General features: G+C 34.5%; 1 long non-coding RNA gene across 1 annotated transcript; it reads right to left on the reverse strand.

Moving 5' to 3' along the window:
* Positions 1–8,334: 8,334 nt before the first annotated feature.
* LOC149558339 (uncharacterized) lies at positions 8,335–55,326 on the reverse strand. The gene is made up of 2 exons (XR_016365017.1): positions 55,053–55,326; positions 8,335–8,615 (listed from the first exon to the last, which is right to left on the reverse strand). It is a non-coding gene; the product is annotated as an uncharacterized LOC149558339 (long non-coding RNA).
* Between the last annotated feature and the right edge of the window lie 16,763 nt (positions 55,327–72,089).

Below are 72,089 nucleotides of genomic sequence, written 5' to 3' on the forward strand. Positions count from 1 at the left end.
ATATATATATAGTTGCTGATATCATTCTTGTATTTTTTGTTTACAGGTTCATGTACATCTCGTCACCATAATTAGACCAACTAGCCAGTGATTCCTTGGTGCTTTAAGATTAACTTTATTTGTATAATTTGCACTTCTTCACCACCTTCTGGTATTTAGCTGGGTGATCTCCTTGGTGCTCTCATTTCAGTTATCAGACATTATATCATAATTCAAAATAAATAGAAGGATAGTTTAAGAAGAACTTCAATGGTTATTCGTTCAAATACTAAAAGATTGGCAAGCTTGAAAGTAAACCATTACTATAAGGCATTCGACTGAATTTAAAGCATTACATTGGTCAAGAGAGATTGTATCCGACTATAGTTTTTACCCTTACTTCAGTATAAATATATAAAGACAGACTTTAAAAAAGAGAATTTGTTTGGTCCTTAACATAAAGAAGATGACATGCTAGCAAGAAATTCTGGAAACATGGAACTTAAAATGTTTAAACTCACAGCCGACTTTGCATTAGCAAGGTAAATAAAAGAAATTAAAATAAAAATGTCTCCTTACGTGACACATTGTATTGCAGTCTGAGAAGGCTTTCACTTGTCTCTAAAATGCCTCTCTACTCTGAATCTCACTGTGATTGAAGTTGTTTTGGACGCAAATAAAAATAGTATCAAGTGGTGTTGACACCATAATTAAGCAAAGAAATTTCGAATAAGAAAGTCGAGTATGAGAAGAAGGCTGGATACAGGATTGAATGTCGATACACAACAAAGTTTTCTTATATAAATTTGAGCCGACCTTATGGCTACCCAACAATTACAAGATCATACTTGAATCTTTAATTAGTCATGTAAAAAGAAAATAAAGAAGAGGGAAAATTTGAAAAGAAAAGAAGATGAAGAGTTTTTAAATAATTAATATTATTTAATTTGTTTTATTTTCTTGATTAAGTTTATAGGTACGTAATGGTAAGGCGACATTATTACATTAATGATTTTAATGTAATGGTGCCACTTTAAAATTATTTATCTATGATCCTAGTTGAGAGAATAAAATAATATTTAAATGATATTATTATTTGATAATTTCTTAAAGGTAAGAAATTATGTTTATTTTATATTGTTTTAATTTAAGTTGTTTTTACTTATAGCTCATGCGGTTCCACCCTGAAATTATGTTGCCAAGTCCTGATAACCTTGCCAGGATGGTTTTAGGTCAAACCTATCGTTTCTGATGATTGAACCTTATGACCATCCCCTTTCGATGACCTCGTTTTGCAATGCTTCCCCTCTCTCTCTATGGTCTTCATCTTGTAATCATTCATAACAACATTCTCACCGAGACATCAATTCAAGATTTATAAAGTGTTAGTTAAAATCATCAAGTGACTGTTAGGAATTTCATCAATATCATAATAACTGACTTGTTCATCATATATGTACAATGTCTACAATTAATCGACTCTATTTCACATGATCATGAATAAATTAATACAATGGCTAGAATTAAGTAACTCAATTTCATATGATAATTAAATCGATTCAATGACTATAATTAACCAATTCAACTTCACATGAGTATGAAGAAATAAGCAACGGCTATATCTGACATGTTATATTAACGACTATAATAAACTAATTCAATTTCACATGAACATGAAGGATTAAGCAACGGCTATAACTAACATGATTTAACGACGACTATAATCAGTTTAAAATTTAAGGGAAAAAACTGGGATGTAACAATCTGTCCAAGCCAAATTGTAGAGAAATTGTCCCAGAATTCTTTGACACCAACAAATCATAATAGTCTCCAAATTTAAATGTAATTTAATGACAAATTCAATAGTGTCTTCCCAACTATAGAATGAACAACAGGGAAATCACTGACTTCACAATATCACCTCAAAATCTTCAGCTACAACAATATCTCCTAGCCACAGATAAATACATAAGGAGATTCAACCAAATTCAGAATTAAATCACTATACCTCAGCAGTGATTCAAAATACCTCTCAGCTTGAAACCTTTATACTTCAGCAAGGGTGACAAAACTTAGAACATCAGAAAAGGCCATAAAGGAAACAAAAGAAAATAAATATCCAAGTGTGCTTTTCCCATTGAAATGATCTCATATTTATAATATCTTTGTTGACAAAAGTTTTCCAAATAACTCAACTTTTGAAATTGTGAAAGTTTCCCAAAATAACTCAACTCTTAAAACTTTTCAACTTAACTCTTTTGGCAACATTTAATACTTGGCTTAGGCATAATATTAGTGAAATAAATGGCACCTTCCAATTATGACTCAACCCTCAACTTAGGTGATATTATAAGGTTAAATTGCAACTTTATAATAAGTCATTTAATGATCAAATAATAATTTGGCCACTAAAAATATTATAACTCCCAAAATACTCATCATTTAAATATGTTGTATGAAATAGGCATCACACCTATTATTTCTCCATGTGACCAAATGCACTTTCTAAAAATGGAATGGGTCCATCTCAATCAACACCAAATTTACCACAAATAGCAACTACACAAAAGTAAGCCCAAATGAAGTTTGATTTGAGCCAAACGAAGACCAATCGATAACTTACTAAACTATGGAGAAGATAAGATTCTCTCAAGCCAAGCCACTACCTTAGAAGACCCTCTATCCACAATAATTAGCCTATAAGGATCACAATAATAGGCTAATCGCTCAAACTTGATACTGGCAAAAATGGGGACATTACAGCCCTCCCTCCCTAAGATTGTTTTTCCCCAAGCAATCTCGGAGCAAAATGAACATCACAAACCACCTGGATCCCAAGGGTAGAACTGCATACTATCCCTATTGTGTACAAGCAACTCATGTAGCCCTAGTACCCAAATAACTAACATCACCATCATAATCATCTGAAAACTGACCCTAGGCATTGATGAAGGCAATAACTCATCGGAACTCAACCCAACTAAAATACCAACTCTATCCATACCTGAGTACCCATCAAGCTGACACTCACACCTAACTGCACTACGAAGACGGTAAAACCATAGGTACCTGAATCACTATCATCAACTCCAACCACTAATAAAGTGTCATGGGTGTCTGGATTCTGCAAGTGGTCTAACTTGCAACTGTTGATCCCATCAGCAAAAGATGGTACTAAACCATCACATAATGGATGGTATGAAACTGGAGCCAACCCACACAGTTGTGAAACCAAGTCCTCTTCCTGTGGGTCAAAACCCTAGCTCATGAGAAGAATTCCTTGAATGCTCCTTGTTTGATTTGATGAGTTTTCCAAAGGAGTTTAGTGCCATGACTTCATGTTGACTAACATTGCATGGTCTTAAAGTCTATTGCTTGTTCCATCAATGATCATGCATTCACTGTGTTGAAACATATATTCATTGTTCTTTAGAGGGATCTATGAAATTTGTAAGGTTCTTTGATTGTTTTACCCCACAAGATTGTTGTTCGTTATAGACTTCTGGCAACCTTTGCTAGCCTGAAAGAATTATGTTCTTCATGAAATCACCTTATTTCTACAAGGGTGTCACTATTCTTCAAAAGGTTTTGGTGTTCATTAGGGCTACAAATGAAGTCACTATCATTCAGAGAAGGAATCAATATTGCAGTCATCAAAGGAAGAGGATGCATGGTCAATGATAATATCAAATGGTCACAATGATTGTTGTAATCTTAGTTATATGTGGAGGGCAATAAACAAGCCATAAAAGGTTTTGCTATTGCAATAGAACTTTTGAGGTTATTGACAAGTCTTTGTAGAAAAAGATAAATGCACATAAAATGAAGAAAACAGTGCTCACCAACTTGTATGGAAAAACTATAAACCTGGGCCTATCTCTTCTTGCATTGGAAGTAAGATGATCCATTATGCTCAAGGAGGCTCATGAACCGAGTAAATACAATGATCCTTTGCTAAAAGGACTATGAATATGCAATTGAAATGGGAAAACACCAAATGAAAATGGAAATGTAGGGTCTAGGGCTATGTAGAGAGACAAAGAAGCCCTTTGTGTACAAAGATACTTATCAATCTGTGCACACAATTCTAATACCAAATTTGGAAATCTGAAATAGAAACTGACTTGTGATTCAAATATTAGTCCAAAATGGAAAGAACAGGGCAACTTGAAGGGTATGAGGTGACCAAACTTGACTCAGACCAAGGAAGGTTCCTTAGTTCCAACAAGTTTTGATGAAAGTTATGCCACTTGTAACTCTATCAAATATGCCTTTGGCTTTTTTTGTATTTGCACCACCTATCACCTATACACAAAAAGGGGGAAATGGTTTGGAAATGAGTTTGCCTAAGACAAACCCTTGATTTGGAACAAAGACCACAAGTTGTGGCAGAGTTCAGTCCTCCATTCAACTAAAGGAATTCATACCAAATCCATCTTTTAGTCCAGGAAAGAGATGTACCTCCTAAAAAACACTCATTATAGTCTTATTTTCTCCAGTTAATTATTTTTATTTGCAGAACACACAAAACAGAACCAAGACACCTTAACTCAATTATTTTTTCTTTTTGATGATTCTATTCAAGAAACTCCTTCATTTCAATAAAAGTGGTATCTCCTCAAATATCTTTTATTTTCATATTGCAGAGAGCAAAAAAGTCCATAATTAGATTCTAGAGAGAGGTTGTGCTATCTGATTTGAGTTTTGTAAAAATGTGAAAACATTGATTTCCTTTAGATGAATGCTCAATCTAAACCTTGCTAATGTTGATGTTTTGGGTAGCAGCAGGAGATGTGAGCTACCTGCAATGGTTGATCTTCTCATCATTGTTGTGGCTGTGTTATTGTTGCCAATTCATTTCATTGTGTCAGTCATTACAATTTCAGGCATCAATTGTTTGTGCAAATGAATCCTGACCTTCAGTACCATTACTGTCCCTTCTATTGCCATGGGAGACCAAGAGTTGGCAGTTTTATATTCAATTGTCATTCCTGTGCTTACAGGAAAAAGGCTTGAGTTGACCAGTCTTCACCTCTTGATAGAATTCACTGTCTTACCAAAGCTTTGAGGAGATAGAGATTGCATGGAGATAGATTATCATTGAAAGATATGAAACGACACATTTATGGTAACTTCCTTCAATACATGTGTTGCATTACTTCATTGTGGAGTTGTGTATAGGCTGTCACCATTCATTGGGTATTGTTTGACTATGAACAATTATTGTTACATGATGATCCTCATGTATTCATTCTTTGTGACAGGAGCCATATGTTCTTGCAGTCAAGTTGTCTACATCTCACTTTGTGACACACATTTTAGTCAATCGACATTTTTGTGCATAATTGTGATGCATGTGCTAGGTTTTTGTAGAATTTAAAACTAGAATAGGACAAAAATAGAATAGCAATAAATACTTATATCCAATAACAAATGATATACATAAAATAGAAAACTAACTCTGTTCTAAAACAGGGGAAGCTCTATTTTTTAGCATAAACACTTGATTTTATTAGAGCAGTTCAATAATAATACCAAAGACTCGTTACATATATAATCACCAAACAAAATGTCAAAGGAAGAAAACTATAATTTTTTGTACATAACAATAGTTTGAACAACCATTATTCTATGCAATTACATAAGGGACTTACAGTGGAACAAAGACTACCTAATCTAAACTAAGACTTCTCAAATACATGCAAATCTAAAAATAGCCTATTGCATCCATCAATCATGTTTATTAGAACTAGAGAAAACTAGAAAAAATCAACGGTGGAGTGCTGGAATGGTGGAGTTGGAGTTTTAACTGTATGTAAATAACATCAATACTCAACACTCAGCCTTGATGCTAAGACTTGTAGTCTTATCACATAGAACTCAAATTAATCCAACCACCTCATAGTGTAACTCTTCATTAGAGCTGGAGTTATCAATGACTCAACAACAACATCAATCTTCGTACCCTCCCTTGATGCCAAGACTTACCTTTGATCGAAACTCACAGTTTGATCTCCATCTACTCAAACTGATCCATGCAACTCACAATGCAACTTTTTATCATTAAAGTCTTATAGACTCGCATTACACTTCTGATACAAGTCAACCATCTCTTTATTAATTTCTCTCTTTCATGAGAGATCACAAGGTTCAGTCTTCCCCTACTTTCTCTAACATACAAAAGACTTCTAACACATCCATGTGCCATTTAGAACAAATAATCATCACCTACTTCATGAATCACATCTCTAAACCTTGATCCACCACTATTACTTTTAACATGCAAACTTGGAGGTTTGTACAACCTTCTCAACATTTTTGTCACTTTCTGGAAATAGGATCCATCGATCCATCCATAATCAATTTGTATACAACATTTTGAAGATTGTCCACTGTAATCTCTATTCCAACATGACTCTTCACTATGACTCTTCAACCCACAGATGCTACAAGGGCGAAGATCCCAACATTTATCCTCTGTATGTCCATCTTTGCTACAATGTGGACATGAAATACATTCCTTACTCGAACATGATTTGTTCGAACTTGCAGTACTACCAACATCAGATCTATCACTAGCAACATAAGATCTCTCTCTTTTACCAAATCCAAGGCCTTCAAATTTTGACCTCCAAATGGGTTTGATGGGCTCCTTCATGCCTTGCCCATTCTTTCCTAATCCACTTCCTTGAAAATCCATTTTCTCCATAATCTTTAGGCCAACATTATCCTTAAAATAACATTTGTCACTATCCAAACAAATTTCATCCATACTTGTAGATGGCTGCTTACCTTCATCTTCAACTAACAAAATAGGAGAACAAACCAAATCTTGTGTGCTAAAAGTAACATCACAAACATGTGGCTTTGGTTTCAACATTTCTTTTTCTTCTTTCAAAACTTTTAACTTCTTACTCAAATTTTCATTCTCTTTCTTGATTTCATCAACTAACATTAAATTGTTTTTCAATTCAACATTTTCCATTTTAACATTTTCTAATTCTTTTTCAAGCTTTTCAATTTGACACAGATATTCATCTCTACTTCCCAAATTTTTTAAAATCCTCTAAAAATTCCGAATTACACTTCTCTAACTGTCTCAATTCGTCATTCAAAATATCTTGTTTACAAATAACACTTTCATTCTCCTTCTTAACCTTCTTACCTGATTTCCCCATTAATTCAAAGAATTTCTTTACACAAATAAGTTACCTGGGAACAACCTTCTCTCTGCTGCAATTTCTTCTTTGGAGCTGCAATCGTAGTTTCTTCAAACAAAATAACCAATCTCAACTACAGACCTTTAATTGCCTTCTCTCATTACTTCATCTCAATCTTCTATGAACACCTCTTGTAAATTTTTGCAAATTCTTCTGATCTTCAATCAGACTTAAAGTTCAGTTTCTAATGGTAGAGAATGATTCTACAAAATAGTATCTGTACTCAGATTGTTTGAAGGAGATATCACTAATCTTTGATGCAAGTTCAAAACCTCTATACTTGATATTAAATGAATAAAAATATCTCTGATTTTCCAATTCGCTGGAAGATGAATACTTAGAAGAACAGACAGTTGTGTTTGTGTGCCTTCTAAACTGTATTCACAACCCTCAATATCAAACTAAAGGACGTCACCTTTAAATGACACATCCCTTAACTTGGTCGGTTTAGCACCTCTTCATAAAACTGGCGACTTGTTTAGAAGAATTAACATTAAATAATAACTAACAAGGTGTGTTAGTTTCTTTGCAATATTAATAAGTCTAAAATTGCTGCCTAGAGGAGAATATAAATACCAAGCCATACGTTGATAGTTTTAGGGATAGTGCAATTTGCACTCACAAACCTGGTGATTATTAGGTTATAACATTAACACATCCAAGATCTTATCTATGACTCTAATACCAATTGCAAAATTTGAAACTAGAATAGGACAAAAACAAAATAGCATTCCAAATAGTAACAACAAGCCACAACAAATAATTATATCCAATAACAAACAATATACATAAAATAGAAAACTAACTCTATTCTAAAATAGGGGAAGCTCTATTTTTTAGCATAAACACTTGATTTTATTACAGAAGCTAAATAATAATAAAAAAGACTCGTTACATATATAATCACCAAACAAAAAGTCTAAGGAAGAAAACTAGAATTTGCAGTACATAATAGTAGTTTGAACAACCATTATTCTATGCAATTACATAAGGGACTTACGGTGGAACAAAGACTACCTAATCTAAACTAAGACTTCTCAAATACATGCAAATCTAAAAACAGCCTATCGCATCCATCAATCATGTTTATTAGAACTAGAGAAAACTAGAAAAAATCAAAGGTGGAGTGTTGGAATGGTGGAATTGGAGTTTTAACTATATGTAAATAACATCAATACTCAACAATTTTGTAGGCAATTCGACAATGTGATTGAGAATCTATTGTATTGATCATCATGATTTGATTCTATTTGCAGGATAGTGCTAGTCTAAATTACATGATCCTATTGAATAAATTGCATCCTATTGGATAAAATTTTCTCATTTTCTGCCCTCAATTTCTAAGGCTTCAACACCTTGTTCAAACAGTCCTTGTTCAAGATCTGTTTCACCATCGCTATTGATGAACAATGCCATCTGCAAAATATGTCTTCCATAAAATTGTTTGCACTTACATATGCAAAATATCAGACGAGATAGGATCAACGGTCTACAACTTTAAATGATATTTTGTATAAAGTTTTTTACAAATTTTAATAGTGTAATTAATCAACAGATTTTTATTTTTATTTTTAAATACTAGATGGAAACTTTTTAAGAAACATTTAATAAATAAATTCTGAATGCTGCATCTTCTACAGAAATAAAATTGTCTAAAATTACAAAAGATATTTAGATGCACTTTCAAATAACTAGTCAAAACTGAACATTGATTAAAAAATCTACACTTACTACTAAAGTACCATTCACTATATCCAACTAAATAACATAAAGACCCTCAAAACACCTTTCGATATGAAATAAAAAATTATATTTTAAAAACTTAATTGAAAAATGAGACAAATATAAATTTTATAGTGTGTTTCTTTCAAAGCCAAAACTTTATTTGATAATGGCTACCTAGAATACTTAAGAAAACAAAACATTGTCAATGTTATTCGATGCATACAGCTTTTAAAAAAAATTCATTATCGATATGCTATTGTTTGACCCATTTTAAAGCAAATAAAACTGTCTTCAGCCTCGTCAATTCTTCCTGCTATCTCTTCATACTCTAGAGACCTTGAAAACATTTGAATAAACGTAATGATAATCTAGTTTAGTAAGCTATTGTAACTAATAATAAAATAGAGATTGCCCTATTTTCCTTGCTGTGCTTTGAGTTTCCTTTCTTTGCAACATCTATTCTTAGCAACCCAAAATATTTAGTTATGTTTCTAACCATACCAGTTGTTCTATTACTGTTATTGTTCTAATTATAAGTCTTCTATTAATGGTCGTAGTGCTATTACATGAACAAGTATTAGTCAGCCCTAAGTGAAATCATTTTTCTAAAGATAAAACTATCATCCTCATTTGTTTTTTTGTTGTGGGCCCCAAGCTATATCTAGATCAAAGATTGTTTACTTCAAAAGAACATTGAGTGCATTTGCATGTGCCAGCCATATACCACAACTTTAAGAAACATTTGTTCGTTAAAGCAATAATTATATGGTGGCTGTAGGCTTATAGAGATATTGTGGAATGGGAAGAAGTGATAATGTTTACAAAATATTGGTATTTTGAATGGTAATAGATTGTGTAGAGAAAGTTCTTCTGTGGTATAGTTGAAGAGCCATTCATTTCCAAGGCAATTTTCCATGAATTAGCAACATTAAATATGTTGTCCTAGCTTCCTAGCAACTTAGCTATCCTGTATTGTTCTTGGGTAGTGTATTGAGCTGAGGCAGTCATTAGAAACTCTCAAATAGAATGGCTAGGATAGTTGACAGGAGATTCGCATCAATGTCCAAACTTCAAAGTATTGAAGGGTTTTAACTTTTGCCCAGAACCTAGCAGAACTATCATAGTGATTCAAAGAATCAAATGTAGTGTTAGTTGATTCTTTTCATTCAAACTTAAATTTAAAAATTTGTTTATCCAAATTTTCTTTCGTATTCCACATGTAATTGATATTGATTAAACTTGGAAAGCCATTCTAGAATGGTGTTCATAAGTGTACATGATATCTATAGTATTACATTTGTCATGGTGTACCAGTGAATTCAGACATCAGTGACAAGTAGTAGTAAAGTGACATTGACACAACAATAATTGATATAAGGAATTAGAATGCTATAGTACATCAATTGATGCAAATAAGTGGAGCAGATATAAACTTTGTGAATGTCACAAGCTTCATAAGTTACCTTTCAGATGAAGACGAGAAAGAACAGGGAGTTGTAACAGAAAATAAAAACACAAGATGATGACAAATATCTTAGGTTAGAGAGCAATTTTCTGCATGTTAATGTTCTCCCTAATTGAATTACATTACTGTACTTTTGGAAAAGTATGGGGCAAGAACATATGTGCTAACAATAGTTTGGTTACATTGAGGATGTATTCTTTTAGTTACTAAATGGATCACCATCTTCAAATTAGTTTAATAAGCTAGATAACACGGCCTAAGTTTCTGCTCATGAGCTAGATAGCAACACTTATAAACTGCATTCTATTGGATAAACTTTTCAACATGACCGGTGATGCTAGCACAACGCATCCTCCACTACTGCATGGGTTGGCGAAGACTACACATTGTGCTTTAATATAGGAAGCTCTCTCAGATATTTTCTAGATCTAACTTGCAAAATATCCCATTCTTCAAATGCATAAATTATAATGGTGTTACTATAATCCTCTAACATGTATCAAGGACCATAAGCTTCAAGATTTTATTCATTTGAATGTTAATCTGTTCAGTATGGCCAACAAAATTTCCCCCTTGCAAATCTATGATAGCACCTCCTATAATAGCTTGACCTATGCAAGACTAATGGATTTTTTTTTAGAATGTAAAATACACTGATTGCTAGGTTTAAACTCTTAGAAAAACTTCCACTTGCATAAACATGGGAAAGAATGAACATGTCCATTCTGACTTTTATGTCAACTGTCAAAGCAACCTGATATTGTCCTGTACTTTGGAGTAATGTAGGTATTACTTGTCATGACCTGGATAGCTATGACAATTGTAACATGGCTCTTTATATCAAAACATGTTTAGCATTCATTATCTTTTGTTTATAATTGTTGGTGTAACTAAGTATTTACTATTTACACTTTACTTAAGTTTACTTAGGTTAATGCATATATATATTTTTTTTAGTCACCTAGGAGTATGCGCACTCTTATGAGTTGTCATGTTGACAACACATGAGTTTGCACTCTAATTATGCACATGGTGTCTACACATAGGAGTAAGCACTTTATTTGAGCACATGGTGTCTACAACATCTACAGACTTCAGACACCTCATCATGCTTATCCTCTCATTGTGGAGGAGGTGTGCTTAGTTGTCATGCTTATCTCCTAGTTCTTTCTAGACACATTCTAGATGCATCTTAGAGGCCTTTATATACAGGCTCCCCTAGTGTGTATTTACATGCTACATGCTTGAGATAATATATTCTCATATTGATCATACTCTTGGTCTACTGTTGTGCTTGTGCTTGTGCTCCTTGATCTTGGGTGAATTCTACCCTAAGGAAAATTCTTACAATAATATCCCCTACTTAAAGTATACCTATTTTTTATCCAAAACAAAATTTGTTTACAAATAGTATTTTAAAATTAAACATATGATATCATTGTAAACAAAAACTAAATAAGTAGTTAAATTTAAAAACAATTTCCTAATTTATTATATTATTTACAATAACGAACCATAGTAAGGGTTGAAGTGGAGAACACATTAAGAATAGTAGCCACAACTAAGCCCAAGGGGATGATACAACACCTCTTGGCCCACCAAGTAGGAGGGACATGTCAATCAAACATGGGGTAGTCTGCTGGAAGGGAAACTCATTTCTACCATTCCTATTCGTGTCTCCTTATCAACCATATATAATTGCTTCCATGATTTTGGTTCACTTCTACAACAAACTATTGTAGAGATTGGAGAGGAAAGCACAATAGGGTGTCCACACAACATTCACCCCAACTAAGCCCAAGGACATGGTACAACACCCCTCAGTCTAAAAGTGGTATGAGCACATCCATCCAACATGGGGTGGTCTACTTACAAGGGGAACCTATATCTGCCCTCCTTATTTTTATTTCCTTACTAACCTCTATAGGATTTTTTGTTGGAGAGAAGGAAAATTTAATAAACAAATAAAGAATCTAAATTTTCAAAAGTTCACATCGTTAACCTTACAAAATTCATAAGATATAACAGCATGCATACTGAAATGGTTGCTATAACATAAGATGGTATTTTAAAATATAGATCATAGGTATCCAATACCAACATGATCCAATTCCTCGATAGCCTTTTACTAGAAGAGTTTTTGCCTTTTTATAGTCTTAAATTAGTAGTGGAGGGTTATGTCCCTACAATTTTATGAGAATATATATAAAAAAGAAAAACACTAATTCTGATGAGTCATAATAAGAAATCAGTGACCAATAAATGATGTAAGGGTCAATGAATATACATGTTAGTTATTCAAAGTAAGTTATAGAGTTGATACCTTACAAGGGAAATATGCAAACAGATTGAGACGATAATTGGTGACTTCAAGAAATCTTACAGTCTGCTCAACATAGGCAGCGATATATATGAATAGAGCTATCAAAACTATGATATAAAGATCATCATTGTCACCAAGTAGTTAAGAAGAAAATAAACAAAAGAAAGAGGTGTGATTAATTAAGGAATAGATGTAAAAGAAATCAACTATAAATGGAAAGATGTGTCTCTTTACTAGGAGACATAATGTTTCCATTCAAGAAAATATAAATAAAGAATAATGGACCAAAGAAAAATGAGAAGCAAAAGAGAAGATTCAGGCAGGGATATTAGAAATAATGAGAGTGTGGAGCAAAGAAATGGTCTAAGAAATATAATATACATTTAGATCTATTCTGAATGCATATATTTATACCTATGTGAAAATTCAGTTTAAGTAGCAGATAAGAAAGGATATGAGAAATGTATGAAATCAGATTATCAATCTTATATATATATGTTAGAGCTAAAAAGAACATGTGGAGTTAGAAGAATTAAAAGAAGGTTTATTAGAATAATAAAGGAAAACAAGGGAGGTTTGTGATTGCTTTTATAAGGGAAAGATATGGTCACGAGTGTATATTTAAAGCATCCATAAAAATCAAATTGAAGATAAGTTAATATCAGATTGAAGATAAATTGCGAAATAAATTTATCCATCATAAGTTGAGTAAGTAACATTGTCAAGGTGGAAGAATAGTTTGTGTGGAGTGGGTTGGTGCTCACGAAGATAGTAGTCGGGGTTGGTGCTTCCAATAGGCCAGTGCCTGCGAAATGTGAGAGTTGGAGCTTCTAGTGAGTCGGTGTTCATAAACATAGGGGTTGGAGCCTCTAGTAGGTCATAGCCTACAAAGCATTGTAAAAGAGCAGTTTATATAAGAAAGCATTTATTTGTCGTGGTTGCGAAGTGCAGGAGTTGGAACTTCTAGTGAGTCAGTGCTCATAAACATAGGGGTTAAAGCACCTCCTCTCAGTATAATCATGTGCTCTTCAATTGGTATCAAAGTTGGTTCCTTCTATAAAGCCTAACTACTTAAAGCTAGATCTATTAAGCACACATGGGAAAAATGAAAGGAAATACGACTACTAATAATAATAATAGTAATGCACCAATTATTAGAGATGAAGTAATGGTTAATAAATCCCTTGAAAAAGAAATCAATCCCATCTACAGTGATGATTGTATCGATGATATGGAAGCAAATACATGTGATAATATAGAGACACATTTGTAATGAGATGGCACTTGAAATATGCATGAAAATAAAAAAAGATGATGTAGAAAATCAAGATAACATTATAAAAGAAGATAATAATTCAGTACATATGAGTCCCTGTTAGGAGACTTTAAATCCCTATTAAGTGATTCCAACCCTGTTAGGAGTTGTGGAAGGCAACTACACCCATTGTCCAAATAGCTTCAGGATTAGATCAATGAACCCACTGTCCAATTGACCTCGGTACTATTCCTTTCAAAATAATAGAGGTGAAACAAGCTTTTACTTCTTCCTCTATCCAGTACGTCAGACTTCTTCACCTTTAAATTGTACAATCAGATCTAGGACTTTGTACTTAGTAATAATAACCCTTAAGGTCACTTACACACATAGGTAAGTCACTCAGCTTTTGTAGCACTTTGTTGCACAATAATTCGCAAGTCTTCTCTGCTCTCCATATGTTAAACATGAAAAACATCTTTCCTTTATACCATGCTCAATAATAAATCCCTAAGTTAGCTTCCCACTTAATTATAATGCGTTAATTAAATGAATACACATTTAATTAATGATGTCGGCTCATAGTTATAAACAAACTTTCACACGTGCAACTTCCATACATGCACAATCTCTGATATTATCAATGGCCAGTATACTGTCTCTAGTTAATTGCACAACCTTTCACTACATTTGTGATGAACTGTAGCAATCACACAATAGGAACTGCTTTCCTAATACTCTGTTTCCATACGATTCTCTATAGATCAATCATATCTTCTATACACTATCAATTTAGATTCTGCACACTTACCCTTGTAACAAAGACATACTATAGTATGTGCTAGAAATTGTGCATTAACAAATAAGTAATATATTGTTCTTAATACAAAAATCATAGTTTCCTACTCTATTAGTCTTTACAAACTTATTACTATGTTGTCATCAATGACAAACACAATCATCATATCAATGCTCTGCAATGCTCCTCCATAGCATCAACATTCATGCTAATAATCTCCCCCTTTGGCATTGATGGCAACATAGATGAAAAACATCTAAGTACCAAGAATACCAAATATATATCTTCTATATCATCATGATCTACTTTCTTCCCAATTGAACTACATAGAATGATTTTCATGTCACTCTCTCCCCATTTGACATCAATGTCAAAGGCAATACACAAATGGTTCAATTCCTCAAAGATACAATAATTTACCAGCATGACCACAAGTCAGTCTGTTGCTTTACAACTTTTGTATATAAATCCATAAAAAAATCAAGTGTCTAGAGACATTATTGCATACCAATTACCAATTACCAAGAGTCCTTTGCTGACTCTGTTTATCACAGATACCCCCCCATTGAGGAAGCATCAGCATTCAATCTAGTCTAACAATGGTGCTCCGTTCCCTAGACTGATGCACTTTTGAATTTTCTATTCTGAAGTAGGTAAGGGCATAACCCCAAGCATACCTCTTAGGTACTCAAATGTATCCTTTGGTAAGGCTTTTGTGAGAATGTCTTCAATCTATTCCTTAGTGTTAACATAATCTAGTCTGATTTCATTCTCTGCAACTTTCTCTCTCAACACATTGTTCTGCAAGTCCTTCCATATTTTCATGGTTAGCCTCTAGATCAACAATAGTTACCAAAGTTGTCTCTTCTACTACTTCCTTTTTCTTACTCTTATCATAATCACTCAAGAATTCTTCATCTTTATCAGAAAGAAAACTCTTTCTAGCTTTTCTCAATCTCTTAGGACATTTACTTGAGAAATGACCAAACTCTTTACATGTCCAACAAAAAAGAAACTTCATACCTTTAGGTTATCTCCTTGTAAGCAGATCAATACCTTCTTTTATCTTTGTATCATCTTCTGTTCTGGATCTATCTTCGCTTGTGTTGTTGTTTCTTTGTATGCAGTAGAAGGATTCTGGCTCTGTAAACTCAATATTCTGTTAACACAAATTTGGTAACTCACCAAGAATTTCCATAACTTTTGTATTGAATTTTATTTTGTTAGATGCAGGACTTTCTTCTTTGAATATGTTCAGCTGAAATACATCACCTCTAGTTCTTGTGCCAGTACCAAGCAATTTTCCTTCCTTTTCCTTGATGATGCATGTGTCATTACTAACTATAATTGGTAACCCTTGTCCACAAGCTGTCCAACACTTAACAAGTTATGTTTTAGTCCATCAACAAAGTTAACATTATTAGTATTTGTTTTACCATCAAGTCTAATAGATCCAATTCCTGTAATGTCATAGGCTACATTGTTCTCTACTCTGATAATCCCTCCATCATGGCTTTTGAATTTGACAAATTTGCTCATATCACCAATCATGCGATGTGAACAACCACTATCAATGATCCAATCTTTCCTTTCAACTTGTGAAATCAGTACACTTTCTTCTCTAATCTCTTTTTCAAGATCATCCTCCTTTATAGCTACGAATCCCAATTCATCTTCGCTTTTTCTTTGATCAGATTCTTCTGCTTCTTCTTCTTCATTAGCATATAAGCAATTCCTAGGTCTTCTAGGTTTGAATATTCCCTTATAATTCCTTTCTCTTTTAGGACACTTAGATGCATAGTGACCATATTCATTGCATATATCCAACACTTAAAAAATATTCTTACCATCTTTTTCTCTTTCCACAAGAAGAGATACTCCTTTGATCTTTTTCTCAGCAGTTTTGCTACTGCTGGCAATGTCTTCTTGTGCTCTTGTATTCTTTGCTCGACTAGGTTTACACTTAATGCACTAAATGCTATCTCAACTTTTGCTAATTCTCCAGATTGTTTCAGATCGAATTCTGCAGCTTCCAATCTACCAAGCAATGTTTCTTTGGTGAAATTTTCAATACAGGGTATCATTAGCTGAATCATCTGTTACTGTCTTGAAAGGTGGTTTCAAATTTTTCAAGATCTTCCATATTACTTCATCATCGGATTTGATTCCTGCAACAATCTTAGATATTCTTCCAATATAGCTTCTTATAGATTCATCTTCCATCATTCTAGCATCTTAAAATGCACAATGCAAGTTTTGTAATCTAACTCTTTTTTCATGTGTATCACCCTCATAGTGAGCTTCTAAAGTTTTCCAAATTTCATGAGATGTTTTGATTAGTTTTACCTTATTGTACTCACTTTCAAGTAGAGCTGACAATATTGCTTCTCTTTCCTTTATGTTGCACATAAATACTTCTCTCTGCTCCTCAGTGAAACTTTCAAGATCGTCTTCTTCCGCAATCTCCTTAGATACCTTGGTTACAAGACAATATATTGGACCCATGCAAAAAAAATGAGTTTTTATCTTGTCCCTCCAACTGTCGAAATTGATGCCATCAAATTTTTGGACTTTCCTTTCTAAACATTTTCACCATAGATCTCCTTAGGTTTTTAAACCCTTTCTTCAAGGACCTGATGCTCTAATACCAATTGTTAGTAATTAATGTTCACAACACAACTGAGGGGGGGTGAATCAGCTATATAATTATCACACTCAATATCAACTTAAATCCAACTTAATCATGTGAGCAATGTAATCAGCAATAATGAAAGACAGATATACATAGTGACACCAGATATGTTGACTAGGGAAAACCTTGATCAGAGGGAAAATGTCGGTGGGAATGATACCCACAAGATGATGTACTAATATAAATGTTCCTTGTGAAAGGCTAGACTTTGTTAGGAGTCTGATTAATGACATATAGTACATATGAGTCCCTGTTAGAAGACTTTGAATCCTTGTTAGGAGATTCCAACCCTGTTAGGAGTTGTGGAAGGCAACTAAACCCACTGTCCAAACAACTTCAGGATCAAATCAACGAACCCACTATCCAATTGACCTCGGTACTATTCCTTTCTGAATAATAGATGCGAAACAAGATTTTACTTCTTCCTCTATCCAGTATGTCAAACTTCTTCACCTTCAGATCATGCAATCAGATATGGAACTTTGTACTCAGTAATAATAACCCTTAAGGTCACTTACACGCATAGGTAGGTCACTCTATTTCTATAGCGCTTTGCTGCTCAATAATTCACAAGTCTTCTCTACTCTCCATATGTTAAATATGGAAAACATCTTTTCTTTATACCATGCTCAATAATAAATCCTTGAGTTAGCTTCCCACTTAATTATAATGCATTAATTAAATGAATACACATTTAATTAATGTTGTCGGCTCATAGTTATAAACAAACTTTAACACGTGCAACTTCCGTACATGTGCTCTCTCTGACATCATCAACAACCAGTATACTATCTCCAATTAATTGCACAATCTTTCACTACATTTGTGATGAACTGCAGCAATCACAGAATAGCAACTGCTTTTTTAATACTTTGTTTCCATACGGTTCTCTATAGATCAATCATATCTTTCGTACACTATCAATTCAGGTTTTGTGCACTTACCCTTGTAACAAAGACATACTGTAGTATGCGCTAGAAACTGTGCATTAACAGATAAGTAATATATTGTTCTTAATACAAAAATCACAGTCTACTACTCTGTCAATCTTTACAAACTTATTACTATGTTGTCATCAATGACAAACACAGTCATCATATCAATGCTCTGCAATGCTCCCCCGTAGCATTAGCATTCATGCTAACAGTCCTTTTATCAAAGACATGTCTCTTTGACATTAAAAGACATATATAGATGGGTATTTATTTTAAGAAATGAGAGAGGACATATTCGAAAAACAAATATTCTAAAGAGAGTATTTTATAGTCATATGTATGGAGGAATAAGGAACAAAATATGGCTTTTTAATATAAATTCATTTATTTTATTTTAATAATAAAATAAAAGGTCCTTTGTTTATTTTTTAAGGCAAGGAGATTTAAACTACAGATGATTCGTCCTTTATAATCATTTTAAAATTTTGTATACAATTTAAATATCAGATAAGTGGACATGGTCATTTAGCATCTTAAGTGCGATCATGATAGATATAGTGAAATATTGAACTATTTCCGTAGTATCTGTGTTCAATTTGTCTCCCTACTAGAGGAGTTAAAGTTCAATCTAGACTAATTTAAGATTGCATATATGCTTGATTTGTTGCATCTTGGTTATTAAATTCTTGATAGTTGTTAGTACCCATTATGGGCACAGTTTCTAAACTTCCAGTGTGGAGTCTTGAACTACTTTGAACTGAGGTTCCAAGCGGTTCAAAGCAGTTCAAAGTGGTTCGAATCGGTTCAAATTTTCTCATGCAGAGTCAATGGTTCATTCTAATTCATTTTTGGTTCAAATGGTTTGAGGCAAGTCACCTTACAGGTTTGAGTCTTGTTTTAGATTACACCAAATTAAGTAGAACTCTCAATGGATTCTAAGGAAGATCAAGTGAATTTTTTTAGACACATGCTAAATGTGAATGATGCGAGGTTTAGATTATTAATTACATATGTGAAAGTAAATTGATGTCATGATATTTAACTGGATGGCATGTACTGGTACTGAAATTTATGATAAAGCCCACATAATGAACGTTCATCAAGTGATTCACAGGGTACTCAAAATTGATCTATATCTTGTGTTGGTAATCTTGAATAAAGGATGTAATTTCTAATGCTAATGATTTATGATGAAAGTGCCTACGGTTACCAAAATTTGATCATAAGCCGAAGTCTTCAATAGAGATACCAAGTGGTGTTACTTTGTTGTAAAAAGCAAATCGATTATGTACTGGTGAAGCAAGAAGATCAGTTCTACAAAGGTCCTGATAAATAAGGCCATGGAATATGTATTCCAAAGAGCTCGAATTCAAGCTACTAAGGAAAATACTGACAAGGGACTAATGCCAATCAAGAAACCATTTAACTCAATATGCAATGTTCCCACCATCATCAATCCTAAGTTGTGCCCGAGAATATTCTCCAATAATCAATAAGGAATTATAAAAGGCAGGACCCAGTGAATGCATGTTAATATGGAGAAAGAAACTCGATTTGCACTAGTGCTGGTCAGGACGCTGCACAATCAATCCAATATATGTTATGTGATGCACAATGGAGGCAAATGGCAAACTCCATTACGAATAAGAGAGTGTGCCACAAATTAAAGGAAGATGTGTCATGATTGTGAGCCAGAATATCACAAAGAATTGACTGTGGCTCACTGGCTATGATTTTCTCAACAATATACTCATGTCACCATTGAAAGCCTACTCTTCATTGGCAGTTGTCAATTCACGCAGAGGACCAAGCCTGACACACCTCTCAACTTCTTCAAACAGTGAAAAACATAGTGATTTTTGAATGGTTATCAAGGGCAAAAATGATCAAAACTTTGATTCCCTCTACTTTCCTCAATGTAAATATGCCATGATCAACATCGGGTTAAAAGGAGTGAGCTCGAATCAAGACATTTGCTACTGATCAGCAAGAGGAGATCGATTGAATTTACAAGAAGAATCTCGAGTGCAAAAATGTCCAAATGATTCTCCTATGATAGGTAATTAGTTATGATGAAGACGTAAAGTGAAATTCAGAATGAGAGCACATGGTGGATAATGATATGACCAACAGGCTCCATTGAAAACTGTGCAATAGAGGAAGTGAGTTGGTAGAAAGGTCACACAAAGAGAGAAGCTCGAGGGCACCACAACTGTGGCCATGAAGGAATGCTCGAAACCACAACCCATAATGCCATGTGAGCGGGCCCAGTTATGCAATGGAAAGCTCCCCTGCCACATTCTAATTAATGAGACTTTCTACATTAGTTGAGAATGAGCCATCATAGCCCAACTTGAAGCCATAAATCAAATTCTCCATAATGAAATGCAAGCTCCTTCATAGACAGCCCCGAGACGGTGATAAAACAAGGTTTCATTTCTTATATATATGTACAGAGGCCCGATGAGTGTCTTCTAACCAAATCCTTCAAGAGTCAACGTCTTCAACAGAAGTGGGAATACTGGAAATGAAATACCCGAGCCCCTGGTAAATGCTAAAGCATATGTCATGGGTGTGTGTTATAATGGTCACCGCCTAAGCATCATATCCAATTTGAAAGGATGACATTTTGAGCATTTGGAAAGTTGAGATATGGTCAGGTGTTCATGTTCACAAGGAAAGAATCACAGTTTGAGATCATTATGAAAAGCTGGTGAAATGTAGTGACACATATGTCAAACACCAAAGGAAGTGTTTCTGTGTATATATAATGCAAATTATATGGTGTTTAGACAGGTTCAAATTTATTCAAAAAGGATTAATTTTAGCACTGTGGCCCACTATTAAATTTTAACAATACATTTTTCTATTATAAAGTTGTGTTTATAATGTGAGCAACATTATAAATATTAATAGTGTGATAAAGAAAGTTAATCCTAGGAAAGAGAAAGTTATAGAAACACGGGGATAAACACATGAGGAGAAGGGAAATTCAAGATTCAGTTACAAAATTGAATGGCCTTGGTTTCGTGATTATTTATTGCAACCACAGGGACATAGGAAGGGGTTCCATCTTCTCTCTCTAAGGCTGCAGACTTGGTGTTACAGCAAAGGGGGTTTTAGTGTTTTTGGTTTTTTGAGTTTTCCATATTTTCCATCCAAAGGGAAAGAAAATCAGACTTTGTGCTGTGAGGAACATGGCTGTTATTTTTCTGAACTTTGTATCAAGGACGAGAAATTTTATTTTTCAAAATGTAATGTAGGGAAGGGAATTTTTGTTTCCTTAGATAGTAATTTTGATGCAATTGTGTAATAGGATCTTTGTATCTTTTGCACTTCAGAGAAGGGAGGTCTTGGAAGATAAATTGCACATCAAAACTTGTAGTTTGGGCAATTTTCTTTCCACTAATAGTGATCTTTGTATTGCTTTAGTTTTCTCTAAATGCATTTTACTGTCACTGTTTCTTGAATACGTTTGATTACAAGATATTTTCAGAGCTTTGTTTCTTCACTTTCTCAAGAGGATGGAAAATATGTTTCTTGATTTCGTCCTTTGTAATGTGTCTAGGTAAATGGACTTTGTGTCATTTGCTGTTTATATTCTTGTAGTCATTTAGTGCTTCCTCATCTACTTTGTATTTACAGGTAGATGTTTGTGATCCTTTTGTGCTTTCTGGTTAAAAGCATCCATATCTAAATTCATTGTAAACTATATACGGGGAGCTATACCTGGATAAATTCAAAGGGTGCTTACACTCATTCAATAGTGAAGTGACCCAACTATTAGTGCTGATTAGTCTTCTTGCCTAGGCATTTAGAGTTAATTTGTATATGTTTCTTCGGAGGACAATCTGTTCACTAAAAATAGTATAAGTGCATAGAATTATATAAAGTTGTATGTGACAATCTGCACTGAAGTTGACTCTGTTGCCCGAATGAGCAGAGGCACTAGTCTCTTTATTATTGAAGTAAAAAATCTATAACTTCCTCCTTACAAGCATCAAATCCATCATACAATTCAAACACTCAACATTCACTTTCATTTTGATCAAGTTCATAGACCTTGCTAGCAAGATAACTCCCAAGCTTAAATTCACTATAGAAAAGCCTTGAATCGGGTCGTCAATGTTTGAGGTAAAGGTCTACCCGCCTAGGTGTAGTGAAGCTTGAAGTGCAGGGGAATCAAGGTGATTCTCATTCATTGGCCGAAACTGATTGTGGAATCCTATCGGAGAAGTGACAGACTCTTGAATTTCTAATTTGCGCTTTTTGGAACCAACACCCCTTTTGAGGTGTTAGTTTATGTGATGAACTTAGGTTTACATCCTTGCTTCACATTTACCCCTACACAAGAGCCATTCTAGAATTCATGTTATGAGTGATAGTAGAAATTAATTAATTTGAATGTCATCTTTAGGATAACACACATCAAGGTGGAATAGTCCATAAGAAAATCACTAATGAGTAGTATCATAGTCACACTGACACATGAAGAACAATAAATGATAGAAAGAAAAAGATTGCCAGAAAATCAATTGATACAAATAAGTGGAGAAAATATAAACATTGTGAATATCTTAAGATTTAAGGGTTTACTAAGCTAGATAACACAACCTAAGTTCCTGTTCAAGAACTTCTTCATCATCCCCAATAAAGAAGCATCTTCCAATGAGTTTAATGAGCTAGATAACACAGCCTAAGTTTCTGGTCAAGAGTTTCTTTTCATGTATATCTGTGTCACTTTTGCTACTATTTCTAGGGGTCAAAGGTTTGTGAAAGAGACAAAACCTCACGTGCGTTGCCTAAAATACATTTGACTCCATAATTGTGAAGGATTTGAGCACATACACAAATCAAATCCACAAGCCCTCAAATACTTGCATGTAGAAAACCTGTCACGGAGAAGAAAAAGAAACGAAGAAGCAAAGGTTTGATCTGAGAACATGAAACTTGTATATTCAGAAGTAGAAAAGATTAATGAAATACAAAAAGATCAATCCTTATAAAAAGACATCAAAACCCAAAAAGGGCAACCTAATAAGTTACTTAAAGTAACCTAAACGTGAAAGCTATTAAATAATTATTAAATAGAGAAAGCTAAAAAATGCATAAAGTGAAATCTTAAGAAGGGAGAAAAGGTAATTTAATAAATGAAATTAAATTAACCTTTTTCTCTAAAAACCCCCCTTAAGATGAGCAACAATGCAGTTACAAACAATGCAAAAAGAGTAAGGAAACTACAATGCTGAAAGAAAACTTAGGTCCCAGCAACAAGATCTGATGAGGTACCCAATCACAACAAAATCTCTGTGAAACGGAGAAATAGAGAAAACCCAGTGGGAAAAACTTTACTCCGAAAAGATATAGTTGAAAAATCTAGTGAAGGACTGAAGAAGCCTCCAACTAGAGGAATGTCCCAGAAAATAGGGACAAAGAGTGATCATGAAGAACATAACTGAAGCATGTAGAAGCTGCAAAGCTCTATCGAAAGATAACTACTAATCTTAAGCACGTCTACTGAAATAGAACCTGAGCAGGTAGAGAAGACTGTAATCTGCATCGAATCAGGAGGCAAACAAAGGCAAACAACTAAACTCAAAAATGCAGATGGCATAAAACACCAAAGCCTGAAGAGCTGATCAATCAAACCAAGGAAGACTGCCACCAAAAGGTAGGAATGAACAGAAGAGTGTCTATATGGTAGATGATCCATCTCACCGAAATGCATAGGTACCTAGCCACTACACTCGCCTAGTACATAGGATCAAATACTGAATACATAGCTCACTCCAATGAACCAAGGAATCATGAGAAATAACAGAGGAATCCCCCTAATGCAAATAGGGTGAGGTGACAGGCAACTGAGAAACTGGGCCAAAAAGAACTGCAAGTCAAGGAACCATGATCAAGATGCACAAAAGAGTACATATGTGTGCACTGAGGTGATCAATCTTAGACACGTCATAAGGCTAATGTCACGGAAAGGACACTCACTTGGACAAAGGAAGATGGCAAACAAAGGAAAAACATCAACCCCCACATGGCACTTAATCAGAGTAGTGCATGTACAATAAGGCACAAGATATGGTGAATCTCAAGAATACAATAATCTATATGAGTGTCCTCAGATGACACTACTCAAATTAGAAGGCAACACAAGGCAAACAACTGAGACAAAAAATACAGATGCAATATGACACTTTATCTCAGTGAGTTTGCAAGAATGCATACAAATGATGACTAAATAGATCAAAAAGAGATAAAAGACTGATACAAAAGATAGTACAAGTCATGATAAATCATCTGAAGCAACAAAATCGATCCCCAAACCTGAAACAACTAGGATATCCACCAAAATGCAAAAAAGCAGAAGACTCAATAGAATGTGCCTAAAGTAGAATTTGGAACAACAACCAGCATCACTGGAAAGAGTGTGGAAACAACTTTCCAATGATATAAAGAAGTCCCAAACCGGAGATCGAATGCTCAAGATGTCTCCCAAAGTGCAAAATAGAACATCCAGCTTTGACTGCCAAAATAGGCAATCAAACTACATCAAAACCCAAAAACACCTACACCAATGTCTTCGTCTTGAAACCAGCTTTTCGATGCATTTTTCGAATCGAAAAAATACGTTTGTATGCTCAAGTTACAGAAAAAAAACTCATAAGGCCTCTAAAGAGATGCAAAAAATTATTATTTTTAATAAAAAAATAAAAAACTCCGCACCACCCTTGCACTGCTGTAGCCGGGCGGTGGTCGAGTGCAGGGCCGTTGATGGAGCCATTGCAGGCCGTAGAAGAGCCTTTGGGCAGACCACTAGTGATGACCGCTAGTGGTGGTGGCCAGTGGTAACCGCTAGCAGTTAACAAACTGCCGTGGTGTTAAAATCACATTTAAAAAATAAAATTTGCGATTATTTTGAAATTTCCACCTTGAACTAAGTGCCAAAGGTCGTACGGGTCTGTCGGGCAAAATTTTTTTGCCTCTAAGAGCAATGTTGTCCAAAACAAACAAATTTTATATAAAAACGAGGGTTTTGATGCCTTTTGAATTCATCTGTGACATCTGTTTGGCCTCAAGCAGCTTCAAAAATTAGAACCCCCCTGTTTTCTAGAAAATATCCAAAAAACACCAGATCTGATCTGCCAAACCCTTCTTTCTTTTCTCCAAATACCAAACAAGCTACAACAGATCTAGCTCTGATAAGATGAAAGATTTGAGCAAATACGCAAATCAAATCCACAAGCCCTCGAATTCCTGCATGCAAAAAACCTAACACGGAGAAGAAAAAGATAAGAAGAAGCAAAGGTTTGATCTGAAAACATGAAAATTGTATATTCAGAAGTAGAAAAGATTAATGAAATACAAATAGATCAATCCTTATAAAAGGAGATCGAAACCCAAAAAGGGTAACCTAATAAGTTACTAAAAGTAACCTAAAGGTGAAAGCTATTTAATAATTATAAAATAATTATTAAATAGAGAAAGCTAAAAAATGCATAAATTGAAATCTTAAGAAGGGAGAAAAGGTAATTTAATAAATGAAATTAAATTAACCTTTTTCTCTAACAAATTGTACCATTGCTTTGTTTGTGTAGTTTAGAGATTGAGAAGCCAAGGAAATGAGTGTTCTTTTTCTGTTTTAACATACTTTAATAATTATATCATGAAAATAAGTACTCCAGTAAAGAGTTGTAATGTTATCAGTTGATGTGAATTTACATTTACTATTAGAGCTGTCCCCATGATAAGAAAGGAATGTAGAAGCAATTCGCGTGCTAGTATTACAACTTATGGACATGTAAGAACTTAATACTGAACTTAATATTGCTCATATATAAATTAGCAACTTCTAGGTGCTTGCCCCTAAACACATATTGTTCTTCAATTGTTTCTTCTAATTAGGCTTTCCTCTATGGTTTCTATGGTAGTTGATATGTTTTGGTGTTTCTTATGTCTGGAAAAGACGTACAAAAGCATGAAAAATGATATAAATAGTCAACATAAGCACTACATGACTTCATATCTTCACCAAGGTTTCGAGAAAGTTATGAATATTGCCAATATTTTTCCATTGATCAATGGGGCTAGTCAAACAAAAGAATATGTTCTATGAACATTATGCATTAAGCTGAGGTCTAAAAATGTAGAAAGCTTTAAAGAGGTTCTATTTTTCCAATGATGAATTATGAGACTAGTTAAAAGAAAGAATATGTGTTCGCATGAATGCTGATGGTATTCCTATGGAGGAGTATCCTAGCATTGTTGGAGACATGATTCAAAGGTTGTTAATTGTATTCATGATAGACTCTGTCATTGATGTCAACAAACTGGTTATTTTGTGAGGACTGGCATAACAGTGGACAGATTTTGGCTTCGTGTTGTTCGTGGAATGAAGATCAACTTATGCACAGTTGAAAACATGTTCTATGAGTGTCTTGATGCTACAGTTCAATGTGCATGCAAAAACATGAAGACTAGAGAGTGTGATGACAGATTTGGTGAAGATAGCATTTTGACAGAGTTTTTGAGAAGCAATTTCTAATGTTTTGATTATATCTCATAACAAAGATAGAATTTGGTTAACCTAGGTTATTCAAAGGTAGAAGACATGTCGAAGATGATCTGGTTAAGTGAGAAAAGTTAGATGTCAAGTGTGTGAAGAGTTATGAAGACTATAAACTGACAGTTTGTTCGCAATTGTGAAAAAAATGTAATAATGTAGTGTAATCTGTAATTATAATATCTTAAGATGGTCTTATATTATTATTGCGAATTGGGAAAGTCTCAAAGCCAACTCAATATTAGTTTTTGAACTTGGTATAAAGGAAAGATTTCTTTGTGGCAGAGTGTATAGATCAGTGAGATCATTTTTGTGATATACAAACTTGTGAATGGGATCTAGTTTTGAGCACACTTACATGCGAACATCTTTTGGATCAGAGAAGTGTTTGGTACAGTTGAGGTACACAAAGCTAACAAGGAACTGTATCTAGCAAAGAAGTTGATGTTGAATAGTGTTAAGGTACAACTTTATTATTCAGTGAGGATAGTACAAAGATTGTTTGAATAATGAGTCCTTCTCTCTTCCATTCACCTCCTAACAAGGTTTGCAAAACTCCTAATAGGGTGAAAATCTCCTAACAAGGATTCAAAGTTTCCTAATAGCGACTGATATGTACTGAATATATTTCATTGTCTCCTAATAGGGTCCATCCTTTCACAAGGAATTTTTATATTAGTACATCATTATGTGGGTACCATCCCCACCAGGGTTTTCCCTCTGATCAAGGGTTTCCCTAGTTAATAGATTAGGTGTTATTGTGTATGGTTATTTTTCTATGACTGTTGCATCTACTATTTACATATTTAAGAATTATTAAGGTTAACGAGATTTGTTTTAATTGCATAACTAATTCACCCCCCTAGTTATCTTGGTGGAGTTTACTTTCTAACAATTGGTATTAGAGCATCAGGTACTTGAAGGAAAACTTAACAATTTAAGAAGATCTATGGCAAGTCACTTCAAGAAAGAAAGTCTAAAGTTTGATGGAGTTAACTATGATAGTTGGAAGGAAAAGATGAAGACATGTTTTCTATGCATTGGTCTGGGATACTGGTTGATTACTAAAAGCCTAAAGGATGTGATTGAAGAAGACAAGCTTAAAGGTTGTGCAGAAGCTCAAAAAGATGTACTCATGTTCAATATGTTTTCTAGAGAAGCACTATTATTAGCTTTTAACAAAACTAAATTTTCTTAGGTAAAATCTTTGAGACTTGATCGTGAAATTTGGAAAGCTTTGGAAGTTACATTTGAAGATGATAATCATGCTCAAAAGGTTAGATTACATAATTGGATATGTTTATTTCAAGATGCTAAAATGATAAAAGATGAATCTGTGAGAAGCTATTTTGGTTGAATAGCAGAGATGGTTACAAGAATTAAAACTTGTTGAGGAAAGAAATTAGAAGATGGAAGTTGTAAGAAAGATATTGAAGATGTTGACACCTGCATATAGATAGACAATACAAATTAATGAACAAGTTATACCTTTGACAAAAGAATTTAGAAGAGAAACTCTTGGAAGACTACAATCAACAGATATGTGGATGAGACGGAGTGGATAATTGCAAAGTTGAGACTTTATTCAGTGCATTAAGTGTTCAACCTATGTTGACAATGAGTGCAAGTACAACTAGAGATTATGCTAGTAGTGGCCGAATGAAAGTTGTAGAAGACAAGAAGATTGAGGAAGGTCTTGCTCTTCTTATGAAGAGAGAACCTAAAGGTAACAAAATCTTTAAGTGTTAGACTTGTAATAGATTTGGTCATTATTCTTCTAAATGTCCTAAAAGAGTAAAGAAGTTTAAAAAGCCCTATACATCAAGAATGCCTAAGAATTGTCTTTTTGCAAATGATGAAGAATTTCATGCTAGATTAGAAGAGTTCTTGAGTGAAAATGATGATGAGAATGATGAGATAGGATTTTTTGCTATTAGAGAAGTTAGAAAATAAACAACATTAGTATCACAAGTGGAAAAGAAGAAATATGATTGGATTATTTATAATGTTTGTTCCCATCACATGATTGGAGATAGGAATAAATTTGTTGAATTGAATAGCTATGATAGAAGAATAGTTAGAGTTGGAAATAATGTAGTCTATCATATAAAAGGAAAGGATCTATTACACTTAATGGAAAGACTATCACTGATAATGTTTACTTTGTTGATAGTTTGAAACATAATCTTTTGAGTGTTGGACAGTTAGTGGACAAGGGATATCAATTACTATTTACAAAGAAGACTTGTATTACCAAAGATAGAGATGGTAAGTTTATTGGTACAAGTACAAGGAAAAGAGATGTGTTTCAGTTGAATTCTACTAAGATGAAATGTTTAGTTGCTAAAGTGGGTGATGGTTGTGGCATGAGAGATTTTTTCATATAAGCTTTGATAACATTGTGAAGTTCAGTACTAGTTGTTAGAGATTTACCTAAGGTTGCCAAACCTACTAACGTGGTATGTAAAGAATGTGTAATGGAAAAATAGAAGAAAGGCTCATTTCCAAGCAAGAAATTCACCACATCTGGGAAGTTGGAGATTGTGCACATGGACTTGAGTTGTCCTACGGCTAACAAGTCAACAACATTCTATGGTGAATTACAAGATGTATAAATCAAGAAGCCTGATGGGTTTCCTTTGATAGATAAAGAAGATAGGGTCTGCAAATTGAAGAAAGCATTGTATGGATTGAAACAAGCACCTAGAGCTTGGTATGCAAAAGATTGGATAAGTATTTGTCAAGTTTGAGATTTGTAAAAGGTAATGTTGATAGTAACTTATATTTGAAAAAGATTGATAGTGATTTACTAATTGTTGAGGTATTTGTAGATGACATAATCTTTGGAGGAGACAATGAAGCAACTGAAGCATTTGCAAAAGAGATGAAGAAGGAATTCGAGATGAGTATGATTGGTGAGATGAAGCATTTCCTAGGATCGCATATTGTTTAACAAAGATGGTATTCTCATATCACAAGCTAAGTATCTTAAAGATTTGTTGAAGAGATTTGGTTTGGAAAGTTGTAAACCTATTGGAACACCAATGGTTACTGGTCACAAATTATCTAGTAAAGATGAAACCCCTACTATTGAGAAAAAAAAGTATAGATCTATGATTGATGGATTCCAATATTTGACACACACTAAACCTAATATAGCTAATGCACTTGGTATTGTGGCAAGATTTTAGGCAGATCCTAAAGACTAACATTATGCAACAATAAAGAGAATATTGAGATATTTTAAGGGTACACCTAACTATGGATTATGGTATGACATATCTAATGATTTTAATTTATGTGCATACACTAATGTGGATTGGGCAGGAAGAGTAGGTTATAGAAAGAGCACTAATGGTGGAGCATCCTTCTTGGGAGGAAGATTGGTTTCTTTGCTAAGAAAGAAGCAGAACTGTATTTTGTAGAGTACAGCAAAATTAGAGTATGTAGTTGTTACATCCCAAAATTTTTCCCTAAGTTTTAAATTGATCGTATCCATTGGTTTAACTAATTATTTTCATGTGAAATGAGTTAGTTAATTATAGACATTGCACCAATTTATTTCTTTCCTGATCATGTGAAGTGAGCTAGTTAATTATAGACGTATCAATTTATTTTCTTCCGAATCATGTGAAGTGAGTTAGTTAAATTATATATGTTGTATCAACTCATAGTGATTTATTTCATTCATGATCATGTGAAATGAGTTAGTTAGTATAGACGTTGATGAAATCTATAACGGTCACTAGATGATCGGCAATGGTTTTGAATTAACAATTAATATATCTTTGAATTAATGTCTTAGCGAGAATGTTTGTTTGAGTGATTGGAGGAAGATGATTAAAGAGAGGGGAAGCATTGCTAAATGGGATCATCGAAAGGATATGGTTGAATGCTCTAGTCATTAGAATCAATAGGTTTGACCCAAGACTACCCTGATAAGGATACTAGGACTTGACAACATGTTGCATTGTGGAACTGCATGAGCTATTAGAGAAACAATATAATAAAAAAACTTAAAATAATATAAACTAAATATAATTCATACCTTTGAAAAATTATTAATGAATTTATTAATTAATCTTTATTATACATTCACAGGTAGTTTGGGGAGTATATCATTTCACCGACGAAGCTGCAACCTGGTGGGGGAATACCAAGGTCAAACAAAACATTAGAACCACTGAAATCACTTGAAAGAAATTTGTGAACATATTTCGGAAACATTGGCTACCTCATACCCCTTATGATCAAAATTTTTTAGATTTCCAAAACTTAAAACAAGGAGACATGTCAATACATAAGTACTAGGAGAGGTTCACATGATTGCTTAAGTACGTGCCACCTTATCAGCAAGACACTAATTTGAAGGTGAGGAAATTCATCATGGGATTGAACAATAGGATAGGAGGAGCTATTGATGTTCTCGCTCCCCGAACCATGGAAGAGGCCCTAGAGAAGGTTGTTCGGCAAGAACACAAGATCAGAAAGGATGACTCCATCCGAGACAACAGAAGAAAGACTACTTGGAATTCAGGTGGTGCTGATTTTGAACTTTAGAAAAAGAAATTTAATGACTAAAAAAACAACAAACCTGAGTTAAAGAGAAATGGAGCAAGGGATGCCAAAAGCAATTATTATACAAATAAGAACAACAGGAATAATGAGGAGACCACCAAGAGGATGTTTTAACTATGGAGGAGCTCATTTTCTGAAATAGTGCCCTATTAAACCCAACATCAGCCAGCCACAATGACCATCTTTACCATAGCAGCAACAAGCCTTTTAGCAAAGGATTCATGTAGCCCTAAATAATAGACAAGCAAAGCAGCAAATAGGCCTCATTGAAACTCTAGGTAAGATTTACTGGAACCCAGTGTCTATATTAATTGATACTGGAGCATATGAATGTTTTATGTCACCTAGGCTGTTAAGTAGGTTCCCGAAAAAATCTAGTTTTATGGAAAAACCATGGATAGTCGAGTATGCAAACCAGTCAAGGGATAAGGTGGAGCAATGCCTATTTGAAGCTCAAGTTGACTTCCCAAATTTCTCAATGGAATTGAACTTATATGTAGCACCCCTAGGGTCATACAAAATTATCATAGCAATTAATTGGCTCAATGAACATAAGGCCAAAGTAGATTGTCTTGCCAAAACTGTAAACTGTGTGGATGATCAAGGCGAACCAACAAGCATTTCAGGGAGTAAATATGAAATTAGATCAAAACAGATTTCTACAATGCAACTTAAGAGATATGGGATGAAAGGCTATGAGATTTTCGCAGTTAGGATTGAGGATACAAGGGAACCTAAAACAACCACATATGGGGATGACTACATTTATGAAGATGGGGAAATCAGACAAAAGTTAAAAGAGTACTTCAAAGAAAAATACCCTTGTTTGAAGAATTATCAAGATGTGTTTCCTAAGGAACTTGCTGGACTACCCCCTCCCTAGCATTTGATTTTACCATAGACTTGATACTAGGAGTGGAACCCATATCCCGAGCTCCATATAAAATGACAACTCCAGAGTTAATGGAGTTAAAGATTCAACTTCAGGATATACTAGATAAGAAGATGATCTAGCTTAGTGTCTCACCATGGGGAACCCTAGTGTTGTTTGTAAGGAAGAAGGATGGAACCATGAGATTATGTATAGATTACAAGATGCTTAATAAAGTCACCATCAAAAATCGGTACCCATTGCTAAGGATAGATGATCTTTTTGATCAAATGAAGGGTGCGATAGTATTTTCAAAAATTGATAAAAGGTTAGGATACCATCAGCTTCGAATCAAAGATGAGGATATACATAAAACTGCATTCTAAGCCAGGTATGGTCATTATGAGTTTACAGTATTGCCTTTTAGGTTAACCAATGCCCCAACAACGTTCATGAATTTAATGAATGGTATATTTCAGGATTGTCTGGACAAGTTTGTATTGTTCTTTATAGATGACATTTTAATATACTCTAAGAATGAAGAAGAACATCAGAGGCACTTAGAAATAGTTCTGCAAAGACTAAGAGAACACAAGCTGTATGGGAAATTATCTAAGTGTGCTTTTTACTAAAAGGAAATTCAGTATCTAGGGCACATTATATCAGCTCAGGGTATAGCAGTGGATCCATCTAAGATAAAAACAACTAAGGAATGGCCTATACCTAGAAATGTGTCCGAAGTTAGGAGCTTTATGTGATTAGTTCGGTTCTATAGAAAGTTTGTCAAAATTTTTTCAAGGATAGCCTATCTGATCACTTCACTTCAGAGAAAGGGAAAGAAATTCATTTGGACAGAGAAGTGTCAATCAACCTTTGAGTTTCTAAAAGAAAAATTGACTACTACACCTATTCTGAGGGTACCTGATACACAAAAATAGTTCGTAGTTATAATAGATGCATCCGAAGAAGGATTAGGGGGTATGTTAATGTAGGATGAACAAGTCATTGCTTATGAGTTTAGAAAACTGAAAAATTATGAACAAAATTATGCACGTCATGATCTTGAATTAGTAGAGCCTTACAAATGTGGAGACATTACTTAATTGGAAAACCTTTTAAGCTTAGATTTGATCATCATAGTTTGAAGTATATTTTCACCCAATCAAATCTTAATGTTAGACAAAGGAGGTGGTTGGACTTCTTAGCAGACTATGAGTTCAACATAAGTTACATTAATGGTAAGGAAAACAAGGTGGTAGATGCCCTAAGCTGGAGAAGACACATCTCGGTGATAAGTACTGTAAACTTTAGGTTGAGGGACCAAATTTTACGACACTTGGAGCATGATGAGTTTTATACAAAAATCAGCTTGGCTCTTATCAGAGACCTGCAAGATCCTATGTATTTAGAGTTTAGCTTAGAAGAGGATGGATTATTAAGATACCACCACAGAATCTATGTGCCCAATGACCTTGAACTCCAAAGATTGATTTTAAGTGAATATCACTCAGCTCCATATTCAGGACATCCGAGAGTAATGAAAATGTTATCTAATATAAAACCTTTATATTTCTGGAAGGGGATGAAAAGGGAGATAATCGAGTTTGTAGTAGGGTGTTTAGAATGCCAGAGAGTAAAGGAAAAACATCGATACCCAACAAGCCTGTTACACCCAAATGAAGTACCTAAGTTGAAATGGTAGGTAATATCTATAGGTTTTCTACAAGGATTACCTATGATCCGAAATTGATACAATATTATTCTAGTCGTGATTGATAAATTGACTAAGGTTGCTCATTTCATACCAGGGAAATTATCTAATGAAGCACTCGAGATTAGCCCATAAGTTCATAAAAGAGATTTTCAACTTGCACAGAATTCTAAAGAAAATTATTTCAAATAGGGATGCTAGGATAACTTCCAAATTCTGGAAAACATTATTTATAGCTCTGGGCACCAACTTGAATATTAGTTTAGCCTATCATCCTGAGACAGATAGTCAAACAGAACGGGTAAATCAAGTATTAGAAGATCTCTTAAGAGTATATTGTATGGACCAACAGTGCCAATGGGAAACATACTTACCCCTGATAGAATTTGCATATAATAACTCCGATCAGTCCACAATTAGAATGAATTCCTTTGAGGCCTTGTATGGACGTAAATGCACAACTCTAGTGAGTTGGAATCAGTTAGAAGATAGAATCATTGTCAGGCTTGAAATGCTTCAGGAGATGGAGGAATAGGTAATTCAGATTCGTCAAAGGTTAAAGAAAGCAAATGACAAAAAAAAGAGTTATGTTGATGCCAAAAGAACACCTAGAGAATTCTCAATAGGGGATAAGGTGTTATTAAGGGTCAAGCCTCAGAAAAGTACTATCAAATTTGGCAAGAATGTTAAGTTAGCCCCGAGATATGTAGGACCCTTTGAAGTTATGGAGGTTGTAAACCTAATGAATTACAGGATTGCTTTACCACTAGCCCTTGCCAGGATGCATGACATCTTCCATGTGTCATATCTTAAAAAGTATATTACCCACCATGAACATATGATTGATTGGAAATTACTGCAGGTGCAAGAACCAAGGGTGGCAGAGGTAAGACCGCTTAGAATACTCAAGGTACGTAAGCTACGCTTATGAAATTGGGAAGTAATGGAGTGCAAAGTCCAGTGGGACCAATATGCTTAAGATAATGCCCCCTAGGAGGATTATCATGATATTTTTCAAAGATATCCCTATCTTTTCTCTGAGATTGAAAACTGAATATTTCTTTTCTTTTTGTATAACTGACTAAGTACTACTTCCTGTAATCTATACATAATCTCATGGTTCCATCCTTCTTCCTTACAAACAACACTGGGGCTCCCCATGGTGAGACACTAAGCCGGATCATCTTCTTATCTAGTATATCGTGAAGTTGAATCTGTAACTCCATTAACTCTGTAGTTGTCATTCTATATAGGGCTCAGGATTTGGGTTCTGCTCTTGGGATCAAGTCTATGGTAAAATCAAATGCTTGGGAAGGGGATAGTCCAAGAAGTTCCTTAGGAAACACATCTTGATAATTCTTCAAATAAGGGTATTTTTCTTCGAAGGACTCTTCTAACTTTTGTCTATTTTTCCCATCTTCATAAATGTAGTCATCCCCATATGTGGTTATTTTAGGTTCCCTTGTACCCTCAATCCTAATTGCAAAAATCTCACAACCTTTCCTCTCATATCTCTTAAGTTCACTGTAGAAATCTATTTCAATCTAATTTCATGTTTAATCCCTGAAATGTTTGTTGGTCTACCTTGATCATCCATACAGTTTACAATTTTGGCAAGACAATCTACTTTGGCCTTATGTTCACTGAGCCAATTAATTCCTATGATAATGTCGTATGATCCCAAGGGTGCTACATATAAGTTCAATTTCATTGAGAAATTCTGGAAGTCAACCTAAGCTTCAAATAGGCATTGCTCCACCTTAGCCCTTGACTAGTTCGCATACTTGACTGTCCATGGTTTTGCCATAAAACTAGATCTTTTTGGGAACCTACTTAACAACCTAGGTGATATAAAACATTCAGATGCTCCAGTATCAATTAATATGGATATAGGGTTCCCATAAATCTTATCCAGAGTTTTAATGGGGCCTATCTACCGCTCTGTTATGCTACGTGAATTCTTTGCTCAAAAACTTCTGGCTATTGTGGTAAAGATGGTCGCTATGGCTGGCCGACGTTGAGTTTAATGGGGCACTATTTTAAAAAATGATCTCCTCCATAGTTAAAATTTCATTATTCCTGTTGTTCTTATTCATATAGTAATTTCTTTTGGCATCCCTTGCCCCACTACTCTTTAACTAAGGTTTGTTGTTTTTGTAGTCCTTAAATTGCTTTTTCTGAGGTCCAAAATCAGCACCATTCGAATTCTAGGTAGTCTTGCTTTTGTTGTCTCAGATGGAGTCATCATTTCTGATCTTGTGTTCTTGTTGAACAACCTTCTATAGGGCCTCTTCCATGGTTTGGGGAGCGAGAACATCAATAGCTCCTCCTATCCTATTGTTCAATCCCATGATGAATTTCCTTACCTTCAGATTAGTGTCTTGCTAATAAGGTGGCACGTACTTAAGCAATCGTGTGAACCTCTCGCAGTACTTATGTACTAACATGTCTCTTTGTTTTAAGTTTTGGAAATCTAAAAGCACCTAAGCATAAAAGGTTTGAGGCAGCCAACATTTTTGAAATATACTCACAAATTTCTCCTTGGTGATCTTAGTGGTTCTAATGTTCTTTTCAACCTTGGTATTTCCCCACCAGGTTGCAACTTCTCTAGTAAAATGGTATATACCCCAAACTACCTTTGAGGATTCAGAGAAATTCCTAATCTCAAAATATTGTCCCATCTCAATTAACCATGCTTCTGCTTCTTCCCCCAACTCAAAACCAAAAAACTTAGGGGGCTTTTCTTTATGTCTGTTGATAAATCAGCTACTATCTCTTTTTTCTGTTGTTTTTCCAATTTCTTGGGAGAGGGAGTTTTGTTATGTTCACAGACTTCTATATCCGCTCTAGAAGGTGGTGTGGTTTGGACTTCCTTGCGGTTCTGCCCTAGTAGGGCTACCATTTCGCTCATCTTTTTTCCCATGGTTTCTAACTTTAATTGTGTTTCTTGCAAGATCTGGAGTAGTAGTTCATTAGAAGATTTAGGGTTCTCACGTATTATATCTTGATTTACAATGTTCTCATTGCTGTTCATTTTTATGTTTAGGGTTCCCACCTATAAATTTGCAATTGTGTCATTTATGTGGAAAGAAGAAATCTTTTACAATAAAGAAAAAGTCTTACGAACAAACGTTTTTAAATAACTTAATTTTATTTATTATTTCATTGCTTCACTAAGCAACCTTATTTACAAAATTTTCCTCTATTGAGGAGATTTACATCAACATAACATTTAATCTTGCTTAGCAACACTAAATTTTGGTTTAGACTGGTACATATCTCGCACCATCTAGGATCTATGAAACTGCAAGAGAGGATTGCTATGCCGAGCATTCTAGCTTTGAATCAGCTTGTTTCTATATGTTGCTTTGCTAGTAGGAGTCCACTTGACTCTTACCTTCTTCATCTGTTGAATTGTTTGATTTAGGGTTTCATTATCAAGGGGTATAGAACAACAGGTGCACTCATATTTAATCATGTTTCTAATGAGATAGGAAATGATGGGGTGTCAAGTTTTCTTCCAGGGTGTTTTATGTACTTGCACCCTGGAGTCAACCCAGAATTCTTTCAGGTTTCAAGAAGGTAGGGTGCCCTAGGTTCAATGTTGAACCTAGTGCTTTCATACCATATGTAACAAATGAATTTTCATAACCAATTTTAAACTCCTAATAATCTGATTTAATAAGTAACTGATTCCATTTCACATGACAATGACTTCTACCAATTGATTATAATTGAAAAGAAACTCTTTCCAATCTAACTATCTTTCATGTTCAATTGATTTAATGAGAAACAAAAAGATGTATATATATTGCTAACAATTTGACTTTTTCTAACTGATAACATATTCAACTGAAAAAAAAGTATCGATTAATTTTCCTTAACTAAATTATATCACCTGAAATGCTTATTCAACATAAAAGTAAATTTTTACTCTATCTTGAAATTAAAATGTCTAATTATTCTTCTAAGGGTTAAAAGTAAAAGAAACATACAGTAATAACGAAAGAATCCCTTTATCTCGTTGTCCAAGCCTCGACATTGGTGAGAGGAGAAGCATTGACATAGGCTTAACCTTCCAACCACGGACCATTACATATCCCCACACATCCTAACTTAATAGAATGGCCCTACCTCCCAATAGTTATTCTCCAAAATAACTGAAGCATCTGGACAAACAAAAAAGATCACCCAATCGACACCACTCGACTTGACAACATATTTCATAACTGAAACATGCATGAGCTATTATAGTTTTTGTCTATTATTTATTTAATCTGATTCCATTCTTGTTTGTGCAAACTCTCTACACCTCCTCACCATTTCAGGCTACCATGCCGGTGATTCCTAGGTGCTTGCAAGTTTATATCCACTATATTTGTTTTACACCTCTTCACCTATAATGGCATCATTACTTGGTGAATTCCTCGATGTTTGGATTTCATGATATTATTTTCATCTTTGTATGGGTATAAATGGAAGAATTAAATTCTGAGCCAAATTAATTGTTCATGGTTATCATTGCATTTCCATCCTTCATATTCATGGTTGATACATGATTATGATTAAAGAACATCAGTGATATAAAAGACAAACTCTATGAACTAGAAATCTATTTAATGTCTACCTCAATTCAGTCTGTAATAAGTTGGCATTAGTATTTGCTTTTCATGAAAAACATGACATACGACTGGCATAGCAATACAAAATCACAACATGGTTCGGCGGTATTAGTATTTGGTTTTCATGAAAAACATGACACACGATTGGCATAGCAATATGAAAAAAAAATAATAACAAATCCACAACATGGTTCGGTGGTATAAATATTTCTTACGTGACACCTTGGTCTGCTCCTAATACTCTGCGGCCAGAAGAATGAACTCCACTCCTCCTTGCTCATAACTCGTCGATAAGAAAATGTGAAGGTGATATGGGAAAATGGAAGACCAGTGAATGAAGTCGAAAATAATACTCAGTTTCTCCACCCTATGTGTAAACATATAGACAGAGAATAGAGAGCCACCGATAGTAGAGAAAGAAAATAGACTGTGTCCAAAATACAATCAAAGAGTCTCTAATAAGAAGGTGGCTTGGCTCTTCAACTGCCTTCAGTTACAAAGAAGACTATTTGAATGCTAATCAAATCAAATTTTTAAAAGAAGGAAGATAAGAGGGAAAGAATAAGAAGTTGAAAAGTTTGAATTTATTATTTTATTATTATTATTCATTCTTATATATGTTCATGTGTGTGTATTGATAAAGTGGCATCATTAGATTATAACTTATAACTTATTGGTGTCACCTTATTTTTATATACATATGTTCTTATTTGAGAGTGTATAATAATGATTAAATAATAAATTCATTAATAATTCTTCAAAGGCATGAATTATACTTTTAATTTATATTATTTTAAGTTTTTATTATATTGTTTCTCTAATAGCTCATGTGGTTCCACGATGCAACATTCTGTCAAGTCCCAGTATCCTTATCAGGGTAGTCTTAGGTCAAACTTGTTGATTTTGATGACTGGACCATTTGACCATCCCCTTCGGATGATCCCGTTTAGCAATGCTTCCCCTCTCTTCAGTCTTCTTCCTGCAATCACTCAAACAAACATTCTCACCAAGACATTAATTCAAAAATATATTAATTGTTAATTCAAAACCATTGCCGAGCATCTAGTGACAGTTATAGATTTCATCAATGTCTATAATTACTAACTCATTTCACATGATCATGAATGAAATAACTCATTCTCAGTTGATACAATGTATATAATTAAACTAACTCACTTCACATGATTAGGAAGGAAATAAATTGATATAACGTCTATAATTTACTAACTCATTTCACATGATCAGGAAAGAAATAAATTGATGCAATGTCTATAATTAACTAACTCACTTCAAATGATTAGGAAAGAAATAAATTGATGCAATATCTATAATGAACTAACTCACTTCAAGTGAAATTAATTCGTTAAACCAACGACTATGATCAATTTAAAAATTTAGGGAAAAATTTGGGATGTAACAAGGATTGGATGCTTTATGTTTACTCTATGGGGAGTTTCTACATTTAAGTTGAGTCATGAAGGACTCTTGGTAACTGATCTTTAATAGTTTTTTTGGACACTTGAGCTTATTGCATATCTTATGTAGTGAATTGACATAATGGTACATTTGTCATTGATGTCAATGGGGGAGAGTAATACATGAAAAACATCTTTTGATATGAATGTTTGCAGATATCTTATGGGGAGAGTAATACATGAAAAACATTCTTTGATATGTATATTGATGTGAATGAGAGAGATTTGATTGATGAAGAGGATTTGAAAGGATTGATAAAGAGAATTTTAAAAGATGATGATGTACGGGGGAGGTTAACACCTTCCTTATGCATGATGGATATAGTATAGATGACATTCATGGACATCATGAATGGGGGAGGAGTTGCAACAAAGATGTATTTGGTATTCAAGGAATTTAGATTTTTTTCATCTGTATTGCCACCAATGCCAAAGGGGGAGATTGTAGCATGAATGTTGATGGTATTCCTATGGGGGAGTATCCTAGCATTGCTGGAGACATGGTTCAGAGGTTTTGTGTTGCATTCAAGACAGAGTTTGTCATTGATGTCAACATATTGGTTATTCTATGAACACTGGCAGAACAATGGACAGTTGCACTTTGCACGGTTCGTGGAATGAAGATTAGCTTATACACAATTGAGGACATGTTCTACAAAGTGTAGTGATGCTACAATTAAGTTTGCATGCAGAAACATGAAAACTGGAGGGAGTCATGACAGATTTGGTGAAGGAAGCATTTTGACATAGTTTCTAAGAAGCAGTTGCTGATGTTTTGATTATATCTCCTAACAGAGATAGAATCTCGTTAAGTGAGGTTATTCAGAAGTAGAATACATACTGAAGATGATCTAGTTAAGTGAGCACAGTCAGATGTTAAGTTGAGAAGAGTTATGAAGACTATGAGTTAGATTTAATGAGAACCTATCTTTTGAGGATATATCACACATATAAGTCTAATTGAATGTAACATGTAATCAGTTTTATACAGTTGGGTGTTTTGAGAATCAACAATTGCATCATATGGACCATAAGAAATAGAGGCAAGTATCCAATTGAAGTCTAGATGTTATTACAGTCACAAAACGATTTAAACCAAAAGAACAAATAAAAGAAAATAGAATATAGACATCAATCAGAATATTGACAACCAACAGAATATTTAAAAGCCATCGCATTCATAGAAGATTTTACATATTCTATATCGGATCCTCTCTCGTAGTATAATTAGTGAGTCAATCTCATTTAGCGTTGGAAAATTTATTATCAAATAAAGAGAACAAGGCCATTAGTTAAATACTTACTACAGATTAAAGGTTTGGTACAGATCATTTAGTGATAAAGAAAGAAAATAGCACGAAGCACTAAGAGCATATTGAAAGTTAGCTATTTCAGTAGTTGAGAACCATTCCTCCATAAATTCTTTAAAGCTAGGAGATCCACGATTCATTTCTATCAGATTACTATATACACCTTACAATCTATTAAAAAGATTGGTAGACATTTGATCTCTATATGCATTCAGATTGATCCTTGTTCCACAAACACATATACTCTCATCAATAATTATTAGCAATATCATCCTTGTATAATGTCAAACTAGCCAACATTTGCATATAGTTATGTACAAGCCATATTAAACACTTACACTAGTATCAAATTAAGAGGTTGAATAAGAAGAGACCCCTAAGCTTGAATTATAAGAATTTTGTTCAACTCCTAAAGCAGTACGCAAAGGAACATCAGTATAAATATTCATTGAATATCAATTTATCCATCTTGCAGATCGACCTTGAGAGAAATCTCCAAATATTACAAGCTAGATGAACAAGGGACATTACAATCACACCCGGGCCTTGATTTCCAATGTGAGAATATGATCCGAAAGAAACTAACACACGTCATTGATAGTCAAGAGACGAAACTATTTAGTTTACAAACACAAGGTGAGAGAAGACACAGAAGTAGTGGTGACCATTTTAATTCCACCAACATTCACACTTTATGATAGACAATTATCAATACAATGGTTCAAATCCAAAACATGGTCTTTAATGAATGATGGTGAAGTAGCTGAGTCACGTGTTACACATAATATCTTGCCAACAGAGAGGATGCCAAATATGCATTCACACGGAATCCATGTAAGTATGCAAAGACAAAAGCATATCATACAAGTAGAGTCGAAGTAGGCAAAATACAACCAAAAATAAGAACAAGTTGGAAAAGGGTGCTAATAGAGAAGGAATCATTAAATACATGATGCAATATACACAATGATGCGCACACATGAACAAAAGTTTGTTGTAAACCAATACAGTTATGAATGCACTAAAAGAAGCAACCAAACTCAGTATCCATAGGCAAGGATAATTTAAGTAGCAATAAAAACTAGTGTTAAGAATACAAAGCTAGCCAAGCATTCAACAAACTAAAAAATTACTACTCTTAAGATTTGACCATAAAAAAAGCATAAAACAACAAAATACAAGCTCCTTTTGTAATGTGGCCCAAGATGACATATGTATTCTCAAAGTGTTGCTCAAGCTTCAATGGTTGGGATTGCTTTAAGGATGGGGACGAATGATTTCAAACTATGGAGTTGTGGAGGGATTTTGGCATTGTGAGGATGCTTTGGCAACTGTGTGGAAGCAAATTGACATGATAACAATGCAATGGATAGTGAATGATTTTTGAAAGGGAGAGGGTTCAATTTATAGGCAAGGAGAGGTGAAAATGAATTGTCAAGATACAAACTTGAAAAATTTCTAAGAGTGGTCGAGATGCAAGTAAACGTAGGCACATTGATTGTGCTTTCTCAAATGCATAGCCTTGTGACAAGTGTCATAAGGAGAATGCATGTAAGGGGATTAGGGTTATTGGGGGGAATGTGACCATTTTGATAGATGTGAAGGGGACAAGAGTCTAAGAGGTGGATGGAGTGTGTAAGAGAGATGTAAGAGCATTTAAAGTTGGCATTAGTGCATTTGTTTGGTGAATGGGAGGATGTGACAAGTGTTGAGTTAGATCTTTAATTAATAATGCCTTAGGAGAGGAAAATGGCATGATGCAAATGTGGGAATTTCTACTGCTAGCCATCACAGTGGCAAATCAACCAAAAACACCTCATTTTTTTGAGAACCAAATACGTCGTTAAGGTTTATGGTAGCAGGGCTCCCCCTCCTCCCTCTGGTCAAAGTGATGGATGGATTCTGGTGGCTCGCTGAAGAATGCCTTCCTTGAAATGAAATGCTCACAAATCAACCAAGGCAAATCTGAATCTCTCCAATGGATTCAACCCTTTGCTTTCCAAGGAGGATGGTTCTTCAAAACTAGGCACCATCAAGCCTCGGCAGGAAGCATTTGACATAATAGTATCAAACCATAACATGCTTGCGATCTAGTGACAGATTAATGGTCCAACTATTATGCAAATTGATCTCACAGAAAACCTGGTAGATCAGGCTCAAATCTTTGACAAACAATATGGGGTTTTTGCTAGATGGTATGGTTTTGGCAAACCAATTGAAACAATTGTTGCATGGTTTCAATCGGAGTTTCCACAGGTAGGTATCACTATCCTAACAGACGGATTTATGTTCTTGGCTTGTTCCCTTGCTTTTAAAAATAGCTTTTTAAATGAAGAATTGCCAGTTTGTAAAGATCATTCTTTCATTTGGAGGACTAGGAAAACAATTTCAACCCTTGTGATGTAAAAAATGTCAAAGTACTTAAAGCGATTAGGGTATCCAATCTTTTGGTAGAGTTATTAAAAAAAGACATGGTTAGAGAAATTGGAAAAAGATTAGGGAAAATTGTAGGATGGACAAATCAAGATTATTGCCAATTGGAATTCACAATGCTTATAGAAATGCATATTAGTGTTAAAACCTTACCAAGTGGTTCTTAGGAGAAGCAAAAAAAATCAATATGTTCCTAGAATTTTTTGAGCTATTTGATACAGAGGTGGAGGATCTACCAAATAGGGCAGAGTTGCAGTCTAATAGTTCAATGAGGATGGAGAATGATATCAAAAAAGGGGGCAGAGCTTCGGATAGGAGGGAAAAGACTACTCTGACTCCCTTGGGCTTAGAGGAATGGGAGATTGATGATAGGTAGGGGGATGGAACTTTCAGAGGAGGGAGAAGGCTGAGATCTAAAATCCATCGGATGGTAAGCGTGGACTATAGGAGCAATCCAGTTGAGGCTGAAGAGAGGGAGGCAAGTCTAAAAATGACTCTGCCAAAAGGTGATCGATTTGAAGTAAAAATAAGGGAGTCCAGCATTAAGGATATTAGCATCGAAGAGTATAAGGCTTCTCTGGTAGGAATACGAAGCCAAATAGAGATAGAAAAGTAAATAGTAGATTAGGAGCTCTTGCTAACTAAGAACAATGTTCCACTTTTTGAATGGAATAATCTCCCCATTGATCATTTACTGAATGTAGATATAGCAGATTTTAGGAATGAGTTAGAAGTGGAAGACCTTGGGGAACTTATAGGTTTAGATTTTCTCTCCCCAAATTTTAGCCTCGCAGAAGTAAGGACTGTATTAGAAGAGGTGACTAATTTGGATACAGGATTAGGAGTAATACTAGAGACAAGATTAGGTAGTCTGGACTCAAGAAAAGATTTGGTAGAAGCCTCAGATCTGGGAATGGCAGCTCTTAAACAGGGTAAACCATGCATGTACTGTGCTAAAAAAGCCAAAAAGAGAGTGAGGAAATTGTTATCATAACTAAGAAGTAGAGATGTAGAGGCCTCAGGTCAAGTCAAGATTTCATCGTTATATGCTACGAGGGGGAAAATTCTTCCCAAGGGGCCATGAAGCCTTTATCCTAGAATATTAGGGGTATGAATGCCCCTAACAAAGTACCCTTAAAAATAATTTGGTTGATCTTTTCTTTATTTAGGAAACTAAGTAGATCAAGATAGTTTAGAGGAATGGAAGAAAAAATTAGGAGGGTGGGATATAATGGGGGACCAGCTAGGAGGGCTCTACTACTTTAGGAATTATTTGAAACCCTAGAAAGGTAAGTTTGGAAGTCCTGAAATAGGGTAGATTTTGGATTGGTGGTAAACTTTATAACTTTAGTATTGATCTAAACATTAGCATTATAAATGTATATGGTCCATCCAATTTAAATGATAAGCTGAAAGTGTGAGCAGAGATTGATTTGTATATGGCAGCCCAATCAACACAAAACTTTATAATTGGGGTTGATTTCAATGCAATCCTCAGATCTACGGAGAAAGAGGGTGCTCTAGGAAGAACTTCCCAAACTATGACAACTTTTAGGGTCCGTTTGGCAGCAGGAATATGAGTGGAATAGGCATATGTAAATTCTTAAAATTTCAAATTCTCCATTTGGGTGCACTAAATAGGAATTGTGAATAGGAATACGTATTCAAATTTTGGCTCAAAAATGAGCATTTGCAATTCCACCTAAATAGGTGGAACTGGAATATGTATTCCTATTCCAGTTTTATTTATCTTAGAAAACATAAATTTTTGGGTCCATGAATTCCCCATCAAATTCTGAGAACCAAACAAGAATAGGAGTATATATTCTTATTTTCTATTCTAGAATAACAATTCCATAATACTTATTCTTATTCCCACAACCAAATGGACCCTTAAGGACAAGGTCCATAGAAACAATTTTTTAGAAATCCTCACTGCAAATGGCACCTTTACCTGGACAAATAGAAGGCTAGGTTTTAGTAATATAAAGGAGAAACTAGATATGTTGTTCTTTAAGGGCAACTTCCATGATTTCAATTTTGAGATGAGTTCCCAAAACTTAGCAATTTCTAGATCAAATCATTTCCTGATCCTTCTAGAATGTCTAGGTTCTGCTAGTCCTAAGAGAATCTCTTGCTATTTTGAAAAAATGTGGTTCACAAAACCAAAGTTGGTGGATCTTATTAAAACATGGCGGAATAAAGTTTCCTTTGAGGGATCAAAAGCCTTTATCTTTATGAGAAAACTTAAAGCGATTAAACGAAATCTAAAAGAATGGAATATTAATTCCTTTGGCAACATTTTTCATGAAAAAATCAATATCAAAGAAATTTTGGCAATCTTAAATATGAAAGTTATCGCAGATGGTATGAATCAAGAAAGTCTTTTGAAAGAGAATGAGTTGTTGGGCATGTAAGCAGCGGTCCTTGAAAAAGAAGAAATCTTCTAGAGACAAAAGTCAAGAGAATTACGGTTAATGAAAGGAGATAGAAACACCAAATTCTTCCACAATAGTATGAAAATCAGGAGACAACACAACAATATAAATTCCTTAACTTCTTTCGAAGATACAACTATAGATAAACTTGACAAATAGCCTCAAAAGCAGTACAGTTCCTTCAAAACCTATTGAATATCAAAGGAGATCACTATCTTCAGGATAATAGGATCTTAAAAAACATTCCATCATTAATATCCCATGAACAAGATAAGGAATTACTCAAGAAAATCTCTAAAGATGAGGTGCCAAGCACTCTCAACCAATTAAATCGTAAAAAAGCACTAGGCCCGGACTAGTTTCCTGCATCCCACTAACAAATTAAGGAATTACTCAAGAAAATCTCTAAAGATGAGGTGCCAAGCACTCTCAACCAATTATATCCTAAAAAAGTACTAGGCCCGGACTGGTTTCCTGCCCTCTTTTATCAAAAATACTGGCACTTATTAGGTCATGAAATTGTGGAAGTTTTGGAGAACATTAGGAACTCTGGCAGACTGCTAAGAGAATTAAACCATATGTTTTTAGCTATCATTCCTAAAAAAAAAAAATGCATTCTCTTTAGATGATTATAGACCCATAGATCTCTACAACACTATCTGCAAACTCTTGACAAAAGTCCTTGTTAATAGGCTCAAATATGTCCTTCCATTTATTATCTCAAAAGAATAGACTGGTTTTGTCTCGGTAAGATCCATTTACATGGGGTTATTATAGTCAAAGAAGCTATTCACTTTGTCCATTACGATAAAGAAAAATATTTTCTTATAAAATTAAATATTAAAAAATCTTATGATAAAGTTAGCTGGTCTTTTTTATGTAAATGTTTCAAGGCTTTTGGTTTCACTAAGCAATGGATTAACCTAGTTTTTGAATGTATTTTGACCCCCAAAATCTCAATTCTAGTCAATGGAACACCAAAAGGTTTCTTTGATATCTCTTGGGATCTTTGTCAGGGGGATCCCTGTCATCATTTCTCTTCGTCATTATGGCAGGAGCTTTGGGTAGATCCTGAATCATTCAAGAATCAAAGAAAGTATTAAAGGCATTAGGATTACTTTGCATATTGAACCTACCACTTACCAACAGTTTGTTAAAGATACAATGTTGTATGGAGAGGCTTCAGTTGAGGAAGCAAGGAGTTTCGGTAGTATTTTAGTAAAGTGTGCTTAGGTTTTGGGCCAATTAATAAATAAAGAGACAATGGTAGTCATCTTCTTAATTGCCCCATTCCCCCTAGAACAAGAAATCCTAGATGTCTTGGGGTTTACTAGATAACAATTTCTGAATAAATATCTAGGCATCCCCTTACCTCTATTTCTAGGCAAGGGAGTGTTTGGGAGGGGACTATCAAGAAGATTACTTCATGGAAGTATAAGTGGCTATTCTTAGCACGTCAAGCTACTATGCTTAAATCAGTCTTGATGACCATCCCGATTTTTAAGATGGCTTGTCTAGATCTTCATGGTGACCCCTTGATCCAGCTAAGTTGGTTTGGAAGATGATTATGGAACCCAATCTAAAACTAAGACATAAGTACCTTGATGGGAGGAATCCTTTTAGTATTTTTACGCATGTTGCCCCTCCCAATGGTTCCTCCCTTTGGAACTTTACGAAAAAGTGTAGACCCTTGATTATTAAAAAGCTAACATGTAGCCTAAGGATGGGTGAACATGCTCTCTTTTTGGATGATTCATGGGAAGGATACCCGATCCTTTCTAACTATTTTTAGGATAAAAGGCCTATTTAGATCTTGAAAGATAGGATAGGTATGTATGTAGCAGCTTATTTGATTATTTTTGAGCCTAACCTGCTTGACTTCATTTGGAAATTAGATTAGAATTTTGACGTACTTAGAGAATTTCATAATAGACTTAGAGAAATTCTAGACTCTAGAAGGGTAGTTCTTAATCAAAGACAGGACAAGATGATCTGGAATGGGTCCCCATCAGGTATATATTCCACATTGTTCGGGTATGAGATTCTATATAGATCCAATGAATTTCCCAAATTCAACATCCCCTTGGATCCATATTGAGGGAAATGTTGTCTCCCTAAAGTAGGAATGTTCTCTTAGCTAGCCTTTCACCATAAAATTCTAACTAAATGCTGTCTCCCTAAAGTAGGAATGTTCTCTTAGCTAGCCTTTCACCATAAAATTCTAACTGTGGAGAATTTTTGCAAGATGGCCTATCATGGACCATCTAGATGCATTATGTGCAAAAAGGACTCGAAGACAATTGATCATATCATTCTTAATTGTGAGTTCTCCAATCTTTGTTAGAACTCGCTTATGAATAAGTTGGGTTGGCATTTCGCCCTTCCTAACAACCTGGTGGACCTCTTCCTAAGATGGCCCAAGCCACAACTTAAGGATTCTTATGGATGCGTTTGGTTTTCTTCCCCTTCTCTCCTTATATGGAAGATCTGGAAAGAAAGAAATGATGAATTTCCAAAGAAAAATCAATGGAGTTATCTCAATTCTTGATCAAACTAGAGCTAGGGATTGTTGAAATAGTAAATAGACTCCTAAGGATTCAAAATGGTTCATATCAATTCACCCCTTGGGATGATAGAATGTGAAAAAAATGGGAAGGCTTTATATTACCCAATTTAAAAGAAAAAGTCAAATCTGGAAAAATAGAGGACAGAAAGAAGTGTGTGGAAGACTCCATGAGTAGGATGGTTTAAACTCAATTTTGATGGGGCCTCTAGAGATAACCCGGGCTTGATGGTATAGGATGTTGTATTCACAATTGAGAAGGAACTAGGATTTCTTCCATTGCAAAATTGATTAGGGTCATAACTAATAATGTTGTGGAATTCCAAGTACTTTTGGAAGGTTTGAAAGAATGTAACAGGCTTATGATTGAGAACTTGGAAATAAAACCAGATTCCTCCTTAGTTATTAATGCCATCAGGAAAGGTTCCACTCTCAATTGGAAACTGGACAATCTTTTGCACCAATCAATTTTTTTCCTACGCAACTTTAGACATTTTGTGGCTAATCACATTTTCACAAAGGGTAATAGCATGGTTGATCACTTAGCTAATTAAGGGTTAGAAGGGAACAGGATGGGTATTGGCTAAAATTAGAATGAGGGGCATACTTATAGGACCTTAGTCTCCTTTTTCCCCCTTTAGGCTAAATTTAGGATGGGTATTGGCTAAAACTAGGATGAGGTGCATAATTATAACTAAACTTTGAATCAACAAGACGGTGAGGGATAGCTACAACTTGATTCATAGGGCCATCCTAATAGTGGTTGGGGAAGAATTTTCCAATTTGATGGATAGGCAGTAGCATAATTCTGATATTGTTGTTATGTTCATAGCAATGATCCTCCATGTAGATAGGGATAAGGCTGCAATTACAGACTTTTGTAGAGCTATGTTATAGGGGCCTATTATTAAGGAAGCTGAGGAAGTTTTGGAGAACATAGATGATTATCTCTGCATTCTGAAGCAGAGCAAGTACGAGATATTTGATCACCCACTGAGGGTTTACCCAATTCTGGATAACAAGAATCTTAAGAAGTTCCCTGAAAGGAAGGAGGAAATTAAGAGAAACTGAATGTTCCTTTTAGTTGTGATGAATACTTGCTTCTGTGCGGAATGCAAAGGCATGGATTGGTATCTGCATAATGAGGGTCTTCTATAATGGGTCAAGCTCTATAAAGGAGAGTTTTTTGACCATGTTTTTGTAACTATATGTATGACATTATAATTATAGTTATGTAAAATTCAAAGATTACGGGTATAATATCAGTATAAATAGTTCATAGTTAAAGGTGTGGTGCTCAACCATATACTAGACTTCGATCCCTTCTGATCTTAAGGGTATCCCTCATAAAGGTGAAGAAAATGTAAATATCTGAATCTAATATTAAAATGACTTTTATGACATACGCGTATAACATCTTTCTCTGGTTTAAATTTTCAAAATGAATCTGAGTTGAATATCATAATATGTTTTCAAGATCTCATTTGAAATATTATTCATAATGTATGAAGTTTATCTGTGAGTGGTATTACACGATGGCTTATGGCTTCAGAATTCGCTTTTCATAAATGGCATCTTCCCATTCTTTACAGTTTCAATGCTTTTATAATGTGCCCCTGGCTTGGTATTTTTAGTTTTTGACTCACATTTTGAAGCATGTAGGCCAGATTAGGAGGGCCTTTTTCTCACCCTACTTGGTATGGGATCATTTTAATTGATGGGTACTGTCTCTGGTTCATACGATAAATATTGAGATGTTTTAGGCATTTCTTCATAAGGTATGGATTGCCTCAAACAGGGCAAACATTCAGAATAAGGCTCTCTTTCTATATTTGACCTATTTCCCCTGAAGTTATTGATTTAGGAAATAAGACTGGAATCTATTTTGAGTCCTTATGCTCCATCCTCAGTTCAACCTATATTTTTTCATTATGTGCACCACAGTTTATCTTCTGATAAGAGGGATGTATCCTAAAAGCTTAATGTGATCTGCAATGAGTAATTTATCCTATAGTTAGCATCTCTAGCTGGAACTGTCATTGATGTGTCTCTGTTACATCAGAGCCTGGTTTCTACCCTCCCGGTTAAGCTAGGAGTAAATGTTGTATAAGAAACTGGCAGATATTCCAAACTCCTACAGTGGTGTAGGTTTTAATTTCACTCCTTAAGATACGCTGCTTTGTTCATTTTATTTATCCCAGCTTATTAGGACTCTAGCTTGTTTAGATTTTTATCCCTTACTGACTCACATGGTGGTTTGACATGTGTTAGAAAAGATCTCTGGTGTTCTAATTGTTTTAGCATGGTTTATTAGATATTTTTATATTTATATAGAAATGTAATTTCCTGATTCTTCTGCATATTACAAACTAACTTGTCTATTTCCTTGTCTTGTTCTTTGCTTTCATTTATTTCCTCATATCGAGGATGCTTTCTCTTTATATATATGTATATATGGATGTGAATATATATTTGATCTTATATGTGTACACACACACAAATATATATATATATATATATATATATATATATATATATATATATATATATATAAATTTGTATTTATATATACTATTATCGTTAATAGTATTTACATTCTTATTTATATATGCACATATTCTCTTTCCATTTACTTATTGATAGACACTAATATTATAGTTATCGTTAGAGGATCATTTTATCTCATTTTCCTTCTAGATACCTTTGTCGTCGCTCTTAATTTAATAGATGTTTGGTGCGTAGTTAAGTATTCTCAATGATTATGTATGTTATAGCCGAGTGTTTATTGATCTCATTAGAGAAGGATCATTTATAATATCCCAACTAAGGTTCATTGATTTATATTTTTGGAACAAGCTAACTGGGTTCTTCATCAAGATTTGCAGGTTACACTAGGAATCTCTTTTAGTAAGGCTATGGAAATGTTAGGTAACATGGATACTTTTCATATTTGGGATGTTCCCTGGAAAGGAGCTCTTCTCCTATTCTTATTATGTATCATTAATGGGGAAATGCCCCATTCACTATTGTTTGAAAACTGAGGTATGCCCCATTTATCTTTGTATCCATGTATAGGACTTATGTCCCACACTAGACTGAAGATTTTCTTCTCCATTCTTATCCTACTAGTGCCTGTTTGAACAGAGACTATTACTTTTATTTTTTGAAATCTTTATGGCCTCAGCCTTTTACCGATCTTTAAAAAAATGCCTTAGGAAATAACTAAATAAGTTTAATTGCGTAATCAGATTTAGGTGTTTACAATCAGCACATACAAAAATTTCTTCTGAAGTTGCATACTTCAACACTCGCTCTTAGCAAAGAAGAAATTTCGAAGATACATTAGTCAAGGAAAGGATAGACATGCGAAGAGAGTCAAAACCAATATAACCCAAATTCACCAGCATATATCATAGAAGTTTGCTGCATATTATCGAGTATGAAAGAGCTCTATTGCAGCTAACTCATCTTTTAACACTCCTTAGCAAGAGAGTGATCATTCACATGACATGGCGTGTCTTATCCTGACAAGCACAAAGGAGCTACAACTAAAGAGTGGCAATATCAAAATCTCATCACAGATTTTCTCAACATAATATTGTCAAATTCTGTATGACATTCACCATGGCTACTCCTAGAGGATGAATAAATAAAAGTGCTACATTATGGAATTTCTTACATGACATCCACCATGCCTACTCTTAGAGGCTTGATCCACCATAGCTACACGCAAAGGGTGGAACAAGATCTTTCACCTTAGATTTCTCCTAGAGAAGAATGTATAGAATTTTATATTTTGGTCATATAGAGTGGACTGCTTTCTGCATATCACAAAACTGAGAAGCATCCTAATTGTATGTGAAAGATTGGGAGTTGATGAGATTTTAGTAGGTAACAATTTTTAGGCCCATTCAACACTAAAAATACAATCAACATTTGAATATCCAATCAGTCATAAACATATATAATACAGTCAGGTACTAACATTCTATCAGCAAATACATATCATACATGGAGCAGGGAATCAGTGTGGATTATAAAATAAAACATCAGGGATAAAATACTGTCAGTGCCAAATACAGGAATAAATGTTTAAGGAGTGGGATTTGTATACACAATCCTATATCATCGAAAAGACAATCAAAGTTTAGCGATACCAACATATACAGAAAAACATAGAAAGGTAGGAAAAGAATCCTCCAATCAGTAATAAAAGAAGTTGAACACATCAGAATTAATATTTACAGTCACCAACATTTATCCAAGTCAAACTGGGAAGGGGAAAATCAAAGGTGAGGATAAAAGACAGGTCACCTACTTGCAAGTTACGTTAGGAGGGAAAGTAATATATAGAAAGTGCATGTCAAATTAACCAGCAAAGGAATTCCTCTTCGTATAAAAGGATATATGCATAGATATATGACAGCGAACTTGACAGAAGACACTCAGATCATAAGACACAGCTTATGCATCTCTGAGACTGGTATGAACAGTATTAAACTCACATACTCAAGACTAGTTATTATTTTAAGTTGGGAAGAGGAGCAAAAATGCAATAAGGAAGAGGCATGTGTAAACACAGCCAATTGGTCATTCCCAAGACAGGGTAAGGATCAGCGACTCCGAGTGCCTTGCAAACATGTCCAAGAGAGGCTTAAGGGCTTGGATCTGTAACACCTTGAGGAAAACCATTGAGGTTGGTGTCTAAGCAACCTATGATATCTCAGCATGCTCATAGACTGGAATAATAACCAAGATAGCATGGTCTTCTTAATTCACATATAGTTTATTACTAATTTACTAATAGGGTAGTCTGAAGAGAGAGAACAGAAGTGTATTCAGGGAGAGGCTAGTGTAAATCCAGTCAGCAGGTTGTTCCCAATATAGGTTAGAGATCAGCATCATTAAGTGCCTTGCAGATACGTCCAAGAAAGGTTTAACGGCTTGGATCCATTAAATCTTCAAGGAACTCATTCAGTGTGGTGCCTAAGCAATTTGTTTACATCCTAAGAGTTCTTCTTGACTAAGAACAATAATAAGAGCAAGACAAAACAAGCATCCCGCTAAGTAGGCCACCAAGACTCATCATTTAGTTCTGTCAAATTATATCATGAGGAAATTTCAGTGCATCATTTTGCGAATGGAAGCCAAAACAAGTCTCACTTATAAGTTATTTGTGGCTGTAGAAAATTTCACTTTTTCACATCTCAAAGGTATATGTGCAAAAAAAAATCCTCTAAAATGCTTGTTTCATAGAATTAGTTAATATTCCTCAGATAAATTTGAAAATGACTACTTCTAAGGAGAAAGAAACCAATATTTATCAATTTTTTAAAGTTGCTAAGATACTCCCAGTCAAGGCTTAGCGATGGGCTTCCAACCACCAAAACATTTTTCATGTTTCAAGTGCACTAACCTCCACCAAATCTAAGCAAGCTCTATCAAGAAAATAACCGTCGCAAACAACTCGGATATGTACATAATTCAGAAGGCCAAACTAAACCCTAATCAAAAAATATTATTGAGAAAACACCCATTCCAATTCTCTCAAACAGGTTTCCCTGTACGTGGAGTTATAAAGATGTTTTATCTCCCTCCAATCTTCAATAACCTACAATATTAAGCAATCTTTTTGTTCCTTGGTGAGGCTTTGGGTATTGGCAAGTAGTGTAACACCACCAACAAGCTGGTCATCCAACTATAAATTTACTCTGCAAAAGCTATGTTCGCACTGTCTGTTTGTTCCAATAGGTATTTATCTGAGGGATTTATATCTGATTTATATCTTATGGTGGGAGGATTCGTGCTTTAAGCCATCATATGCTTTTTCAATTCAATATTTGTGGCCCGTTCTGTGCCTGAAACAAAAAGTGGGCTCCAGAGGAAATTAAGGTATCGTTTACCTGAGTTTAATTAGGAGTAAAATGTTACATATCACTTCTACATATGCCTGAAATCATTCGGTATCATATAGACACTATGATGTGAGTGAACACAATCACAATCTACAGGGTGTCATATATACGCATGCAAAAGATAACAGAAACATATGTAAGCTTTAGAAAAAGAGTTTTGAGACAGCGCTTGAATACCTGAATAGCAAGTCAATCAGATGTGAATGTATGGTAATGTTTAAGACTCGGCAAACGTCCGTACATTCACCCAATCTCCCAATCTCAGCTTTAACTGAATCTCCGCACACCGCACAGCATGTGCCAAACACTGTTTAAGCTTGAAGAAAGATTCACCCTAAAAACGGAAGCTATATTCAGCCAACTCTCCGCAATGTGTCAATGGGAACACTGCATTTTTATATTAGCAATGTTAAATATAACTAGCACTTGCGAGAGAAAGAGGTGAAGGAGCAGGCCGATTGGTTTTTTAAAGAAATAGATATAAAAGTAAAGGTAAGATTTAAATTTAGAAATAATTTTTTATATAGATAGATAAAATTTTAACATCCACGAGGCTAAAAATAGTCTATGGGACAGTAAGACAACTCAAGCAGACTTAAGTAGCAATGTTCACTGTTTGTGCAAGATGATGATGAGTCCACCAAATTGCTCAATGTACTCTTCGTTGAATAGGTTATGCCAAGAACTGTCACATATAGTGTCCGCAAATTTATCTCTACTACTCTTGTAGGCCTCACATTCTAAAATAAAGTGGTGTTCAGTTTTCACTTTCTCAGAATTGCAGAATCCGCAAATTCTCTCTTCCCAAGCCTCCTTTGGCCTCTTCCAACGTCCGGTCTCACAACGAAGTTGGTGAGAGTTGGTTCTCAGTTAAGCAATAAGAATTTTAGCCCTCCAGAAAATGTTGGCTCTCTAGGAAATGTTGGCTCCTATGTATGCTTTTTGGAGTTGATCACAAGTGGGGTTGAAATCATTTATATAATATAATTTCTTCCTTCCGATCTCGCTTCCCCAATTTCTCTTGTAGAATTTCTCCATGACAAAGACCTTTATTTCTTTATTATTTGTGGGGCACATATTGAATTGAATATTCCATTTACTCATCCATTTGATGTTTTGTTGCATCCATGTCGTTTTTTGCTTACATAGTGTGTCACTAAAGACAACTTTAGGTCATCTATCCTCTTCCATTTTTTTGATTCTTTTTAGATAGCTTAGAAGGCGAACCATAGCAAGTGCCTCAATAGGAGCAGCCCCCATTTCACTTAGCATGATATCATATGGAACAATGCTTTTGATTTTAAACTTGGTTGTGATCAAGCGCTTTTGGATTCCTTCGATTTGTTTCCATTGTGCTATAGTAGTGTTGCTAGCCCATAATTCACAACCATAAAGAACAACTGGTAGCACAAGAAGACCGGACAAAGTTTGAATAGTTTTCCAATCCCACAACTCTGCTTCACAGCACCTATTCTGAAGAACATAAAAAGCCTTCCACCCACCTAATATCCTTTTATACCTACAGCTAGACCAGCTTAGTTTTTTGTTGAAATCAATGCCAAGGTATTTATACTCTGCAACTTCTTCAAGAACACTTCCATTGTAATAAAATTCATGTTGGTGTTGTTTTTTATTATTAGAGAAAATCATAACCTTAGTCTTGCTGATATTGACCTGCATCCCCACCATTCCGCAAAAGCGCTCAAGAGAAGATAGATGATCTTGCAAACCACAGGCAGATTTGGCAATTAAAATGAGATCGTCCGCATATAGGAGCAACTTTATAAAAAATTCACCTAGCTGAATGCCTTCATTCTTTTGCATGTTTAACCACTCTTCCAGTTTGTCAATATATAAACCAAACAAAGTAGGAGATAAAGGGCAGCCCTGTTTGACCCTGATATCACTCCTAAAACATTCTGAAATGCCATCTAGAGTTCTGATTTTAACTTTCACCTCTTCATACATTCTATGAATAGCAGCTCTGAGATGCATAGGAATCCATATAGAATAGAGGTATGTACATATGATTAACTTCTTGAGAGGTTTAGACATTGTAGAACTTTAATAATTGTTTTTTTTGTTATCTATAAATTTGATTAATCTTGATTTCAAATTCTGTGAGTCCAATATTTTCCTAGTTTAGAATTAATTTTCCAGAGTTTGTTTAGTCCTTAATATTCTAGAATATTAGCTAACCAATAAAATTTTCATTTTTTAAAAATAATTCAAGACGCAGTGCATAAAAGCCAAGTAACATTGTTACATATTTGTAATAGTAGTAAGAAGTATTAAAAGAATGAATCTATCTTGCTAATCAATTCAAAGGTATTTAGCAAGTTAAGTAAATAAATATCTACGTAGTTAGTACAATTTATTTATTATTAATTTATTTGTACTATAATATTCGAATTGTAATATTTTCATTATATTATTATGTTTATATTGTATATTATAAAAGTTTCAATTTAAGAATATATCTATGATTTCTTCTGAATAAGTAAATATATAATTTTAAAAATATAAATATATATTTATTTCATGATTATAAATTTTTAGTATAGTAATAAAATAAATTCTCTTAAATTTGGATAAGTACAAAACATTAAATATGTTTTGAAGGATGAAATAAAAAGAAATCAATTACACATAATAATTAATTAGAAAAAACTTGGTTTAATATAATTACAGTCTAAATATATATAACTAATTAATTATTAATAGTTTTTACAATTTAAATAATATTGATAAATGGTGTTTCTCAAATCGAGTATGTGAAAATTTCTAGTAATAGTGTCAACCAAACCTATCAACTCTCCTTTTAAATTAATAAATAGGTACACAAAAAAAAGAAGGTCAAGTGAGATCTTATCAGAGATCGACCATAATCTCTGAATTCAAGTTTAAACATAAATGATGAAAGATTTAGTTAAAACTAAATCTTTCTTCAAACCATTCTAGGGGCACTAGAATTCGAATTAAACACAATAACAAGTTTTAATGTAAATGATGAAAGATTTAGTTAAGACTAACTCTTTATTCAAATCATTCTACGGGCATTAGAATTTGGATTGAACACGATAACAATCATGATGACATATTATGGTTAAAAAAAATCTACTTTTAATCAATCAACCCAATTAAGATTACATAGCTTGAAACCATTTATGCATGAGTCAAAAACCATTTACCAATAGTCATTTTCCAGCGTGAGTCAAATTTTGGTTGCAAGCAACCTCATAGGAAAAGCCCATCGGCTAACTATTTTTGACTTTTTCTTTCTATGAAGTATATTTTGTTTAATACAAAATTAAAATTAGAATATTCTTATTTTATATAGTTGAAAGAATGATGAAATGAAATGAAAGATTTTAATGATGTTCACTAGATCAAATAGTGTAAAGGATCAGAGGATTGTAGCGCTAAGAAATTATCATATTCCTTTTCATTTCTAATCTTAATTAAAAAAACATCAGTTTGGTTGATCTTATCTACTTCAAACAAATTATGCATATGAATTGAAAACAAAGACCCAAAGACCCCAACTCTGAAGACATTTAAAGAGTTGTGAAAGAACGAAGGAAAACCAAATAAATGTATTTGAGTTAAAGAATACTTCCTTGCTTGTTTTCATCCCTCGTTCTTTGTTTCCTCCATCCCTACTTCTATCTTTGCTTCTCTATTTTATAGAATTATAATAACTAACACTTGCACCAAAAAAAGGTGCAAGGTGCACACTTATAGGTTTTTTATTTCAAGGAAGTAGAACTAAAGATCTATATAATACAAGAAATCATATAAAGTGAAATTTTATGAACATACAGAATTGTATAGTTATAAAATGTACATAGTAGCAACTTTTAAGAAAGACCTTAAATGACAATAGTAAAATATTGTATTTTATGTATGACATCTTCTGCTAGTTGATTATCTGGGAGGTGAATTAAATGGGAGTATATTTCTTCAAAAGTGGTTGGTATATTGTCTTCAACTTTTCATTTAATGAAAATGGATGCAAGTGATTGGCTAGATGACTCATCATAAGGTTCAAAAGAAAATGCCTAAATCATGGATGTTGGCCAAATTTGTTATCATGGAAATATATAAGATGCAATGCATATTCATGAAGTTGTACTTCTGGGAAATGTAAGAAGAGTAATTGAGAGGGGAGGGGTGAATCAATTACTACAAAAAAAAATCCAAGTTCCTTAAGATGACAACACAATAGAAAACCAAAACCTTTTTGAAACTGAATATACTGTTGAAACTCAGTTAACATAGGATCACTCGGTTAGCACTAAGTAATTACTGTCACTCAATTAAAATTAAGTATTTTATTGTAACTCAGTTAACACTAAATAATTGCATCTTAAGTTGTTTAATGTGATTAACCATAAATAATCTTAGTTGAAAAAACATAAAGAAAATAACATGAACAAAAGAGACACCAAGATTTAACGTGGAAACCCAATTTGGGAAAACCACCAATTGCAACTAGTTACCATTTTTCACTCTTCTAAAGTAAGCCATGTTAGGAGCCAACCCTGTTAAAGGTTAAAAACACACTGTTAGGTGTGACCTTGTTAGAGGATTTAATTCACCCTATTAGTAGTGGCTTTGTTAAAGGTCTTCAGACACTTCGATCTAGAAATGCCACCTTGTAAGAGGATTTGCAAAATAGTTGTTAGGCTAATTCTATTAAGAGATTTGATTCACTGCTACATTTATTAGAGAGTAACAATGAATTGACCTAATTGTTGATGCAATTGACTTTGTTGATTCAGATCTTAGTTATGGCTTGATTACTTGATCCTCCTTGATTAGAATGTTCTTTGTAGCTCAGTCAACTCGAATACTCTGATATCCTTTGAAATTTTCTTCCTCAAATCATCTTCTTTAAATTCACTTGTTCACTCTTTCAATCCTCAACTTGAACTTATATTTATATTATTTACCTTGTCAAGTCAGCTTGAATACATTTTCAAACAATCAAATATTATCCCTTAAGTTGGCTATAATTAACCTATAAATCTATCAGACTCAATATGCTGATAGTCGGCTAATATTAAATTGAGTACTTGGTCAACGTAGGAAAATCCTTCGTTAACTGACCCAACTCGGTCAATACTAACTTTTAGTTGACTTCCCGTTGGTAGACAAGTGAACTCAGTTGACACTTGTTCTGAGTTGTCTTTCGTTTGGTAATCGAGTGAACTCGATTGACACTGGATATGCTTCACTAACCAATTGAACTCGGTTAATACTAACACTAAACTTGATCATAATTGAATTGCTTGACATACACAAGAAATTGTCTTCAATGCCCAAGTGAGCTCAGCTATCATTGATTGTTCGGTGAAGACTTGACATTTTGTGTAACATCAAGACAACATACAATTGAATAATTGTATTCAACAATACTTTTCTAGCTCAAGAATGCATGGGTATTACAACTCTATTTGAGAAGAGAGTGGTAAATACCATGTTAAACAAACCCTTAATAGTGTACTTGTTAATGGTGGTTTAACTTATCGTTAGCCATACAACCATCTCATCAATGTCCTTTCCCATTCGTAAAGATTCTTTAATGATTTTTTGTTCATGGCATTTGTTTGGTGGGCAGTTTTTAATAATTTTCAATTGGGAGGAATTTAATATCATGAAGTTTACCCAAATAGAGTTCTATTTCTTGAAGAGAAGAATACAAATTTGAAATAGTTATACTATGAAAATAAATTGTAGAGGTTAAATAGATGTTCCCTCTTTTTTCAATATAGAAATGTAGAGGTGAGGGAGAAGAGAAATGAGAAATTGTTGAAAATATAAATAATGCATATTGTATTTTAAATATAACATACAAACTAAACTTGTATCAACATTTAGTGCACCTTAAGAGCAAGGATCAAGGCTACTCACTAGTTGCAAGAGATCCAAAACTCCAAAAATGTCTATTTTTGCAAAAGTAGTATTAGAAAAGCCATTGATAAACAACAATGGGGCGCCACACAAGTAGAGCATGTACTATGTAAAATTAGATAGACTTAGAATGGACAACAAATATTTGGAGCATTTTGTTCTTCATAATATTCATCTGCATACATTTCCTTGGAGTAAGTAAAAAAGATAAAAAAATCAAATATTCTGCATTTGTTTCATTCAAAATTTCTTCCATTGTGACAATTTTGAAATCTTTAGTATTCTATATCTCTGTTTCATCTCAAATTTATAAGGAAACATAATTCATTGATTAATAATCTCTCACCTCCTTCTACCACTTGTCAGGAGACTATAATGCACATGTGTATGCAAACCAATCCTAGTCATTGATAGTATCATCCAGTTCTAGATTTAAGAAAGCCTATGAAAACTACATGTGGATCCATCACTAATCATAATTAGATAATATAAGATTTAGTAACATCAAAGTAAAGATCATATGCATCCCAATACTTCAACTATTGGATCTCATTACAATGATCTAATGGAGGTATGATTCCCTTATTTGATATTATATGTATTTATATTATGCTTAGATTCTTTCTCTAAATTGAGTGAGTAAGCACTATTTGAGTTTGAGTAATATTTTTTAATTGTATAATTAACTCTCATAACTCAAATTTGACATTATTAAATTAAAAATCCATCTAATAGAATTTTTAAAAGCTGAATATAACATAAATTCTACCACAATTGAGGGGGGTTCAAAAGTGGCACCCACACTAGACATACCTTATGAGGTTTTGCAATAAGGATGAGAGAATAGGTTTGAGGCTCTAAAAAGAGCATTCTCTCCTCAAGCTCATAAATTCCATGAGACCAAATTATTGTCATGTCTAAAGAAGAAAATACACATGTATAAAAAAGTCATTAGTATAAGAAAAATGCTCAATTTCACCAATTTTAAGAGTAAATAAAGAAATTACAACCCAAAAATGAAGATCCAATAGAGGTAAATGACCAAAAAGTCTATCCACCAAAGTTGTATTACAACATAATATTTATTCTCTGCCACATTTTGATGAAAGACCACCATAGGAGGGGTTACAATGAAGGAGAAGATAAGAGGAGGAATCTAGAAGGCCCTAGAACATGTGGAAAACTTTGGGCACCCATACGCCCTACAAAAGAGAAAATAATCCCTTTAGAGACATCCACCAAGTGAAGGTCATTGATAAAAAAGAACATCTAAACCCAAGATAGGGGATGATGGAACTAATTTCTAATTGCTACAAGAGAGTTGAAATATTGGGTTGAAGGAAAAGCAATAACAATATAGGCCCCAACAAATATTGTGGAAACATCTATTAATGCCCACAAACTGCCATCATTGCACTAAGAGAGACATTAGATAGAATAGGGATTGAACTAGACTAGAACATAGGGAAAAAACCATGCGAGTCCATCTAACAATCCACTAACAGCCATAAGGGCTGCAAAAGATGCGTAAGATGGAGGTGGAAAACATAATAGAACCACAATAAGATTCACCAATAGTGAAAGATGAGGAGACCTTCAATATACATGGATGTATAAAGGATCTTCTTGTTTGATTAAGGTCTACTTGGCCTTTATGAGAGAGGAGTTGTTAAAATGGAGAAGATTTGCTTTAAAGGGTGTCTTGTATGCTTGAAATGTTTATTGAGAATGCTTAAGATGTGAATTTGTAGGAGAAATTGAATTTGAACTTCATTATTGTCTAAATGAGGAGAGGTGTGTTTTTTCAATATTTCTCACAATATTTTGGAGCGAAAAAATCAAAGAAAGTCAATGAGATTTAAAATTTCCAACTTATCATTAAGGTAGGCTCTTGATTTGAATTTTGCAAAAAACTTAGAGAATATATCCATTAGGTTGACCTTTTAGCTTGAATGGGTTGGCCAAGACAACCTATTCCCCCAAAAATGCACTAAAATTCAGACTCATTTTCTTTATTAAATCAAAAGTGGTTGTATTAAAAAATTAGTTTCATCTCTCATTAAAGGGGAGATGAAATTGGATTCATTTGTAGTGAACTCCAAAAATGTCGCAAGACTTAATGAATTACATTCTTCCTTCTAAGTATCTTGGTATATCATTGAAAAATCAGTTCTAGTGACTTGTAGGAAAGCCCAAATATTCAAAAGCTCCTAAAATAGCTCTAACTGTATATTTATTATGGTAACCCCAAGATTGATTCCCTTCAAACTTTTATAGATTTCAGAAAAGAAAAAAAAAAATCTCAAGTTGAAACATTTGTATAAAATCTTTTAAAAATCAATGAAGAATTACCCAAAGATATTGACATAAACCTTCTTGTTGTAGCTTCTTCGAAGATGATTCTAATAGGGTTGTGAAATGATTAAGAACATTTTATTTCTAATTAAGTATTTCAAGATTTTGTAGCCTAGATACTAACTAGTCTTTATGTATGATGATATTCTACAGTGAGACCCACAAGAAAGGTAACCCAACCTCTAAGGGTTCATTTGGTAGTGGGAATACAAGTAGAATAGGCATATGTAAATTCTTAAAATTTTGAATTCTCTATTTGAGCATGCACCAAATCAGAATTGGAATAAGAATAAAATAGGAATATGTATTCCAATTTTGGCCCAAAAATGAGCATTTGCAATTCCACCTAAATAGGTGGAATTGGAATACATTATCCCAAGCCAATTATATTTATTTTTAATGCCCACAAAATGTCATCCCTACACTGAGAGAGACATTAGATAGAATACTAGACTAGAACATAGGGAAATATTGGGTTGAAGAAAAAGCAATGACAATATAGGCACCAAAAAATATTGTGGAAACATCTAGTAATGCCCACAAAATATCATCCCTACACTAAGAGACTAGAACATAAGGAAAAAAACCATTTGAGTCCATCCAAATACTAATAGCCACGAGGGCTACAAAAGACGTGTAAAATGGAGGTGGAAAACATAATAGAGCTACAATAAGACTCACCAATAGTGCAAGATGAGGAGACTTTCAATGGACATGGATGTATAAAGGATCTTCTTGTTTGATTAAGGTGTACTCGGCCTTTATAAGAGAGGAGTTGTTACAATGGAGAAGATTGGCTTTAAAGGGTGTCTTATATGCTTGAAATATTTCTTGAGAATGATTAAGATGTGAATTTTTAGGAGAAATTGAATTTGAACTTCATGATTGTCTAAATGAGGAGAGGTGTGTTGTTTTTATATCTCTCACAATATTTTAGAGCTTAAAAATCAAAGAAAGTCAATGAGATTTAAAATTTCCCTCTTATCATTAAGGTAGGCTCTTGATTCGAATTTTGCAAAAAGCTTAGAGAATACATCCATGAGGTCAACCTATTAGCATGAATTGGTTGGCCAAGCCAACCTGTTCCCCAAAAAATGCACTGAAATTCGAACTCATTTTCTTTATTAAATCACAAGTGGTTGTATTAAAAAATTAGTGGCATCTCTCTTTATAGGGGAGATGAATTTGGATTTGTTTGAAGTGAACTCCAAAAATGTTGCAAGACTTAATGAATTACATTCTTCGTTCTAAGTATCTTGGTATATCATTGAAAAATTAGTTCTAGTGACTTGTAAGAAAGACCAAAGATTCAAAAGCTCCTAAACTAGCTATAACTATATATTTACTACACTAACCCCAAGATTGATTTCCTTCAAACTTTTATAGATTTTTGAAGAAAACAAAATCTCTTTGAAATAATTTGTATAAAATGTTTTAAAAATCAATGAAAAATTACCTAAAGATATTGACATAAACCTTCTTGTTGTAGCTTCTTCGAAGATGATTCTGATAGGGTTGTGAAATTGTTAAGAAAATTTCATTTCTAATTAAGTATTTCAAGATTTTGTAGCCTAGATACCAACTAGTCTTTATGTATGATGATATTCTATAGTGAGACCCACAAGAAAGGTAACTCAACATCTAAGGGTTCATTTGGTATCAGGAATACAAGTCGAATAGGCATATGTAAATTCTTAAAATGTTGAATTCTTTATTTGGATATGTTGGTGTAAATAAGTGTTTACTATTTACACTTTACTTAAGTTTAATTAGGTTAATGCATTATTTAATTATTTATTAGTTAGTCACCTAGGAGTATGCATACTCTTGAGAGTTGTCATGTTGACAACACAAGAGTTACCACTCTAATTATGCACATGGTGTCTACAACATAGGAGTTGGCACTTTATTTGAGCACATGGTGTTTACAAAATCTCTAAATGTGAGACACCTCATCATGCTTATCCTCTCATTGATGCACATATATTCAATTTCCTTGGATCTGCTAGTGGAATCTGGCATTTCTACAATTTTATAAGCCCAGGGTCCTAGGAAATGAGTCAGACATGGCTAACCCTAAACTGAGCTAGAAAGGTGTGTTGGTGGGTTGAATAAAGTCTGGCCGCACACCTGATGTTATCCCAGCTGTTATAATGGGGACTTTAGCCTGAAGATTTCCTTGCTAAACATGGTTGTAGAAAATGTTTCCAAAGGTTTCTCTCGAAGCCTTGTTGGAAGGTACTTATCCTATAGACACACCATCAAGATGGTTAGAAAATAAGTCTCTAACAAGTAGAAATTGAAAGGATTAGTTATAGTTGCGGTCATGGTGGAGGCAATGTTTTTATTTAAATTTACAAATGAAGAAGATAGAAACTAGATTTTGACAGGCTCTTGGAGGCTGGGGTGATACAATCTAGTTATGGTTAAATTGAAACTTGGATTTAATCCTAGAGTGGATCTACAAAGAATGACCTCGGTTTGGGTTTTTCTTCTAGGCTTGTTACTTAAATTATGGGATGAAAAAATATTTCAATGGGTTGGGGAATCCTTTGGTAATTTCATTAAAGTAGATATTGTTACCCAAAATAAGTCCTAGTTAGGTTTTGCCAAGCATTGCATCAATTTGGCTGTCAATAATACCCTCCCAATAAGTATTGTCTTGAACTTGTAATGGGGAACATGAAGGTAAGCTATTAGTTATGAGAAGGTAAGCTATAAGTTAGCTATTAGCTAACTTATACTGCCAAAAATGTAGGCAGTATGGTCATGTGATTTCTAAATGCAAAGTGGGCCTCAACAAAAATGATAGTGGTAAAGAAAAAGAAGCCATGAAGGAGATGGGTGCCCAAAATTTGGGTCATAAGGAGTCCTCAGAGATAAACTAGGATCAGCCCCTATTGAAGGGAGATAAGGTGGGGTAGGTCAACTAGGATGCATATAAGGATCCAATAGATAATATTATATCTATGGTGGTTAACAAGATAGCATGTGATCTCTTGGAGGAAGGATAATTTTAGATGGAGATTATTGAAGAAAGGGTGACCTAAGTTGCTAAGGAGAGGTTGACATTGGTTCAACAGAGGAGGAGCGAGTCAAGATGGGTGACAAAGATGGCTCATGTTGCTCCTTGCTACATGGAACACTCATAGTTAACATTCCTTACATATCAGGTTTCAACTTTCGGTTGAGGTAGGCTCTTTGACCTTAGTTCTAGATACTCATTTGGGGATGGATGGGGATGGCAAGAACCAAAAAGGAAGGGGTGTTACCAAGCTAACGCTAATGTGGGATCTAAGACAAGAACTGAAAAGCCTCCAACAATGGTTGCAAGAGCTAAGGTGACCACTAAAGACATCACCAATGGGTCACATCGGACCTTGGAGGATACCCAAGGAGGTAAGAAATAAAATTAATTCCATGGAACATTAGGGGCTTCAATAGTCCAATAAATTAAATTCATTTTGAAATCTATGATCAAAGATAATAAGGTAGATATAGTTCTCATTTGAGAAGTTAAGATGAGTAAACAAAATTTTGAAAAAATTGCCCCACTATTTATGGAAAGGACCAAAATATGTCTATGGTGAAGCCATTGGTGCGTCTAATGGGATTGCTACTATGTGGAACCCTAAAAATCTCAACAGTGTGGAGATCCACTATCAACCCTACTTCATTGCAATTTCTTTAATGAGGAGGCAAATAAATGGGTGTTATTAAGCTTCTACACTTTGAACATGAGGGGAGGGCACTTCCACCTCTCAAAAGAAGCCTTTAGATGCTTGAAGAACTAGAAAGATGTATGCTTCATGTGTTTGGGAAATTTTAATACCCCTTAGAAAAGAAGAGCAGTCGGGATGATGTTTTAGAGAGCACACAAGATCTGGATGGATTCATAAGGGGAAATGACCTAATGGATGTTGAGCTATAGGGAGTCGAATTCACTTGATCCAATAATTGCATGGGATACAACCTTATCCAAGTAAGGCTTTATAGAGTGCTAATTTTAGTGAAATAGGATATTTTTTCATTCCCATAGTTTTAACCTACTTTGAGCATCCTTCCAATTAGCACTCAATCTCCTTGCAAGCAATGTAATGCCTACATTTTCTATCCTAAAATTTGAGACATTTGTATTGTTGTTTTAGAGCTCCTCCTTTGCAGATATTACGTTGATGCATTGGTTTAGTGTGAAGCAATGGAGTTGCTACAACAACCATAGGTTTGTGTCATTTGAAAGCCACCTATAAGAAGAGTTAGCCACAACTTAAAAACTCACCATAAAAAATTAAGGAGTTTCACTAATGGATAATGTTATCTATAAATTAAATTTATGTTTGTTTATTTCCATGTTTTGAACTATGATGAATCCTTGGGAATTACCTTCATTACTTTCATGAAATAAATATGATTATGTTTGTACATTATTAATTGGCTTATTGTTTATAGAAAAAAGTCACTACTCAAGTTGATTGAATGTGTGCATAATATTAGATAAAACAATATTGTTGACTTGCTGCCCAAACATGTTGTGATGTAGGACTACTATAACATTTGACTTTATCAAACACATGGATCTGTATAGTACTTATACTAAAGAAAGATACACCTCCATCCTCAAACAACAAGTGTTGGCACAAATGCATTTGATTATATATCGACTGCCACTACAATGCAATTTAGACTATATGTTTACAGACCCAAGTAAATATTTCAAAATTTCTTACTTGTAGTACCTATAATCTAATCAACATGCATTACCTACCAAGTGAGATATGGTTTCAATCATCATGCATAGAAAGTGAATTAGCGTATGGTTATTTACTAGCTAGAACTTGCAAAATATGGATAGAACAGATGTTTTAGAGACCCCAGATCAATACTTTGGGATTAAGTAGTTTGCACTACCATGGTGAGATATTTAGGCTGAAATTTGGCTCTACTTCAAACACAATGTGGAATCAACAAGTAGTGCAGAGTTGGGTGCACAAGGAGTCTACTTAGTCCTAATAATCAAAGAGAGCACAAGAACAATCACCATAGAGAAAATACCAACATGGACATAGAGAAATTGTCTCTTCTCCCAAATATTGCATCCTACATTGGACACCTTGGGTCTAAAACATCACAAATTTGAGCATGTTTATTAGTTTGGTGAAATATACACAATGTTCGGAGAATTTGTAAAACCCCAAGTTGACCACCATGCCAACTACTCCAACCTTGTGTTGTAGATTGATCAACTCAATGTGGTATCTTCAAAAGGATTATCTCAGTCAAGTTGTTCATTTACATGATATCGTTGGACACATGCTACCATCTTATGAGTTGGTATGAAGTTATTACATGATTTTTTCCATGGATGAAATTCTTTGCAACCTTGTGGAAAGGAGATATCTTGTTTGTTTGGGTTAAGTAACCCTAGTTCCTAGTGATAGTTAAGATTTTTGTATCATAGAGATTAAGTGCTCCTACACTTGGTGGTTAGTTGTGGAAGGTAGCCTTTGGAGTGCAATTTTTTTCATAAATCGTCATCCTCTATTATCAAAAGGGTGAGTTTACATGGTTTCAAGGATGCTCATGGGTAGTATGATAGTATTCTTGGGAATTTGGGATGGTTATTCCCCATGATTCCAACTTTTGTTGTAAGAGTGTATTGTGTTGACCTTGTTTTGTGGTCAACACAAGGTATCTAGCACAATTAGGGGGTTAGTAGCATTTTTAGAAACAACCTTAACAAGGGAGGAGATCATTATAGGGGAGGGCACCCTATCCACCATATCAAGGAACTGATCACTTGTTAGATCCACACACCCTAGATCAACTGTCACTGAAACATACAACACATCCTTATTATCCTTTCTTTCTCCTGAATCTAACCTAGAGGATTTTGGTGTCTTCTCTTCTACCTCCTCCATACCTCCCACCCCAAAGTTTACCACTTTTTCTTTCATCCTCCATTTGGGGCAGCCTGAATCCTCTGAATCTGACTCCTCCTCTTGCAAGGCTACCTCCTTCAATTTCCTCTTAGCGTTAGATATTGCTAACCTCCTTGACCTCCTTCTACCCCCTGTCATGTCCCCTTTTCAAATAATTAAAATATAATAATCTTTGCTAAGGCAGGCAGGCCCAAGAAAGTGAAGTTTCGGAAAAAGGGGGTTAATCTTTTGAAACCGTTGGATTAATAAATGAAAATTATTATTAAAATATGTTTCATTAACCTCTCTTGGACGTGAGTTACAGTTATGCCCTCTTTTAAAGGGTTTTGGAGGCATTTTGGGCTCATTCCAGAACTTGATTTTTGCTCATTCTTTGTTATTCTTCAGAGGCTGCCAAACCTGTGGAGAAGGAGACCCAAGAACGGGAGTTTGCAGGTTTCCAGGGAGACCCAAGAATGGGAGGTTGCAGGTTTCTAGGAAGGCTAAGGACGGGAGTTTGAAGCCATTCCATGTGCATGCTCATACAGAGTTTGCCTTTGTGCTGAACAGTGCGGATTTGTGAGTTTCCGGGTGTATTTTTGTAAGAGTTTGGTGTTTCCGGTTGAGTATTTCATATCAGTTTTGGTTGCTGCTGTATTTTATACTTTAAGCTATTAAAATAGATCTGAATATATATATTGGGACGTGATTAAACTTCTGAGATAGATTATTAGTGTTCTTGTGGTGTTTCTGGGCATATTTTGTGCTATTTCGGGAGCCTGATGAGCATAGTTTTGGTCCTACATTTTCGAGCTGTTGTGTAAAGGCTATACGGATCTGGAAATGTCAATTTGTAGGCTGTTATGCTGCTGAAAGTTCTGTAAAAATTTCCATTTTCAGATTCATTAATAATTTGTGAAGTTGTGAAGCTTTTAGCACTATTTTCAACATACCCGATTTGGGGTTTCTTGAGGAATTTGGTGGATATTTGGGATATTAGCTGTTTGATTTTAAAGATCTGATTAGAGGTTGGAAATATCATGAAAAATCAGAAAAGGGACATTACAGTGGTATCAGAGCCATGATCTTGCCAGCCTGAGGGTTTGTAGAAGTTGCAGGTCAGTTTTGACAACTACCCAGATCTTGCATGTCAGTTTTGACAACTACCCAGATTTTGCATGTCATAATTTATGGTTGCATGTTTCTTCTAATCAGATGCATGTTAAAATTTATGGTTACATGCTACTTCTAATCATTTTCATGTTAGTTCTTGGTGAATTTGGTGGTTGTAGAAGTTTGCATGTCAGTTTTGACAACTACCCAGATCTTGCATGTCAGTTTTGACAACTACCCAGATCTTGCATGTCATAATTTGGTGGTTGCATGTTGCTTCTAATCAGTTGCATGTCCAAATCTATGGTTGCATGCTACTTCTAATCTTGCATGTTAGTTCTTGGTGTTTGAAGAAGTTATATCCTATTGGGGTTACACTCTACTTTATCCAGAATGGACAGGTATAGTATAGAGTCTCAGAGGGAACGATCTTGGGCAATTGATAGCCAGAGTCAAAATAGTAGAAAGGATGGTTATTTAGACATTCGAGATAAACTTATGAAAATAAGCCATGACATGTCTAAACAGTTGGTTGAGCACCACCGTATAAATGACATGTTATCTGACCCAGCTAAGGTGGATAAGTTGACTGGATTTCTATTTGGCAGATTTTCTCACAGGACAGATGACACAATTCCCAAGAACTTGCATGAGGAGTTTGAGAAACTAGCTGATAGCCAGGTAGAGGTCTCAGATTCTACTCTGCCACAGGAGATGGTGGGAAAGGATATCACACAGATTGATAGTAACAGTCAACTTGATACTCAAATTGAGATAATTGTTTACAGGCCGTCAAAGGGTGATGCCACAAGTATTCAAGATGGTATAGTTACAACAGGCAATGACTACAGTGTAGTGGGTTCAAATGATGGTTATGAGGATGTTGTTGTGCAGGATGGTGAGATACCTAGTAGAGATGAGCAGACATTGAACATTCATGACTTTGCTGAGAAAGAGTACCAGGCACAGTTAGATGCTTCATCACATGAGGTTGAGGCTGGTAGTACTTCACATGATTTGTCCAGCCAGCTAAAGGTGAACAAAGATAGTATTGTGACTTCATTATATCATCATGACAGGTATGTGGAGTTAGTTGGTATTGGTCATATTACTTAGGTGAGGAGTTTTCTTGAGTTACCAGCTGATTCTAGTTTACAGATATGGACTCAAGATTGTTATATTGGCATTTGGGATTCAGTTGACAGGAGATCTTTAACACTTTTTGGTAGCCGTGTTTGTTTGGATGCTATCATGGATTTGATTAGCAGATTGCACGGTGTTGTCTTTTCTTGTGCTAGCAGCTTGTCCAATGTTGGTATTAGTTTTTATACACCCATGTTGGGCTTTGTTCATATATCTAGTCGACCATACTTGCTGGAATGTGTTGATGATATTTCATATTTGGCAGTGTGTATAGATGAGTCCCAAGATCATATTGGCATTGATGACATCCAGGAGGATGCAGTGGGCATTTTTGAAGACTTAGTTTCCTTGGGTATAGAGGAGTTGGACAGCAATGCTAATGTTTTTGATACTCCGTATGTTGATATGAGCTTTAGATTTGATTCACAGGATATGGATGGTAATACTCTAGAGACTAGTAACTTTGAGGACACTCCTTCAGACAGTGCATCAGAGGAGGTTTGTAGGAGACAGTCAAGCCAGTGCCATCATGTGTCTAATCAGTTGAGAGTTAGTGACCAAGACATTGCTATCACTTGCCAACATTTCGATGCTGCTCGTCAGTTGTTAGCAGTTTATGGATGGGGTTCTCCTACTAGTGATGAGCAGGGAGGAAGTTATCTTTCCTTGACAGAGATCCACTCTTTATGGGAGGCTATTTGGATTTTGAGACAAAATTATATGCAGTTGGTAGCCGATAGAGATTATCTTATGGAGTGGGGCAGTACAG

This window comes from Cupressus sempervirens, chromosome 5 (assembly GCF_028749045.1).
Source record: "Cupressus sempervirens isolate cs-2001-9-10 chromosome 5, ASM2874904v1, whole genome shotgun sequence".
Lineage (NCBI taxonomy): Eukaryota > Viridiplantae > Streptophyta > Pinopsida > Cupressales > Cupressaceae > Cupressus > Cupressus sempervirens.